Source organism: Lepus europaeus, chromosome 10 (genome assembly GCF_033115175.1).
Source record: "Lepus europaeus isolate LE1 chromosome 10, mLepTim1.pri, whole genome shotgun sequence".
NCBI lineage: Eukaryota > Metazoa > Chordata > Mammalia > Lagomorpha > Leporidae > Lepus > Lepus europaeus.
Window position 1 is genome coordinate 110,204,463 of NC_084836.1, and position 67,833 is coordinate 110,272,295.

Sequence of the window (67,833 nt, forward strand, 5' to 3'; positions counted from 1 at the left end):
GTGAAGGCAATTTTTGTCAAGACATTCAGGAGACAAGGGGGAAACAAACTACCACAGCCTTCACCCTAAGTCAGAGAGGTTTGATCTGGAAAACCCCTGCCCATCTTCTCCATGACCCACAGCCTCTGAGGATGGTTCCAATCTGCCCTGAAAAGCCAGAGCCATACTGGACCCCCTGGTCCCGGGAGCTGTCACTCAGGTCTCCCTCTCGGGCCCAGTACCGCCACTCAGGCTGAAGACAAAATTGCACATGGCAAGAAGCAAGGGAAAACATTGTGAGTCAGAGAGATTGCAAGTTACCAAAGAATAGAGATTGATTCAGTAGACAAGGAAATGCAGGTGCTTGGGAGAAAACAGACAAGAACTATTCAGTAGAACAGCTGTGACCCCAGACCCTCCTTGCTTCAGTGGGGAGCCCCTGTCCCCCATCTCTCCATCACAGTCACCTCTGCCTCCCCAACAACAAAAAGTGAAGCAGGGACAGCATCAAGCTTTTGCTAAATGCAGGGAGGGGCTGGGGAAGGGAGGAAAGGCTTTGGGTGATCCTTGCAACACCTTTCGGTGGTGAGATCTCTTTGGTGTGTGAATGTCACCACAAGAGGTGTACAGAGGATTCCAGAGGGGGAAACGAGCCCACCTGGAAGTGACCTGCTGTGGGACTCTCAGCCACTCCCTTCACCTCTGTGAGCCTCAGTTTCCCCCCGACACAAATGCAGGGCTGCCCTAGCTTCTCCCTCTGGTGCCTTCCCTCTCCCAAGTCTGAGCAAACTTCACGGAGTTTGGGTGCCTCCAAACCACTAAAGCAGAGCTGTGTTTCAGGCCCTCTGCAGAACGGGTCTCTCTGCCCATCTGCCAGACCCGTGTGCGGAGTGACACCAGCACGGGTGGGCAGTTGGGACGTCTCCAACTTCTCCGAGAACATCGCTGCAGATGCTTCTGAAAAGGGTGAGACGTGGGCCTTGTGGCGAGCGAGAAGTTTGGAATGCTGCCACTCGGTCCTGTCCCCACGCTCAGCACACAGGCACCAGCCCCCGGATGCTGTGAACTGCCCATGCGGGGGGCAGGGAGCACCATCAGAGACCACGCCCCATCACCCTGCCCACATGTCAAAGGCAGACTTCAAGGGATGAATTCCAGGAGCCACCGGGATGACGGTGGTGGTGGCCGGTACAACCCTCCAGTCCACGGCTACACACAGGGCCACCTTTGGGAGCATCCTTTCCCCTCAAACTGGTCCACTCTCCACTTCTTAATGCCCTGGGGATGGCTGAGTCTTCTACAAAGATGCTGCTTAGCCCCAAGGGACTCAGTAGATGCACAGGTACAGCACTGAGGGGCTCTCAAGTCTACAGGGCAGGGGCCAGCACTGTGGCATAGTGGGTAAAGCCGCTGCCTGCAGTGCCAGCATCCCATATAGGCACCGGTTCAAGTCCCAGCTGCTCCTCTTCTGATCCAGCTCTCTGTTATGCCCTGGGAAAGCAGTAGAAGACGGCCCAAGTCCTTGGGCCCCTGTACCCACATGGGAGACCCAGAATAAGTTCCTGGCTCCTGGCTTCCAACTGGCCCAGTTCCAGCCATTGTGGCCAACTGGGGAGTAAACCAGCAAATGGAAGAACACTCTCTCTCTCTCTCTCTCTCTCTCTCTCTCTCTCTGCCTCTCTTTCTCTTTATGTAACTCTGACTTTCAAATAAATAAATAAATAAATTCTACAGAGCCGATCACCTTTTAAAACCAGCCAGGACATCTTGGTGCAACATGCTAATGAATCATTTCCTCTGAGTACTCACTACTACTAGGGGCCACGCTCGGCTCTTCCATTGGTTCCTCGCAGCAGCTGTATGCAGGAGGAGGCAGTCTGTGCCCAGGAGAACCCTGATGAGGGCACAGGGTGAGCGAGCGGCAGAACTGAGATGCAGTTCTGGTCTATCCATGGGCTCATGCCACATGGCTTCCCAGCACAGCCCAGATCTGAAAACCAAAGGCTCTTCCACCTTGGCCCCACCAGCCCTGCGCTCACACACACAGGCTGCAGCCCCAGCAGTCATTTGCTCTTCCTGGAATACTTGTGGTCCCTCCTCCACAAAGACCTCCTGACCCCCAGCAGCCCCTGAGGGAGAATTCACTCACCGTTCCCTCACACCCCCCACTGATGGCAGGGACCCCTAACCGCAGGAAATGATCCCACCATGGATAAGGCTGTCCATGTCGGCCTTCTGGTTTCCACGTTCCTGGTAAATACAGGTCATGCCTTATCCATTTCTGCCTGCCCAGGAGGCAACACGAGGCCAGACATCCAGAAACTCTCAACAAACAGGAGGTGAATAACCATTTTCATTAGAAATCCCATCTCAAGCTACCCAAGGTAGCAAGTTCATAATGCAGGGGTGCGTGGCACTCACACATGCTTACTCAATAACAATTTATTTCATGAATGAAATAATAAATAAATGAGAAGACAGCTGAGCCCTTCAATCCTATTTGGATTGATTCTCCTTCCAGGTGGCCTAGAGGGTTGGGTCAAGTATAATCTCAGGATTTAGAAATGGAAACATCAGGCCGGCGCCGTGGCTCAACAGGCTAATCCTCCGCCTTGCGGCGCCGGCACACCGGGTTCTAGTCCCGGTCGGGGCACCGATCCTGTCCCGGTTGCCCCTCTTCCAGGCCAGCTCTCTGCTGTGGCCAGGGAGTGCAGTGGAGGATGGCCCAAGTGTTTGGGCTCTGCACCCCATGGGAGACCAGGATAAGCACCTGGCTCCTGCCATCGGAACAGCGCGGTGCGCCGGCCGCAGCGCGCTACCGCGGCGGCCATTAGAGGGTGAACCAACGGCAAAGGAAGACCTTTCTCTCTGTCTCTCTCTCTCTCTCACTGTCCACTCTGCCTGTCAAAAAAAAAAAAAAAAAAAAAGAAATGGAAACATCAGGGACTTCCTAGTAAACTGACCATTAACCCTAAGGTTCCAGAGTGACTTCTTAAAGCTTTGGCCACCTTTAAGAGATGACAGCACCTTCAAAATGCAACCAGAAAACCCCTCAACACAAAACCTTGACAATAAAAGGCTATCAGTCATTCTGCATTGCAAACAGGCTTGGCCTACACTGGGGGTGGGGAAGGATGAGCGAGACCCTCAAAGTCCATGTGTATCTATGAAGCCTTTCTTAGCATTGGGTTGCCCCAGATGCAGACCCTGAGACAAGGATTTGAAGCAGAAGCAAGAGAGAAGGGAAGACTGAGAAGAGATGGGAGCACAGTAGCAGTGTGTTAGCAGTCCGGTTACCAATGTGAGCTACAGCAACTCAATCCTACGGCAGAGCTCTGGGAGGCACAGTGGAAGACAAACTCTGAACTAACCCACCTATGGGAAAAGAGACGTGGGGTATTTATCTCCAACTCCCATCCGCCATTGCCTATTCTGAGAGTCAATAACTCCTCAGTATCTGCAGCCCACCCAAGTACCCAGGACTGGAAGGAGACTCACAAGTGGAGAGTGGCAGGTGCCTGTGTAACTCTGACTTTCAAATAAATAAATAAATCACGGTGGTAGGGCACTGTGACAGGCACAGGAATGGTGAGTGTCACGTTTATGTATCCTGGGGGTGAGCAGAAATCCACTGTCAGCAAAGCCTGCTACAAAGTTCAAGAGAAAACCCAGGTGTGTGGGGAGCAGTTTGTCTTCAATGAGCAAACAGTCCTGAGAACCCACTGGAAACTAAGGCAGAAACTGGATGTCTGAGACAGAAGCAAGTGCTGGGGCCAGCGCTGGGGCCAGCGCTGGGACGAAGCAGGTAAAGCCACCACCTGCTGTGCCAGCATCCCATATGGGTGCCAGTTCGAGTCCCGGCTGCTCCACTTCCAATCCAGCTCTCTGCTGTGGCCTGGGGAAGTATGGGAGACTGGAAGAAACTCCTGGCTCCTGGCTTCAGATCAGTGCAGCTCTGGCCATTGTGGCCATCTGGGGAATGAATCAGCGTATGGAAGACCTCTCCCTCTCTCTCTTTCTTTCACTCTTTGTGTAACTCTGACTTTCAAATAAATTAATTAATTTAAAAAAAAAAAAAAAAAGGCAGGCGCTGGGCGAGGGAGAAGCTAGCCCCTCCCAGCAGCTCCTCTCCTCGCCTTGCAGGACACACGACTGCCTCACCCTCTGCTCTGCCCCAGCCTGGAGATCCACTCTCTTCTCAGTCTGAATCCTGCCTCCTCTTCCCCCTCGGGAGCTCCCCACCCACCCCTCCTGTTCCTATTTTTCCAGTCCCTTAAGAGCCCATAACACGAAAGCCAAGTATCCTGCTTAATATTTGTTTACTTAGGAACAGCGAGTTTTATGTACACTGTTCTTAATTAAATTCTCAGCAAGTTTCTATTTGTGGATGGAGAGGCATTCTGCCCAAAAGGGGAGGGGCTCTCTAAAATCCTGGCGCTTTATCGCCGACGCACCCCCAGTGCTTAGAGGGAACATTTGGAATTCAGTCTTCCATTGGGGGGGCCTGTGAAGCTATTCGCGTTCTCGGCAGCGCCAATTATTGGCAGTTTCCCTCTGTGAGGACATAGGTTTCCTTCCAGACATCCTGTAGTGGCGCTTCAGGAGGAGTGACTCACGGCGCCATCTGTGTGGGCGGCCCAACAGACTGATGCTCCTGCGCAGTGCCAGGCCCGGTATCTACAAGGAAACACTGGGGCCCCACCAAAGCCCCAGCCTGGAGGCCCGCCTGTCCTTGTGAGGAGTCCTCTCTGAATGGCCGCTCCAAGAAGGCAAGCTTCCCGCCATCTTCCCGGCACCACTCCTCTCCCCTTCCAGTTTGTTTGCTATCTGACTTTGCTCAAGGTTGCCCGTATGGTGCCTCCTCCAAGGAGCCCCAGATTGTGTTCCTGCCTTGCCACGCTATGGGCGCAGGGCTGACAGAGTCCCAGTCCTGATCAACTTGTCTCTCTGAAGATTAAGCACAGAGCACAGCTTGGTCAGTGTTTGTTGAATGGATGCAAGGGAGACTTTCTTGAGCCCTGGAGAAGCTGTAGAGGTTCTTGGGCCAGAAACATAAGGAATCGGGGCTGATCTTGTAGCACTGTGGCAAAGTTGATGGAGCAGTTGCCTGCGGTGCCAGCATCCCCTCTGGGCATCGGTTTGTGTCCCAGCTGCTCCATTTCCACTCCAGCTCCCTGCCACTGGCCTGGGAAAAGCAGCAGAAAATGGCCCAAGTCCTTGAGCCCCTACCACCCAGGTGGGAGACCCAGATGAAGCTCCTGGCTCCTGGCTTCAGCCCGACTCAGCCCTGGCTGCTGCAGTCACTTGTGGAGTGAACCAGTGAATGGAACAGCTGTCTCTCACTGTCTCTGTAACTCTGACTTTCAAGTAAATAAAGTGGAGTAAATATTTAAAAAAAAAAAAAAAAAAAGGAGGGAGAGAGGGAGGGAGGGAGGGAGGGAGGGAGGGAAGGAGGGAGGGAGGGAAATGTAAGGAACCCAAAGCTTAGGAATTTTCATTCTAGGGTCGGTGTGGGGACCAGAGGAGGCCCAAGTGACTGAATCTGTCCCACTCTTACTGAGTTTATAGACTGTGGTTCTGGACATAGAATTCCACTTCTTTATCAAGGTAGAAAACATTATTCCCCAGCTCCCTATGCTACAGTATTCTGCGGGATTCTACAGCAGAGCAGACACGACGCACACAAGGGAGGCTAGTGTATCAGTCCCTTTGCTGTTACTCTCATTAACATACCTGAGAGGAGCTTCTCAGGAAGGAGAAGGCTTATTTCAACTCACAGTTTGGAGGTTGCCGTTCAGAACCGGCCAGCCCTACAGTCTGGTGTCTGGTGGAGGCTGGCAGGTGCACAGGAATGATCACGTGGTGAGCCAGGGCGCAGGGCACAGCTAGGCAGAACTCAGACTCAAATAGTGAACCCTCTCGTGAGAACTGCTCTGTGAACCCGCACCCCCAGCGACCTAAAGACTTCCCACCAGACCCACCTCTCAGACACCACAATTAGATCAAGTCCCCACCCTTAATCCCCTCACCATTTAAGACATCAGAGTTTGAACACACACAAAGTCCTACTCAACACAAAGCCAGTCTTGACCTCAGGTTACTGACTTTGGGTCCAGTGCTCCTCAGCGCAGTACCCTGCCAAGCCCACCAGACGTGGGGGTCTGCTCTCATTGAGAGTCTTGCACCTAGGGGCTCAGCTGCAGGGGACGGCTCTCCCAGCCCTGAAAGGGGAATCAGGGATGGGCAACAGGCCTGGGAGATATGGGGCAGTGACATCAATGTCCCTCACACAGAGCAGGGCAGGAGCCAGCCTTCTGGGTGTGGGCGGGGTCGGAAGAGATGGAGAGACTCCAAGATCAAGGTGAAGCTCGGGAGCCTTGCTTAGCCAGGACCCAGTGGGTCCAGGACAAGGCCCCTTTCCCCAGCCTAGATCAACGGAGATCAGGAGAAGCTTGGAGCATGCACTAAAAAGGGCAAAGCCACACTGGACCCCAGAAACCCCACTCCTGGCACCCCACCTTGTATGGGAGAAGCCAGAGCAGCTACCAGCAGAGCAGTGGCACCCTCTGCTGGCACCTGTGGGGTTAGCGGTTCACATCCAACCTTTTCAGGCCTCAAGGGCCCAGAAAAGAGAAGGGGCTGTTCAATCTCCTTTTTAAAAAAACATAATATGATGGACACTTCGAAATATTTACATAGGGCTCGAGAGCTGCAGCCATGAACTCCCGCCTTCTGCTCCAGTTTATTAGTTCATGGCCAGCTGTCTTCCTCTCTACTCAGCCTCTACTTTCCCAAGACAATTTATTTCAAATAAAACCAAATCCCACATTTCCTATCATTTCACTCCTAAAAGCTTCAAAATGCATCTCTCTAAAATAGATATCTATAGATATTTTAACAATATAGCCATAATATCATTATCTCACAAGTAAAAATCTTTAATATCATATCAAATTATCTCATAAATTCTTAATTCTGTAGATTAATCACAGTTAAAATGAAGTTTGCGCATCGCAACTAGTTCAGTGTCTTTGAGTCCTCTTAAATCTGTGTTAGTTCCGTTTTTGCTCCTTTTAGTTCATTTACTGAAAAACAGCGGGCGGTTCACATGGTCTTTCTGTTGAATACCGTCAACCTCAAGTACTGCTGCCTCCATGAACTCACTGACTTCCTTTAAGCTCTGCCTATGTGACAGGCACAGTCCAGAGGAGCCCCTGCCCTCACATAATCTGGGCTCTGGAAGGCACAGGCACATAATTAGCAGATCTCTGCAACATCAGGAGGTGATAAAGTGTTGGGGTGGGCATCTTTAATCGGGAATCTGAAGGACAACAAGCAGATGAGGAATGCTGGGTACACGGGACGCAACTTGCAAGACCAATGTAAGGACTTGGACAGGGTTCTTTGTAGGTGAGATATAATTAATATGTAGCAAAACTCAGTTTTTTAAAGTACACAGCTCTGTGGATTTTGACAAATGTATACAGTCACAAAACCACCACCACCACAACCAAGATACAGAATATTTCCATCATCTGAAGACTCACCTGGCCCCTGTCTAGTGAACCTCGTCCCCCCTCCCTTAGACTCTGATCACCTCTTGCCTGTCCTCTGTCTCTACAGTTTTGGCTTTTCCAGAAGGTGATATAAATGGAAATACTCAGTAGGTAAGCAGACTGCTTCCTTCACTTTGTGGAAGGATTCTAAATCTTATCCATGCAATCACGTTTATCAGTAGCGTGCTCCTTTTTATTGTTGAGTAGTATCCCATTGTATAGATGTGCCAGGCTGTTTATCCATTCACTGGTTGATGGACAGGAGAGAATTTGAAAGCAATAAAGGAGAAAATGAGAAACAAAAAGAAAATACAGTAAATGGAAAATATGAAATAATAGCAGATATGAGGCACAACATAGCAGCATTTACAATAAAGATATATGGATGGTAGTCACGAATCAAAACATAGAGAGTCAAAGATCAAATGAGCAAAATAAATCCAGGAGTGAGCTATGTACTCGCTTAAAGCAATGGGACACAAAGAGGTTGAAGGAAAAAAGGACTAAAAAGGATATACCAGACAAATATGAACCAACAGAAAGCTGAAGCAATGATCCTAATATCTGACCAAATATAACTCAATACAAACAAAAGTACCATGAGGAAGATGTATAGAGTCTCACATTGCCACCCACAAGTATAGATATTCACTAAAAACTGTAGCTTTGAAATACATAATGTGCCAAATTATGGAACTTCATAGAGAAATAAATAAGCCAATAATTGTATTAGGAGAATTTAATTCATCTCTTCTAGAAACCAATAAAGCAGGTGAACAAATACCTCAATCAGCAAGCGGATGCGTGTGTCCAGAGCTCCACCGTTAGCCAACACTCTTTGCTAGCACACATGGAACACTTAGTAACACGTACCGCAGCAGTAAAAGAAAGCCAAATAAGGGCGAGCATTTGGCACAGCAGGTAAGACTCTTCCTGAGATGTCCGCGTTCCCCATCAGAGTGCCTAGGTTTGAGTCTTGCCTCTGCTCTCCATTCCAACTTCCTGCTAATGCACACCTTTGGCGACAGCAGGTGGTTGGATCCCTGGCACCCATGTGGGACATAAATTAAGTTCCTTGTTCACAGTTTTGGACTCACTCAGCCCTGGATGTTGTGGGCATTTTGGGGAGTGAATCAAAATATGAGCGCTTGATCTCTTTCTCTATCTCTCTCTCCTCTCTCTCTCCTTTAAATATATAAATAAATTTTTGAAGATTTATTTATTTGAAAGGTAGAATTACAGAAAGAAAGAAGAGAGACAGAGAGAGAGATCTTCTATCCACTGGTTCACTCCCCAAATGGCCACAAAAGCCAAAACTGGGCCAAGCTGAAGCCAGAAGCCAGGAACTTCTTCCAGGTTTCCCACATGGGTACAAGGGCCCAAGCAATTGGGCCATCTTCTGCTGCTTTCCCAGGCGCATTAGCAGGAAACTGGATCAGATGCGGAGCAGCCGGGACTTGAACCGGCACCCATATGGGATGCTGGTACCGCAGGCTGTGGCTTTAACCTGCTGAGCCACAGCATCAGCCCCAAATATATAAATTTTCAAAAAAATAAAAACTAAATAAAGCCAAATTATTTTGAAAGAGCCAACAGCAATCAGGCCCTCTTTTATGATCACAACGCTATAAAGTCAATAAGATGTAACTGACAAGTTCTCTCAAATCTAGAAACTAAATAATATGCTACTAAATAGCCTACAGGTGGCCAGCGCTGCGGCTCAATAGGCTAATCCTCTGCCTGCGGCGCCGGCACACAGGGTTCTAGTCCTGGTTGGGGCGCCAGATTCTGTCCTGGTTGCCCCTCTTCCAGGCCAGCTCTCTGCTGTGGCCCAGGAGGGCAGTGGAAGATGGCCCAAGTCCTTGGGCCCTGCACCTGCATGGGAGACCAGGAGAGGCACCTGGCTCCTGGCTTCAGATCATCGTGGTGCGCTGGCTGCAGCGGCCATTGGAGGGGTGAACCAATGGTAAAGGAAGACATTTCTCTCTCTCTCTCTCTCTCTCTCACTGTCCACTCTGCCTGTTTAAAAAAAAAAAAATAGCCTACAGGTTAGCAAGGAAGTCATAAGAGCTAAGCATCTAAATAGTGCAGGTCCAAATTTGGGGAAAGAGGTTAAGGCAAAACTTGGAGGACACAGATCACTTGAAAAATATTCATCATTGAAGCAGACTTAATGCAACCCAGCTAAGCACTCACTAAGACGCTGGAAGAGAGCACGGGAGTTGAGGGTGACCGGGACTTCAGCAGTGGAGGTGGAGATGTGTGTGCAGATCTGGAATGTAATCTGAAGGCAGAATTAGCAGGATGAATGGCTGAGTCTGGAACTCAGTGAGAAGGTCTCGGCTAGAGACACAAACTTGGAAGTCAGCAGCATGTTTATCGTATTTAAAGCCATAGTCATCCAGAGACCAGTTGTGGAAAAAGAATAGAAGGCCTAAGCCGGGGGATGGCGCTGTGGCATAGCAGGTAAAGCCACCGCCTGCAGTGCCCGCATCCCATATGGGTGCCAGTTCTAGTCCCCGCTGCTCCTCTTCCCATCCAGCTCTCTGCTGTGGCCTGGGAAGGCAGTAGAGGATGGACCAAGTGCTTGGGCCCCTGCACCCACATGGGGGACCGGAAAGAAGCTCCTGACTCCTGGCTTCGGATCAGCGCAGCTCTGGCCATTGCGGCTATTTGGAGAGTGAACCAAGGGAAGGAAGACCTTTCTCTCTGTCTCTTCCTCTCACTGTCTGTAACTCCACCTCTCAAATAAATAAATAAAGTCTTTTTAAAAAAAGAATAGAAGGTCTAAGCCTAAAATAGTTCATGTTGTTGAGTCCTAAGATATGTTGGGTGTAGAGATGCTACCCCAGACCTGTAGGGCTCCCAGAGCCTGGTATCCAAACCAGAACACCCAACAAGGAATGTAGCTGTCAGGTAGACCAGATGTCATTCTCATTACGCCCATCATCAGCACCACTGTCTGCTTGTTCATTCATTTTTTCAGTATCTTATGCAGATATTATTGTCTGTTATATGAATGGGAAAATTGAGGTTCAGTGAAGTCTAATAATTATCTTAGTCCATTCTGCTGTAATAGATACCTCGAACAGTAATTTATAAAGAAAAGAAATTTGTTTCTTTTTGAAGTTTTATGCATTTCTTATTTATTTAGAAGGCTTAGTGAGAAAGGGAGAGGGAGAGGGAAAGAGAGAGGGAAAGGGAGAGGAAGATCATCCACCCCATGGTTCATTCCCCAAATGCCCACCACAGCCAGGGCTGGTCCAAGCTCAACCTTGGTCTCCGACATGGGGTGGCAGGGGGAATTCCCAGTACTGGAAACATCATTTGCTGCCTCCAGGATGTTCATGAGCAGGAAAGTGGGTCACAGAACACAGAACAAGCACTCCAATACAGGACGCAGGTGTCCCAAGTGGCAACTTAATCACAGAGCTACAACGCCAACTCCAAAATTTGTTTATTACAGCCCTGGAGGCTGAGAAGTTCATGTCAACCAAGAGATTACACTCACTGAAGGCCTTCAGGGAGAAAGGGACCCTCTGCAGAGTCCCAGAGAGGCACAGGGCATGGACATGGCAAGACACAGCAAGCTGCCACGGCGAGCTGCCAGAAAGAGCTTGCTTTCACAACAAAGCCAGTCCTGTGACAGCCCAATAAGCCACCAATCCTTGGATGGATTAATGCATTCATGAGATGACCCCGTCACCTCCCACATGCCCCACCTGCAAATACCATCAACAAATGAATCTGGAGACTATGTTTCTAACACATCAAATGTGGGAACACTTTCAGTAAACAGTGCTGGCAAAACTGGATGTATATACAGAGAGGAGTGAAATTAGATCCCTACCTCTCACCTTATCCAAAAGTCAACTCAAGGTGGATCAAAGACCTAAATGTAAGACCTGAAACTATGAAACTGCTAGAAGAAAACATAGCGAAAATACTGTAAGACATTGCTATAGGCATTGATTTTATGGATAAGACCCCAAAAGCACAGGCAACAAAAGCAAAATGAGACAAGTGGGATTGTATCAAACTCAGAACCTACTGCACAGCAAAAGAAATGATCAATAGAATGAAAAGACATCTGGTGGAATGGGAGAAAATATTTACAAGCTACATATCTGACAAAGGATTAACATCCAGAATGCATCTGGAGCGCAAAAAACACAACAAAAAAGTAAGCAATCCGGTTAATAAACAAGTAAAGAATATGAACAGCTAGTTCTCAAAAGAAGAAATGCAAACGGCCAACAAATATATGAAAAAATGCTCAATGTCACTAGCCAGCAATCAAAAGGTGAGATATCACCTCATCCCTGTTATAATGGATATTATTAAAAAAAAAAGTAACAAATGTTGGTGAGGATGTGGAGAAAGGGGAACTCTTACACACACACACACCATTAGGGGGAATGTAAATTAGTACAGCCACTATGGAAAACAGTATGGAGATTTCTTTAAAAACTAGAAATAGAACTATTGTCTGATCCAGCAATCCCACTACTGGGTTTGTACCCAAAAGACAGAAATTCATTGTATCAAAGAAATATCTTTTCTACCATGTTTACTGCAGCGCTGTCCACAATAGCCAAGATACAGAAGGTGTCCGTCTTCAGATAAATGGATAAGGAAAATACATACACACAATGGAATACTATCCATCCATAAAAAAGAATGAAATTCTGTCATTTGCAGCAAGATGGATGGAACTACAGGACATCATGTTGAGTTAAAGAAGCCAGACAAAGCAAGACAAATACTGCAATTCTCCCTCATATGTGGGAACAAACAAACAAAAAACCCTCAATATTAACACAGAATGGTAATTCCTAGAGGCTGAGAAGGGTGGGAAGAACAGATGGAGTTTAGATAAAAACAAATTGGGGAAAGAGGGTGTGGCCCATAGATTGTAAATGCATCATACTAAAATAAAATTTTAATGATAAGGGAAGCCAGATAGAATGATGTGGGAATTCTTCATACTTCACAATTTTTGTTTTGTAAATTTAAAACTCTTCTGAAATAAAATTTTATCTTTAAAAACATTGGGGGAACCTGCTCAAGACAGTAATTTTATCCCCCCAGAGGTAGGATTCAATCCTAGACTTGGGCCCTGCCCTGCCAGTGCAAGGATGCTCACTGTCACATTGTCTACAGCAGCAAAAGAAAAAGAGAACCTGGAAACAGCCCAATGGCCCTCAGTGAGGGGAGTTGAGACAACTGCAGGTCCAAGAGGTAGGTCCATACCCTAAGATCTACTCTGAAATCCAGCAGCAGGAGTCCTGTACCTGGAGTCTGCCAGTGGGGGCCAGAAAGCTCTGCTCCACCAGTGATGTGGGTGTGGCCTGTGCCGAGTCACCTACCTCAGAGCCTCAGCATCCTCATCCAGTCAACAGGGGCTGAGATGCCCTTTCTGGTGACCCACAGGTCTATGGCAAGAGTCAAATACATGGCCTGCACCGTGGCTCACTAGGCTAATCCTTCGCCTGCAGTGCCGGGCACCCCAGGTTCTAGTCCCGGTTGGGGCGCCGGATTCTGTCCTGGTTGCTCCTCTTCCAGTCCAGCTCTCTGCTGTGGCCCGGAAGTGCAGTGGAGGATGGCCCAGGTCCTTGGGCTCTGCACCCGCATGGGAGACCAGGAGGAAGAGCCTAGCTCCTGGCTTCAGACCGGTGCAGTGTGCCAGCCGTAGCGCACCAGCCGTAGCGGCCATTTGGAGGGTGAACCAACGGAAGGAAGACCTTTCTCTCTGTCAAACTCTGCCTGTCAAAAAAAAAAAAAAAAAGTCAAATACAAATGAAGAGTCAAATACAAAATGAAGGTCTAAAGCCTTCATTTCAGTAGAGAGATGTGCTGACTATGGCTTCCAGAGTCCTCAACAGGCCTGGCTCCACTCACGTGTTTCCCAGAACCTGGGAAGCCCAGTGCTGCTGGTCATGTGGAAAGGTCAAATCTCAGACCCCCTGCCTTGGCAGCTCAGCAGGCACACGAACAGAACCACCCCTAGAGTTCAGCGACCAGGGCCTGCTCGCATGGGGCCCCTACTATAGAGGGTCCTTCTCCACCCTTCTTGTGGCCATGCCCCTACCAACCAGGCAAGGAAGGAGAGCATGTGCCCACCTGTAGACCCTCCCCATCCCAGGCCACACACAGTCCCCCAGGACCCCAGAATCCCCCAGGCCTGGATTGAGGTCCAGGCCCTCGGCTTCACCACAGTGGCCTCACACCTGCTTCCAGGACTTGTATCTTTCTTCCTTTGGAGCCTTCCTCCTCACAGGGCCAAGAGAAGGTTCTTTGCAGGGGCTGAGGGTGGAGAGTGCTTGGATATGCCCTTGGGACGCGAAGAGAGGAGCATAAACCTCAGGTCGGGCACAGGCTTGCATTCTTGGCCCAGACTCCCCAGATTAGGGTCCCACACAGACATCGCAGCCCCAGTCATTCCACTCCCCTTCCCCTGGGAAGCCGGCGATAAAACACTCATTGCTGGAGGCCTAATTACAGTGAGCAGGCTGGCAGTGCTGTCTCCAGAGTCTGCTTGGGAGGAACCTGCTGATTTATGCGCTTCCCAACATTTAAAAGGTGGAGACCAGACTGTGGCTGAATCACATCTCATCGTTCCCTGGGACAAACTGCAAGCCTGAGCAGCTGAGCAAACCCTGACAAGGACTGGCTGTCCCCATGCTGTCCCTTCTTCTCCTGACCTGCCAACAGCTGCACCTGGGGGGTTCTCTGACCATTCCTTTGGGTCAAACGTCCATGTGGGCCACACAGGCATCAGAAGTGAGTAACGACTAAACACCTGCTCCGTGCCGGCATCTGCAGAAGTCAAGGCTCACAGCCTGGGGGGGCACACAGTCACACAAGCACACAGACGTTCCTGTCGTGAGGGCTGTCCTGCTGTGAAGACTGCAAAAAAGGGAAACAAATTTCCTCCCCCACCCATACCCTCTGCCCCTGAATCCGCACCTTGTTACAGCACCTTGATGACCTCTCCCTTGGACGCTGGGCCCAGCTGGGTGCAATCTGGCCAAGACAAGCAGGCACAATGATGCAAGCAGAAGTTGAGAAAGTGCCTGAGCAATAGGGTTCGTCTTCTTTTGCAGCTCCGGAAATTCACCCCATGAAGAAACCTTGGCTGGCCTCCTGGGGAGGGGGACCACAGGGAGCCACATGGAGAGAGACAGCCCCATCATCTTAGGCAATGATGCCATCATAAACCAGTCAGCCCCACAACAGCCAGGACTGGGCCAGCCAAAACCAGGAACCCAGAACTCCATCCAAGGCCTCCACTTGGGTGATAGGGACCTAACCACTTGAGCTATCACCTGCCATCTCCCAAGGTATGCATCAGCAAGAAGCCGGAATCGGGAGTGGACATGGGACTCAAACCCGGGCACTCCAATGTGTGAGGCAGGCATCCCAAGGGGCATCTTAACTGCTTAGCCATATGCCACCCTCAGCTCTCTATTAACATAGCCTAAATAAGCTTTCACGGCAGCCACATCAGTAGTGCCCTGCCTCCCCCAACCCCAGGATCCTCTCTCTGGGTACAGCTGGGTTTTGTACATCCTTCCATCTTATCTGAATTATAAGTATTTTCCCACACAACAAGATTATTCAAAACCAGACTGAGAGCATGTCCATCTTTGTCCCTCCCTGCCTAGCCCAGCCTAAGGTGTAGCACAGAGTGGCAGCTCATCCTGTTGAGGGGCCAGCGCTATGGCACAGTGGGTTAACACCCTGGCCTGAAGCACCGGCATCACTTCACCTCTCTGGGCTCTGGGGTTAGCGTCCCCACATACAAACTGCAGATAGTAACCATACATCGTAAAACTGCAGGTGAGATTGAGGGTATTTGCAATATTTCGAAGGGTGCCTGGTGTGTAAGAACTGCTACATACATGTTGGCCCACACAGAGGGGCCAAATCAGCAGCTGGCATTAGTACAGGAGAAATGTGTACAACACAGCAGAGAACAATTCTGTAACACCCTCTTCTTTCATTAATACTCTATCATATGCCAAGTGTTTTTTTAAAGTTTATTTATTTATTTGGAAATCAGAGTTACAGAAAGAGAGGTAAAGAGACAGAGAGAAAGAGAGATCTTTCATCCCCTTGAGAAGCCAGGAGCTTCAACCTGGTCTCCCACGTGGGTGGCAGGGGCCCTAACACTCGGGCCATCCTCTCTCTGCTGCTTTTTCCAGGCCATTAGCAGGAAGCTGAATCGGAAATGGAGCAACCAGGACATGAACCAGCACCATATGGGATACTGGAGTCACAGGCAGAGGCTTAAACCCTATGTCACAATGCTGGCCCCTGCCAAATACTTTGATATACACCACAAGGAGCACTGGACTGGGAGTCATGGATGTCTTCAAGATGGCTATGTGTGGTGCAGCAGTTAAGACTTCACTCGGGAAACCTGCATCCCACATCAGAGTACCTGGTTTGAGTTCCAGTTCTGCCCTCTGACTCAGTTTTCCTGCTAATGCACACCCTGGGAGGCAGTAGGTGATGGCTCAAGTATTTGGCTCCCTGCAATCCAAACAGAAGACCCTAGCTCTTGACTTCTGCCCATCCCAGCTCTGGCTCTTGCAGTCATTTGGAAAGTGAACTAGAGGATGGAAGATGTGTGTTGTGTGTGCGTGCTGGCCTTTCAAATCTAAAAAAAAAAAAAAAAAAAAAAAAAAATGTGTTACTGTGGTGCAGTGGGTTAAACCACTGCCTACAATGTTGGTCTCCCATTTCAGAGCTCTGCTTCCTATCCAGCTCCCTGCTGATGTGCCTGGGAAAGCAGCAGAAAACGGACAAGTGTTTAGACCCCTGCCACCCACATGAGAGACCCAGATGGAGCTCTGGGCTCCTGGCTTCAGCCTGGCCCAGCTCTGGTCATTGCAGCCACCTAGGGAGTAAACCAGTAGATGGAAGATCTATTTTTCCTTCTGTCTCGGTCACTCTTTCAAATAAATCAATCTTACATAAACAAAGAGAGAGAGAGAGATGTGTTCTGGCCACAGTTGAGCCTTGACACCTTGAGCACGTCCCCCTCCCCCAAGCTAAGTGCAGTGATGGCCACAGTGCCGCCGGTTAAGGTAGGGAGGTTGACTCTTTCTTCAGGATGGAGAAGAGCCCCCCGGATGACACACTGTACACGCAACAGGAAGCAGGTGACTCACACCGCGCAGATGAGCCGCTCATTACAAACCATCTTCATCAGCTGTGGGGTGCGTGCTCCCAGACTCCGCAGGTAAAAGAATGAGTTCCTGGCTGGCTCTGCGTTGAAAGTAATTAAGCACGTCAGAGTTGCAAAACCATGCGCTTCGGCCTGATGCGAGCTTTCCACCCAATCAGACCATTTCAAAATGCGTTGCAGTGGAGAAGTTTTCCCAGCTGTATAATCAGTTCTGTATTCAGTTCCTTAAATAGAGATTCGTCGATAAACCAAACGACCATTTTTAAAATGCAGTTTTGTCTTTGGGAAAAAAGAAAATAAAGCCTCCCTTTAAAAAAAAGAAAAGACCTGTTTTCATCAGATCAGATTTCCTTTGGCATTTGCCTCTAGGGTTCTTAGGGATTCTGATTTTTTTTTTAATGCTGAATTTATTCCTTTATTAGATAGTCATTAAAATCGACCTCGTTCCCGTAGAGGGGTGATTATGGATTCGTTCATTTTACGAGGCTAGTGGCTGACAGAAGTGATGCTGCTGGTGGCGTCAAGGAAATGTTGTGTTTTATAAAATGAGGACTGAGACTGTTATAAAGTTGATTTGGACATGTTTTCTGAAATTTAAAAAAAAAAACAGAAATGGAAAAATGGTTTGTTGCAGAGGAAGGGCTCCATGCACACAGACAACTGCAGTCTAACCCAGACCCTTGAATAAGGTGGTGTCACTGCCTGACTCCGCCTCCTCCCAGGTCTGCCTCAATCTGGGGCAGAAAGCAGACCCAGCTGAGGTCCCCAGCCCCAGCCCCAGCCCTACCCAGGGCACGTGACATCTGGATATAGCAATGTGTAGACTGAAGCCAGCAAAACAAGATCTTTTGGCCTTCAAAAACCACCTTGCCCCCTCCTTGAAACGGACCCCATGGCCACACAGGCACCCCAGGTAGAAAAGTGAGAAGGGAAGCTCCCGCAACAATTACAGGAGTGAGACAGGACCAAGAGCACTCTTCCCACACGGCTTCCAGAACCAGGTGGTCCAGATTCCAATCCTGCTCTGCCACACAGCAGCTGTGGGATGCCGAGCAAGTCCTATACCCTGCTGTTTTGTTCCCTCGCCTGCCAGGTGGAAGTAGCAATTGGGAATCGAAGACCTTAGTATCTGCAGAGCACGTGGAGCAGGGCCTGGCACGCATATTTTATGGAGGGCAGCTCTGGCCTCTGTCTCACCTCTGGCTAACAGATGCTCCTGGCCTCCTGCCTGCGCTCCACAAGGTCCACGCCAGGGGGCTCAGCGCTCCCGCCCCGGGCCACGGGAAAGCCCACAGCGTCTGACACTGCCCGAGGACCCTCTGATCTTCCATCGTCCGCCTTCTTGCCTGCCCATCTCTCCTCGCGGAGGAAGTAACACCCTCACACAGAGCCCCTCGACTTCCCTCCCCACCTCCCCACCTCACTCCGTCCTGCTCCTGCCCAAGCCCTCACTCCCCACCCTCCTTCCTGCCAGAGTGGAAGGGGCCCATAACTGCACCACCCGAGGGTGGGGATCACCCCTGGTGGGGCCTGCCAGGGCGGTTGTGCGGCTCGTGTACTGCACAAGGGTACCCAGCCTAGGTGCCAGAAGAAACTGAAACCCGATCCATTCTTGCTTTCCAGGCAGGACAGGCATGCCTTCTAATCCATCCACCCAGAGGGGTCCACATTTCACTCGAGTAAAACTATCTTGTAGGTGAGCAGAGGCCCTGACACCTGGTTACCCGTTGTCCCGGAGCCCTTTATCACTCTGTCACCTCTTTGTCAACCTCTCCCTTCCCAGCTTCTTCTTCAGTCCCAGAGCTGTCATGGGCAGAGGACGGCACTCGGGGAAACCGGCCAACACCTGGAATGAGGCAAAGCAGTCACTGTGGGCTCCTTCGGGGCTGCCTGTGGTCAGGCAGGTGTCCCATTCTCCAGTTACCTGATTCTGTGAGCGCCGCACCATCCTGCACAGTAGCCACTGGCCGCAGGCAGCACTTGAACATTTAGAATGTTCCTGGTCCAAACTGAGGTGTGCTGTAAGGATAAAATACATACTGGATTTAAAAGACTTCGTGAGACAAAAAGAATGCCAAATACCTCATTAACGCCTGTTCTATCAGAGGCTTGCTGGGACTGCTGTAACCAAGTCCACAAACAGAGCGACCTGAAACAACAGGAACTTCTAATCTCACAATTCTCAAGGCCACAGCGCCCTGGTCAAGGCATCTGCAGGCCCTGCTCCCTCCGAGACCTGTAAGGGTGAACCTGTCCTGCCTCTTCCTAGTTTCTGACCGTGGCCATCAATCCTGGCATTTCTTGGCTGGCCGCAGCATCCCTCCAGTCTCTCTGGACCTCAGTTGTCACATGACATCCTCCATGTGGGTCAGTGACATCACGTGACATCCTTAAGGGCCACCCTACTCCAGGATAATCTCGTCTCAACTAATTATATCTGCACAACCCTACATCCAAACAACACCACATTCTGAGGTACTAGGGAATAGGACCTCAACAGACCTTTTGGACAGGATACAACTCAATCCACAATACACATTTAAATGATACAATTTGAGTATTATGTTAAACAAAATGATTAATTGCATTCGTGGCTCACATGTGGGGCCCACATAATATTTCTCTTGGACGGCTTTGCTCTAGAATATGTACTGTGATTTGACTTGCTATTTGTGATTGATTGGGTCACTCTGCAGCTACGGAAGGGTAAATGTTAGCTGTAGAAAACCAAAAGCGGCTGGCGCCGTGGCTCAATAGGCTAATCCTCTGCCTGCAGCGCCGGCACACCGGGTTCTAGTCCCGGTTGGGGCGCCGGATTCTGTCCCGGTTGCCCCTCTTCCAGGCCAGCTCTCTGCTGTGGCCCGGGAGTGCAGTGGAGGATGGCCCAAGTGCTTGGGCTCTGCACCCCATGGGAGACCAGGAGAAGCACCTGGCTCCTGGCTTCGGATCAGCACGATGCACCAGCCGCAGTGGCCACTGGAGGGTGAACCAACAGCAAAAAGGAAGACCTTTCTCTCTCTCTCTCACTATCCACTCTGCCTGTCAAAAAAAAAAAAAAAAAGAAGAAGAAGAAGCCCTAAATGTAGGGCCAGCACTGTAGCACAGCAGGTTAAAGCCCCAGCCTGCAGTGCCAGCATCTCCTATTGGTGCCGGTTTGAATCCCGGCTGCTGCACTTCTGATCCAGCTCCCTGCTGGTGCGCCTGGGAAAGCAGTGGAAGATGGCCCAAGTGCTTGGGCCTCTGAACCCACATGGGAGACCCAGAAGAAGCTCCTGGCTCCTGGCTTCAGATAAGTGAAGTTCCGGTCATTGCGGTCAATTGGGGAGTGAACCAGCAGATGGAAGACCTCTCTCTCTCTGTCCCTACTACCTCTCTCTGTAACTGATTCTCAAGTAAATTTTTTAAATTTTTTTTTAAAAAAGATGACCCAAATGCATTGCAAAAAGAACTTTTGAAGTTTAAAATGAAAATTTAAGCTTGAAAAAAAAAAAAAGAACAATAGGTAAATTAAAGGAGAGGATGTCACTGTTGAGCCCTGAATCAGAAAGCTGGAAGATCAAGAGTAAGAAATATCTTAGAGCTTAGAGAAGAAAGATAATGAGACAAAAGTCATGAGGGAGAAGATAAGAGATTTAGAGGAGAGTTCCAGGAGACCTAACATGCGAAGAACAGAAGTTCCAGACAGAGACAAAGTAAGAGTGGGAGAGGCAATAATTAAACACACGACGGAAAAGTGGGAAAGGCAATAATTAAACACACGACGGAAGAAAATTTCCCTGAACAGAGGAAAGACTTGAATTGCTTGTTCAGTCCATGGCGACAAAAGCACTGGCTGGCTAAGAAATGATGCACTTGCTAGGATGGGAGAAAAGACGCTGGAGGAGGTGCAAGACCTCACAGGTGAGCCTGCAGGTGGGAGACAAGATGTGGAACCACAAATGAGCGCTGCGTCACCTCTGCCCTCCAAATAACCCACAGGAACCTGTCTTGTGACCCACTCAGGACTTTACAGGTGAGGGAATTTGTGCAGTGTGGTTCAATCCAGCCAAGTTCACACATTTCAAAGCCACCATACCAGCTAAGGCTAAAAGGACCCAACAAGCTATTTGTAGCCCTATGTGCTCTGGGTGGCCTCCAGTCAAAGACGGAGCAAGGTAACAGCACAAAATCGCAGCCTACTACCCAACAGAGGATTGCTTTACTGGGCATTTTTTTTCTTGTTTTTGGGCCATCCTCCACTGCTTTCCCAGGCCATAGCAGAGAGCTGGATTGGAAGAGGAGCAGCTGGGACTTGAACAGGCGATCACATGGGAGGCTACTCCACAGAGCCTACCCCTTACTGGGCAATTTTTACAAAGCTCTCCTGCCGGGCTGGCAGCTGATAGGATTCCATGTGATGGGGTGGCTCCGCCTGCCCCAACCCCTTTCCCCTCACTTCCTTTCACTTCCTTTCACTCTGCAAAATCCTTGGTTCTTCTGACTCTGCCTCCGCACCTGCTTCTCAGAAATTCCTGCCAGCGTAAAAATAATGTAAAGCAGCTATTGTGATTATGCTCAGCACACCAAGGAAAATACGCTCCAAACAAACGAACAAACCGGAAATTTGAACAGCTCAGTACAAACCACAGAAAAGAACCAAGTGAACATTCTAGAACTAAAAAATAAAATCTCTGTATTCTTTTAAGTTCACTGGATGAGTTTAACAAGCAATTAGAGGTGACAGAGAATCGACAAATTTGAAGATAGATCAATAGAAATTGTCCAATCTGAGAAAGCAAAAGATTGAAAAATTGTAACAAAACCTCAGTGGCCCTCTGCGGAGCAACAGCACAAAGTTTAACACTTGTTTAATATGAACCCCAGAAGGCAAACAGAGAATGGGACAGAAATCTTTGTGAATAAATAATGTCCCAAAATTTCCCACTCTAGTACAAGTTATAAATTTACAAAATTTCAAGAAACTCAAACCCACACAAGAAAAAAACACAAAGAAAATCTCACACGAATACACCATAACAAACTACTGGAAACCAAAGATAAAGAAAATGCCGCAGGGCCAGCCTTTGGAGCAGTGTTAAGACACTTCGAATGCGTGCATTCCACACTGCAGTGCCTAGGTTTGAGTCCCGGCTCTGCTTCCAATCCCAGTTTCCTGTTAATGTACACCCTGGTGTGTGATACCTCAAGTGATTGAGTCCCTGCCATCTGCATGAGAGACTCAGAGTGAATTCCTGGCTCCTGACTTCATCCTGGTGCAGCCTGGGCTGTTGTGAGCATTTGGGGAATGAACCAGCAGATGGAAGATCTCTGTCCAGTGTCTGTCTGTCTGTCTCTCCCCTTTAAACTAAATAAAAATAATTTAAAAAAAAGAAAGTGTCATGAAAATAGACACGGAAACACTACACTGGTATACTGGGGAACAACAACTTGAATTACTTCTGACTTCACACCAGAAATAATGAGGGCAAAAGGCAATAGGGTAACATCGTTGGAGAGATGGAAGAATCATCAGCAACCAGAATTCTACACGCACTAAAATATACGTCCAAAATGCCTGTGTTGGGAGTGCACATTAGCCTAGCAGTTAAGACGCCCACCCCACTTCAGATGGCCGAGGCTCAAATCCAGGCTTCAGCTCTTGACTCCAGCTTCCTGCTAACATGTACTCTAGGAGGCAAAGGTGACAATGGCTCAAGGAGTGGAAGTCCTGGGTTGTGTTCCTGGCTCCTGACGTGACCCAGCCCAGCCCCAGACATTGCAAAAAATTTGGGGAGTGGACTAGCAAATGGGAGTGTGCACGCACGCACACCCACACATACATGTACATGTGCACCTCTCAAACAGAAATGTTAAATGCATTAAAAAATGAGTGCCTAGGCCGGCGCCGCGGCTCACTAGGCTAACCCTCCGCCTTGCGGCGCCGGCACACCGGGTTCTAGTCCCGGTCGGGGCACCGGATTCTGTCCAGGTTGCCCCTCTTCCAGGCCAGCTCTATGCTGTGGCCAGGGAGTGCAGTGGAGGATGGCCCAAGTGCTTGGGTCCTGCACCCCATGGGAGACCAGGATAAGCCCCTGGCTCCTGCCATCGGATCAGCACGGTGCGCCGGCCGCAGCGCACCAACCGCAGCGGCCACTGGAGGGTGAACCAACGGCAAAAGGAAGACCTTTCTCTCTGTCTCTCTCTCTCTCTCACTGTCCTCTCTGCCTGTCAAAAAAAAAAAAAAAAAAAGAATGGAAGGCCGGCGCCACGGCTCAATAGGCTAATCCTCTGCCTAGCAGCGCCGGCACACCAGGTTCTAGTCCTGGTTGGGGCGCCGGATTCTATCCCAGTTGCCCCTCTTCCAGCCAGCTCTCTGCTGTGGCCCAGGAAGGCAGTGGAGGATGGCCCAAGTGCTTGGGCTCTGCACCCCATGGGAGACCAGGAGAAGCACCTGGCTCCTGCCTTCGGATCAGTGCGGTGAGCCGGCCGCAGTGCGCCATCCACAGCGGCCATTGGAACCAATGCTAAAGGAAGACCTTTCTCTCTGTCTCTCTCTCTCACTGTCCACTCTGCCTGTCAAAAAATAAAAATGAATAAATTTTTTTTAAAAATGAGTGCATTGTTATGTGACAATTACTACAATGCACCTTATCATCCCACAGTCTCAGTGGCTCAAATGTCAGAGCACAGCTTGGCTGGGTCCTCTGAAGGCAGCAGTCAAGGTGTCAGCCCAGGCTGAGCTCTTACCTAGAAGCTGGAGTGAGCAGGCCCTCTCAGGTGTGTAGCAGGATTCGCTGCTTTGAGTCAGCAGGACAGGAGCCACCCTGAGCTACTGTCTGAGATGCTGCCTGCAGTATTCTGCCCTGTGTCTCTGATCACTTCTGATCACTTCATCTTGCTTGGTCGAAGCCAGCAGGAGAAAGAGATTCTACAGTCGGTGGGCAAGAAGGAGCCTTCATAAAGCAACGTAAAACAATTGCTGTCGCCTAACCACTCTCATGGGAAACTACGCCAAGAGGTGACTACCAGAAGGTAGGGGCCGTTGAGGGCCACTCAAGGTCTGCCCACCACAAGGAGAGGAAACACAAACATGTGCAAATGAGTGAAAGCCAAGGGAATTCACTGCCAACAGACCTGTGGCACAGCAACCCTGGATGGAGTTTATCAGATGGAGGGAAATGACACACATGGGAACTCATCTCTTCAAGAAGAAATCAAAATTCCTGGAAACGTTAAATATGCAGAGAGAGTCATCTTAATTTCTAAATGCATCTTTCTCTTTACAGTTAAAAACTCCAATGATGTCTGTGGAGTTTATAATGTATGTAGATGTCATGTATATGACAATAGTATAAAGGTTGAGAAGGCAAATGGCCCTATTATCATTGCAAGGCTCTTAAATTTTGTGTGAAGTGGTAAAATATTAAACTTAAGTAAAATGTAGACTCTAAAACAAGAATGAATATTGGAGCTGGAGTTGTGGCATAGTGGGTTAAGCCGCTGCCTGCAATGCCAACATCCCACATAGGCACCAGCTCATGTCTTGGTTGCTCCACTTCCAATCCAGCTCCCTGCTAATGTGCCTGGGAAAGCAGCGAAAGATGACCCAAGTGCTTGGGGCCTGCCACCTACATGGGAGACCCAGAAGGAGCTTCTGGCTCCTGGCTTTAGCCTGGCTCAGGATCTGGCTGTTGCAGCCATCTGGGGAGTAAGCCAGTGGATGGAAGATCTGTGTGTGCGTGCGTGCGTGCGTGTGTGTGTCTCCCCCTCTCTTGGTAACTCGGACTTTCAAATACATAAATAGAGCCTTTAAAAAAGTAAATATTACAATCACATATCACAACTACCTTTAAAATGTGAAGTTGCAAAGCTTAAAAAGCCAATTAATAAATTAAAATAGAGTTCTAAAAATTATTTAACCCCAAAACAGGAAAAGTGGGGAAGGAAAAAAAAAACTTGGGGCTGGCACTGTGGTGCAGTGGGTTAACACCCTGGACTGAAGCACTGGCATCCCATATGGGCGCAGGTTCAAGACCCGGCTGCTCCACTTCCGATCCAGCTGTCTGCCGTGGCCTGGGAAAGCAGAAGATGGCCCAAGACCTTGGGCCCCTGCACCCGCATGGGAGACCAGGAAGAAGCTCCTGGCTCCTGGCTTCCGATCAGCGCAGCTCCAGCCATTGTGGCCAATTGGGGAGTGAACCATCGGATGGAAGACCTCTCTCTCTCTCCCTGCCTCTCCTCTCTCTGTGTAACTCATTCAAATAAATAAATATATCTTTTAAAAATTTGAAAACAAAAACTTGACAAATAAAAGATCTATTTTAAATCATGCCCATAATTACTGGATCAGTACATAGACTAAACAACTAAAAGAAAATATAGGAATAGTTTTAAAAGAAAAAAAGGGCTATATTCTGACAAGAAGCATTCTTTACATTTTTAATTATTTATTTGATAGGCATAGAGACAGAGACAGACAGACAGAAGGACAGAGAACTCTCATCCCCTGATATATTCCCTAATTGCCTACAACAGCTGGGGCTGAGCCAGTTAGAAACTGGAGCTAGGAACGCAATCAAAGTCTCCCATTTGGATAGCAAGGACCCCATCACTCAAGCCATCACTGCTCTCTCCCAGCGTGTGCATTAGCAGAAAGTAGGAATTGGGAACAGAGCCAGGATTCTCTACTCAGGTACTCCAGTATGTGATACAGGCACCCCAACCAACATCTTAACTGCCAGACGCAACTCCCATCCAGGGATGCATTTTAAATGCAACAGGACAGTTACGCAAAAGGAAAGGGATGAGAAAAGATGCATCACACAACATACAATCCCTGCATGAGGAAACTAGGACTGTGGGCATGTGTTTTAGCACAGCAGTTTAGGTAGCCACTTGGGACACCCACGTCCATATGAGAGTACCTGGAATCAAGTCCCACCCCTGCTTCTGATCTACCTCCCGGTTAATGCGCCTGGGAGGCAGTGGATGATGACCCAAGTACTTGTGTTCCTGACACTCGCGCGAGGGTGCAATGGAGCTCCTGGATCCTGGCTTCACCCTGGGCCCAGCCCCAGCTGTTGGAGGTACTGGGGAGTGAACCAGTGATTAGAACATCTCTCTCCAACCGCCCCGAGATAAGCAAATAAATAAATAAGAGTTTCTTTAAAAAAAAAAATTGGAATGAGGATTAGGCTAATTTCAAATAAGATAGATTTTCATGATCATTTTAAGTGCATAACTGGTCATAAAGATAGGAATAAGTAGGCTGGCACCGTGGCTCAACAGGCTAATCCTCCGCCTTGCAGCGCCAGCACACCGGGTTCTAGTCCCGGTTGGGGCACTGGATTCTGTCCCAGTTGGCCCTCTTCCAGGCCAGCTCTCTGCTGTGGCCCAGGAAGGCAGTGGAGGATGGCCCAAGTCCTTGGGCCCTGCATCCCATGGGAGACCAGGATAAGTACCTGGCACCTGGCTTCAGATCAGCGAGATGCCCTGGCTGTGGTAGCCATTGAAGGGTGGACCAATGGCAAAGGAAGACCTTTCTCTCTGTCTCTCTCTCTCTCTCACTATCCACTCTGCCTGTCAAAATAAAAAGGAATAAGTGTCAAAAGGATCACATAAATAAGACCAAGTGTCTGCTAATAATATTAGAATTTTTTTTTTTCATTTTTGACAGGCAGAGTGGATAGTGAGAGAGAGAGAGAGAGAGAGAGAGAGAGAGAGAGAGAAAGGTCTTCCTTTGCCGTTGGTTCACCCTCCAATGGCCGCCACGGCTGGCGCACTGCGGCCGGTGCACCGTGCTGATCCGAAGTCAGGAGCCAGGTGCTTCTCCTGGTCTCCCATGGGGTGCAGAGCCCAAGCACTTGGGCCATCCTCCACTGCCCTCCCGGGCCACAGCAGAGAGCTGGCCTGGAAGAGGGGCAACCAGGACAGAATCCAGCGCCCCGACTGGGACTAGAGCCTGGTGTGCCCGCGCCGCTAGGCGGAGGATTAGCCTGTTGAGCCACAGCGCCGGCCTTATAATATTAGAATTTAAAAAGAGAAAATGATCCAACATGGGAAACGGGTCACACAGCAGACTCATAGAATGACAAAAGCCCTAAATAGCACTCTGGCCTCAGAATCAGCCCTTAAGGCATTCGGATCTAGTTAAAAAGCCCATGAGAGCATTTCAGGCATGGAAAGCCAAGACACTGTGGCAAAAAAAAAAAAAAAATGGCCTACATAAAAGATATCTGTGAGATTACAGTGGAAAGAAGGGACCATCAAAGAAGGAGGTACCTTTCTCTGAAGGGAGGAGAGAACTTCCACTTTGCCTATGGCCCTGTCTAAATACTGACAGAGTTTGTGGACTCAAAAGGCTTCCATTGCCTTGGCAGCTCATGACAAGTCTCAGGTGATCACTGATGTCATAAATGAGAGTGTCAATTGTTAAATCAACAACGGGAGTCACTGTGCACTTGCTCCCCATGTAGGACCTCTGTCCTTAATGAGTTGTACTATGAGAATTAACAGTAAAACTTGTCTTCAAACAGTACTTTATACTTTGAGTATACTTTGTGGATGCAAACTGCTAAAATATACTTAGTAAAGAGTTGATCTTCTATATATAAATATAATTAAAAATGAATCTTAATGAAGAATGAGATAGGAGAGGGAGTAGGAGGTGGGATGGGAGTGGGGGTGGGAGGGCGGGTATGGGGGGAAGAGCCGCTATATTTCAAAAGCTGTACCTATAAAATTTATATTTATTAAATAAAAGCTTTCCTAAAAAAAACATAGACTTTAAAACAAAGACTTAAAAGGGACAGTTTATGATGGTAAGATGGTCCATTTTTATCAGAGACATAAAAATTATTATTAGTGGGGCTGGTGTTGTGGCACAGTTGGTTAAGCTGCCACCTGCAATGCCAGCATCCCATAGAAGCACTGGTTCCAGTCCTGCCTGCTCTCTTCCCATCCAGCTCTCTGCTGGTGTTCCTGAGAAGGCAGTGGAAGATGACCCAAGTGCTTGGGTCCCTGCCACCCACATGGAAGACCTAGGTGGAGTTCCAGGCTCCTAGCTTTGGCCTGGTCCAGCCCTGGCCACTGTAGCCATTCAAGGAGGGAACCAGCAGATGGGAAATAACTGTCTCTGTAACTCAACCTTTCAAATAAATAAATCATTATTTAAAAAGATGAAAATATCTATACTAGAAAGTAAAATAGTTGTGAAAATAAATGGCCAAAGGTTCTACTTCAAGTAGCTACAAAAAGAAGAGTAAAGGAAATCCAAAGTTAGTAGAAATAAGGATTATTAAAATAAGAGCACAGTGGGCCAGTGCTGTAGTATAGTAGGCTTAGCATCCCATATGGGTACTGGTGTGTATCCTGGCTGCTCCTTTTCCAATCCAGCTCTCTGCTGTGGCCTGGGAAAGCAGTGGAAGATGGACCAAGTGCTTGGATCCCTGCACCTGCATGGGGGACCTAGAAGAGGCTCCTGGCTCCTAGCTTTGGATCAGCCCAACTCCGGCCATTGTGGCCATTTGGGGAGTGAATCAGCAGGTGGAAGACTTTTCTGTCTGTCTCTCCCTCTGTCTGTCTGTAACTCTACCTCTCAAATAAATAAATAAAATCCTTAAAATAAAAAAGAGGGGCTGGCACTTTGGCACAGTGGGTTAAAGCCCTGGCCTGCATTGCTGGCATCCCATATGAGCAATAGTTCATGTCCTGTCTGTTCTTTTTCTGATCCAGCTCCCTACTAATGTGCCTGGGAAAGCAATGGAAGATGGCCCAAGTCCTTGGGCCCCTGCACCCACACAGACACCCGGAAGAAGCTCCTGGCTTCCTGGCTTTGGATTGGCTCAGCTCTGGCTGTTGCAGCCATTTGGGGAGTGAACCAGCAGACAGAAGACCTCTGTCTGTCTCTACCTCTCTATCTCTGTAACTCTTCCAAATAAATAAAAACAAATCTTTAAAAAATAAATAAATATAAAAAAGAAAGATACCAATTATCCCAAAACTGATGTACACACTTAATGCCTTCCCAACCATAATTAAATTTGACAGTTTTGTAAAATGTCACAAACTGGTTCTAAAATTCATATGAAAATGTGAAGGACCCAGAAATATCCAAAGCAATCTTTAAAAAGAAGGACAAATCTGTAGGTCGACACAGTGGACTTGGAGACCCCTGATGAAGCGGTAGCAACTGCAGCACTGTGGCACCATCTGCGGGGCAAACAGATCAAGGAAATAGAAGAGAGTGCCCAGAAGCAGGTTCTCACTGGTGAGTTGACCAAATCAACCCAATAAAGACAGGAAATGTTTTCAACAAACAGCACTGGGATAACTGGATATCCAATATGGGGGAAAAAAATGGCCTTCAACTCTACCTCCTCACACCATACTCAGAAGTTACATCATGATGGATCTCAACCTAAACCTAAAAGAACATAGAACTTCTAGAAGAAAATGTAGAAACTTGGGAACTATATTTCTTACAAAAATAAAAAAACGTAAAAATTACTCTGATGAAAAGTTAAAGAAGCCAGCACTGTAGTACAATAGGCTAAGATTCCGCCTGCAGCACCAGCATCCCATATAAGCACTGGTTCCAGTCCTAGATGCTCCTCTTCTGATCCAGCTCCTTGCTTATGGCCTGGGAAAGTGGTGAAACTGGCCCAAGTTCTTGGGTTCCTGCACCTGCATGGGAGACCAGGAAGAAGCTCCTGTCTTCGGATCAGCTCAGCTCCAGCTGTTGCAGCCATTTGGGGAGTGAACCAGCAGATGGAAGACCTTTCTCTCTGTCTCTCCCTCTGTAACTCTACCTCTCAAATAAATAATCGTTTTTAAAAAAAAATAAAAAACAAAATTTAAAAACTTTTGTTTATCAGAAGACACTTTTTTTTTTTTTTTTTCAGGCAGAGTTAGACAGTGAGAGAGAGAGAGACAGAGAAAGGTCTTCCTTTTCCGTTGGTTCACCCTCCAATGGCACTGTGGCCAGTGCACCTCGATGATCCGAAGCCAGGAGCCAGGTGCTTCTCCTGGTCTCCCATGCAGATGCAGGCCCAAGCACTTGGGCCATCCTCCACTGCACTCCTGGGCCACAGCAGAGAGCTGGCCTGGAAGAGGGGCAACCAGGACAGAATCCGGCACCCCGGCCGACACTAGAACCCAGTGTGCCGGTGCCGCAGGCAGAGGATTAGCCTATTGAGCTGCAGCGCTGGCCTATCAAAAGACACCTTTAAGAAAGTGAATATGCAGGCCAGCGCCGTGGCTTAATAGGCTAATCCTCCGCCTAGCGGTGCCGGCACACCAGGTTCTAGTCCCAGTCGGGGCGCCGTATTCTGTCCCGGTTGCCCCTCTTCCAGGCCAGCTCTCTGCTATGGCCCGGGAAGGCAGTGGAGGATGGCCCAAGTGCTTGGGCCCTGCACCCCATGGGAGACCAGGAGAAGCACCTGGCTCCTGGCTTCGGATCAGTGAGATGCGCTGGCCGCGGCAGCCATTGGAGGGTGAACCAACGGCAAAAGGAAGACCTTTCTCTCTGTCTCTCTCTCTCACTGTCCACTCTGCCTGTCAAAAAAAAAAGTGAATATGCAAATCTCATACTGGGGAAAAATTTTACAAAATATATAACTGACCAATGGTCAGTATTATTCATAATATAAATTTCAAAAAAAACACTCTACAACTGAATATTCTAAAAAAAAAAAAAAAGACCAACCCACTTAAAAACGAACAAAATATCTCAACACTTCACAACAGAAAATAAAATGTATGAATTACACATATGTGCGTTAAGATGATCAACATCCTTCACTAATCATTGGAAAAGCAAATTAAAATCACAATGAGATACCTCCACATATTTACCAAATGGCTATTTTTAAAGATTAACAACAGCAATTATTGTTAAGGATATGGTATAACCATAACTCACACATTGTTGAACAAAGTATAAAATGGTATAATCACTGGGGGGGGTGGGCAGAATCTGTCAACATCTTATAAAACTAAACCTACACCTGCCCTATGACCAGCATCCTACTCTTGGGTGCTTATTCAAGAAAAGAGAACATGTCTACAAGAAGTTTTGTACACAAATGCTCACAGCAGCTTTATTCATAATAATCAAAAGCTAAGGGGCCAGCACTGTGGCTCAGTGGGTTAAAGCCCCAGCCTGCAGCGCCAGCATCCCATATGGATGCCAGTTCGGGTCCCGACTGCTCCACTTCCAATCCAGCTCCTTGCTAATGTGCCTGGAAAAGCAGCAGCGGATGGCCCAAGTCCCTGGGCCCCTGCACCCACATGGAAGATCCCAGAAGAAGCTCCTGGCTCCCAGCTTTGGATCAGCTCAATTCTGGCCATTGTGGCCATTTAGGGAGTGAACCAGCGGATGGAAGACTTCTCTCTCTGTCTCTACCTCTCTCTGTAACTCAGCCTTTCAAATAAAATAAAATAAAGTAAATCTTTAAAAAAAAAATCAAAAGCCAAAAACAGCTCAGAAGGATAATTACACTGTATAAATTCATAAAATAGAAGACTATTGATCAGTTAAAAGGAACAAACAACCTGAACATTGCTCAAAACCATTATGCAGAGTGAAAGACCTGTACTAGAAAGCAAAGGCACTGGAATTACAGGAAATCCTGCACCATGTCAAACTATTCCATCATGAAAAGATCAGAGCAGTGGTTCCTGGGAGTGAGGTGGGAACTGGTTGAGAAGGCACATGGCAGAACTTTCTGGAAGTGATGTTAATGTTCTATAACTTCATTGGAATTAGGATATATAGAGTGCACGCATTCATTGAAAGGTACACTTGAGATCTGCATGATTTAGTTTATATAAATTATATATGAAAAACTCCATAAACAAATATGAACTAAAGTTAATAATACGCATACTAAAGGATTTAAGGGTGAAGTGTACTGTTTATCTTTTACTTTGAAATGTACTGAAAAATCAGACAGACTGATAAATGGAATGACGAATGAGTAGACACTAAAGAGGCAATAAAGCAAAGGTGTCCCTTGGGGACACATTCCAATCACAGCCACACCGGAGCAGGATTCACCTGAATAAAGCATGGTACACGAGGGACATTATGTGGCCAATACAAGGACTCAACCCATAAACAGTTTAGAGGCATCTCACCAAGGTACTGGTGAGGGAGAAAAGCTAGTGTGAGTAATCTCATCCTACAGTTGTAAAACACACACACGGACACACTCACATGCATGCACGCACAGGATTATAGTCACACAAAGGAAACTGTGAAGAACACAAACTAGATTGTTAACACAGCCATGGAGACAGGCTACGATGAGAGGCTGTGTGCTAAGGTGGGGATGAACCCACGATAAACCTAGCATGATGTCCTCTCCTCCGAGTTAGCCTTTGTGCGTGGGCAGGAAGTCGTTCTCGGGAGACGCGGAGAAGCAGGGAGGCACCAGGACTTTCATGCCAAGCACCTCAGAGTGGGGTTCCAGGGTACTCTCCCCTCGTGTCGGTTGAAAGGAAGAAAGGAAGGGAAGGAGGGGAGGCGTTATCGCTACTGTTCCTCATTCTGCTTCCTATCGTCTCCTCCCCCACTGCACTCTTCTCCCATCTGACCCTTGCCCCAGCATCTCACATCTTCCACTGACTTCCACGGCACCCTGCTCCCCACTCCAGCCTCGATTTCTTCCTCTTTCACCCCTTCCCCTCACCTGCCTGGATTTTGTCCTTGGACATTTCCTTTCCTCGATTTAATTACCATCTAGACATTAATGTCTCCCAAGTTGCTTTCTTGAGTTCCAGCCATATATCTCCGGTGGTCCCACGGGGTCATCCAGCTCATCAGAGCCAAAATTAATCTTGTCATCCTTCCCTCAACCCTGCTGCTCCTCCTCCTGCAACCTCATCTCAGGAAATGGAACCACTCTGCCAGGTGCTCAAGCCTCGACTCAGTCTTGGCCCTCTATCGAACCAATCACCAAGTAGTACCGATTTTAAATTCTGGGGTCTCTATCAAATCCATTCTTGTCACCCCTCCACTGCTAGCACATTGGGTTGGACACCATTATCTCTCTTCCAAATGATTGAAGCAGTCCACCGTCCCCTGCTCATCTCCCACAGATCTTTCCAAGCCACAAATATGATTTTACTTCCCTGCTAAGAAACTCTTTGAAGGTCTCCCCAACACTGGATGAAGGATATGCTCAGCCTCCCCAGACACACATCACCTCCAACCTCTGATCTCTGTGTCCACCCCATGTCTAAGGAGGTAGCACTGCTGTTCAAGGGTCAACGCATCCAAGGGCTAGGGACGCTAAGCTGCTATATGGCTGGAACACTTGGCAGAGGTGAGGATGTCTTTCCCTCCTTGGAAAATGGCTTTCCGAGTGGGTTCCAACTTTCCCCTGGGAAGAAAGTCTGTCATCTCTCATTTGTCTCCCTGACTCTGTTATTCTCCAGAGGCTGGGGCAATGGGCTGGTTGGAGACCACTGAGCCCAGAGAAGAAAAGCCTGGGGTGTGGAGGAAGCTTGCTTCTCTTTAGTTGTAGGGAGGAGGTTTTGTGCCAACTTCCTTTACAGCATCCTCCACCTAATTCCTGACACCTTAACATCAGAGCTTGGGACCAAACCCAAAGGGCCCCTTCGCTAGGGACTTTCTTCCCCACATACCTGGCATAGCTCTGAGCACCACTATTCACAGGAATCCCCTTATCCAAAGCTTTGCTTGCCTCAGTTTCAGTTAGACATGGTCCACTGAGGTCCAAAAATATTACGTGGAAAATTCCAGAAGTCAACCCTTTCTAAGTTTTAAATTGTACACCACTGTGGGTAGTGGGACGTCATCCCTCTCCCGGCCACTCCATCCACCCAGGACGTGACTCATCCCTTTGCCCAGCGTCACTACCCCTTCTACACCTTCCTTTAGTCACCTAGTGTCGTCTCTGTCATCAGACCCACTGCTGCGGTATCGCACTGCTTCTGGTCAAGCAACCCTGGTTTTGCTTGCTGATTCCGAAGTGCGAGCATAGTGACAGAGGAGGCACCACCAAGGCAAAAAACTGGGAAGGAAAGGTCGACTCTGGGATTATGTGGCAATGCTGCAGGGCTTATAGGGAAAGACATAATAGAAGTACGGCTCAGTACTACCCTCAATTTCAGGGATCCATGAGGGTCTTAAAAGATATTCTCTGAGGGGCCGGCACTGTGATGCAGCAGGTTAATGCCCTGGCCTGCAGTGCCAGCCAGCATCCCATATGGGTGCTGGTTCTAGTCCCAGCTGCTCCTCTTCCAGTCTAGCTCTCTGCTATGGCCTCAGAAAGCATAAGAAGATGGCCCAAGTCCTTGGGCCCCTGCACCTGCATGGGAGACACGGAAGAAGCTCCTGGCTCCTGGCTTCAGACTGGTGCAGCTCTGGCCATTGCGGCCATCTGGGGGGTTAACCAGTGGATGGAAGACCTCTCTCTCTGTCTCTACCTCTCTCTCTAACTCTGTCTTTCAAATAAATAAATAAATCTTTTAAAAAAATAAAATATATACCTTATAAAAAAGATATTCTCTGAGAATAAGGAACAACCACTGTACTTTCATCTTTATCAGTGGAGTGTACAACTCACTTCCCCTCAGCTCCAAGTTCCAAGCCAGCACATGAGTCTTGTTAAAGAAAAAAAAAATCACATTAAAAAATAAGCATTTGTGACACTTGTTAAAAACAACAGGCAAACACAGCTCAAGAAGGGCCATCTTGACAAGCACAGAGACAACTGAGTAGGAGACAGAGACTGGACTGATTCAACAAGGACAAATGGAGACTTACAACTAGAGAGCAGGGTGGGAGGTACGGACACAAAATCACACATAGGACACCTAAAGGGTAGGGGATCAGTGAGTCAGTTCAACAGAGCACTTGCTAAAGGCAAGCCAGGGCAAGAAGACGCCAAGGGTGAGGGGAAGATTTTTCTCTAAAGCAGCTTGGCAGGATCCTGCAAGGTCAGAGAGGAAGCTCAAGGTCGGTCTGGTCCTGCTCCAGCCTCAGAGGGGCAATAACAAAGTTCTGATCAAACAAAGGAAAGAGTCTACGCCAGCCTGAAAAGCCTGAAAAAACTCAAATGAAGAGAAGGAGTGGGAGGCTGCGATTGGTGAGGGGCCCTGACCTTTCAGGAGCCCCACAGAAGGCCAAGGGCTGGCTTTGGGGTCCATCCTACAGGCTCTGCACACCACTCACCACGCGAGCCAGCAGGAGTCAGTGCGGCTTTCAGAGTCTGGCCGGACTTTGGCCGGACTCCGACAATGCCCACTCCCCACAAGGTCCCAACTTGAATTTGCCTAAAGAACCGGAGCCTGCTCTCTCTTTGGTACTGTCCACATTTACATATAAATTGCTATCTAATGGCTCTGCCCTCCTTTATCTCGGCTCCAGATTCTAATGAGCTGGAAAAATGTCCTGTGGCTGCGAACAGTGACGCCTCCAGGCAGAGCAAGGGAGAAAATGCGGGGACAGGATGGGGGGTGGCTACCGCCCGGTCCCACTGGAACACCCTGAGGAAGGGTAAGAAAACAGTTGGAAATATGGTGGAAAATCAAGCAAGCAAGTGTGTGAAATCCGCTACACAATTGTGAAAACTGAGTCGTAATTCTATTTGTTCTGCCCAATGTACACATCACAAATATTTCAGACAGATGGAAACTAAAAGAAAAGATGAGCCAGGAGCGCCATCTGGGGTGTAATCTGGTAGTAACCTTACCTGCTCACATCCAGGCATCCCTGCAGACACTGTGGGTGGGAGAGATGTTGTAAGTCCCCCTCCTCCCGTGCACACCACACACACACACACACACACTCTACTGGGCGCCAGGCCTCTCTTAAAGCACTTTAAATACATCCTTTTATTTAAACCCCACAACCACCCGTGAGGTGGAAGTTCTCCCTTTAGAGACTGAGGAAATGAAGGTTTGCCCACCGAGGTAACCAGCAGATTTGGAATTCACACCCAGTTCTGTCTGATCCTGAGGCCCTAGTTCATTTACACTTTACCACCAAATGTGTCCACTAGAGCAGAGGGTTGTTTGTTTGTTTGTTTTTTCCTTCATTTTGTTTTTTGACTCTTACTTATTTGGGAGGAGGCAGGGAGAAAGAGAGCAAGTTCCCCTCCGTTGGTTCACTCTCCAAATTCCTACAACAGCCGGGGCTGGAGCAGGCTGAAGCTGGGAGCCAGGAACCCAACTCATGCCTCTCACCAGGGTGGCAGGAACCCAGCTGCTCCAGCCATCACCACTGCTTCCCAAGAGCAGGAAGCTGCAATTCGGAGCCCAAGCCAAGAGTGGGGACATAGGCAGCAGGAGCATATTCCTTTGGTTTTTGTTAAACCACATAAATTTTTTGATAAGTTTTATATGACACAGGTGACTTCGGAAGGAAATGAGGACCCAAAGAAATATGCAAATCTGTACATTTCTTATGCCAGGCTTGATGAAGAAATAGATTGCAGGTCTGATCTACGGTAGGAAACAGCGACTTAGCAAGGTCTGTGTGTTCAGGTTCTTCTCCACGTCCCTCTTCAGAGACAAGGTGTTCTGAGCTCCAGGCATGGGGAGGACCCCTCTCGTAGGAGGGTGAGGCGGCCTGCCTCAGGGGAAGGGGACCGGAGGAGGAGACAGGGAGCCTCCCATTTCTGCCATCTACTCAAAGGCTTCCCTGAAAAGACTCCATAGGCCAAGGTGCCATATTTGGGGGCAGCATGTCCTCAACCTTGGTCATCTGAATCATGGGCATGATTGAAAAGAAAATAATTTGTATTCTTTTTTTTTTTTTTTTACAGGCAGAGTTAGACAGTGAGAGAGAGAGGTCTTCCTTCCATTGGTTCACCCCCTAAATGGCCACTACGGCCGGCACTATGCCGATCCGAAGCCAGGAGCCAGGTGCTTCCTCCTGGTCTCCCAGGCAGGTACAGGGCCCAAGCACTTGGGCCATCCTCCACTACACTCCTGGGCCACAGCAGAGAGCTGGACTGGAAGAAGAGCAACCAGGACAGAACCAGTGCTCCAACCGGGACTAGAATCTGGGGTGCCAGCACCGCAGGTGGAAGATTAGCCTAGTGAGCCGCGGCACCGGCCAGAAAATAATTTGTATTCTAGTTCAACTCATAGTACTGTGTCCACATGAGGCTATTTCCCCCAAGGAAGCTCAAACAATCTAGGATCAAAGCAGACAATTGGCTCTGAGTAACCACAGCATCAGGTGCAGAGGTTCTTCACCGAGGTCCATGAGTAGAATTCAGGGGATCCATAGACCAAAAAAAAAAAAAATACATCCTTAGTTTCTCCTACTTCTACCTGATATCCAACATTGCCTTCAAATCTACAAGGGTGACTTTGTCACCACTAGAAATGACAGGCGTTGGTGTCCTATCAGAGCAGTTGCTGGTATCTCAGAATGTCGTCTGCCTCCAGCACTGTATCAGACTGGAAGTGGTTAACAGACCTACCACAAGGCCTTATCATTCAACATATGAACAGAGAAGCACTGTGGCCAGCCAGGTAGCTCTCAGAAAATAAAGTTCTGCCATGTAGTGCTTGCCAATTCCCACAGTGTAAGCACTTCTGCCCTTGCCAGCTGCAAGGATGGCTGTGCCTAACAACCCGTTCGCAAAATTTCCTGAAACATTAACTATCGTGGTTGGCAGCACAGACAACACAGCTCCGGTGCACCATCACCACAAAAATCGATTTTCCCGGGCTGCCTGCCTCCCTACACGCACCTCTCTTCCCTAAAACTCCTGTGGTCCTCAGGGTTACGATGTCAATGATCACAATATTGTATTAGATTTTAAAAGCGTACATATACACATATAAAATCCTTATTGCATGCCAGACGTGATAACAATAAGCACACAGCATGACCTATCACTTTTAAACTGCCACCAGTCCCAGAAGGCAGGTATTACCAGAGTGGTTTTCTTTGGGAGCAGCAGATGAGGCCGTGCTCCCGGGGGACATCCGACAACGTTGAGACATTGTTGACTGTCATAACTGGTTTTGCCGCTGGCATCTAGTGCGTAGATGCTGCCAAACATCCCACAATGCATGGAACACACAGTCCACCCAACAAAATCGGATCCAACCCAAAACATCCATGGTACTAGGGTAAAAAAATCCTGTATTACTGTTATTACATTCTTTTTTTTTTTTTTTTTGACAGGCAGAGTGGTCAGTGAGAGAGACAGAGAGAAACGTCTTCCTTTTCCGTTGGTTCACCCCGCAATGGCCGCTGCGCTGATCCGAAGCCAGGAGCCAGGTGCTTCTTCTCCTGGTCTCCCATGCGGGTGAAGGGCCCAGGGACCTGGGCCATCCTCCACTGCACTCCCGGGCCACAGTAGAGAGCTGGCCTGGAAGAGGGGCAACCGGGACAGAATCCGGCGCCCCAACCGGGACTAGAACCCAGTGTGCTGGCGCTGCAGGCAAAGGATTAGCCTAGTGAGCCGTGGCGCCGGCCTTCCATTCTTTTTTTTTTTTTTTTTTTTTTTTGACAGGCAGAGTGGATAGTAAGAGAGAGAGAGACAGAGAGAAAGGTCTTCCTTTTTGCCGTTGGTTCACCCTCCAATGGCCGCTGTGGCCGGCGCATCTCGCTGATCCGAAGCCAGGAGCCAGGTGCTTCTCCTGGTCTCCCATGCGGGTGCAGGGCCCAAGCACTTGGGCCATCCTCCACTGCCTTCCTGGGCCATAGCAGAGAGCTGGCCTGGAAGACGAGCAACCGGGACAGAATCTGGCGCCCCAACCGGGACTAGGACCCGGCGTGCTGGCGCCGCAAGGCGGAAGATTAGCCTGTTAAGCCACGGTGCCAGCCGCCTTCCATTCTTAAATGTGGGAAAATTGCAGTCTACAGGGATTAATTTGTCCAAGTTCACAGTTTTCATACATGGGTACCTCAAAAGTTTATGAAATCACTACATTCCTAAAGTTGTACTTATGAAATGCATGAAGTTTGTATTCCTTAAATAGAGGTTTCTTTGGGAAAAAAAAAAAGTTCATGATAAAATGGAATTCAGGGCCGGCACTGTGGTGCAGCAGGTTAAAGCCCCGGGTCTGCAGCGCTGGCATCCCATATGGATGCCGGTTCGAATCCCAGCTGTTCCTCCTCCAATCCAGCTCTCTGCTATGTATGGCCTGAGAAAGCAATGGAAGATGACCCAATTTGGGGCCGGCGCTGTGGCTCACTTGGTTAATCCTCCGCCTGAGGCACCAGTATCCCATATGGGTGCCGGGTTCTAGACCCGGTTGCTCCTCTTCCAGTACAACTCTCTGCCGTGGCCCGGGAGGGCAGTGGAGGATGGCCCAAGAGCTTGGGCCTCTGCACTCATATAGGAGATCAGGAAGAAGCACCTGGCTCCTGGCTTGTAGCAGCCATTTGGCCATTTGGGGAGTGAACCAATGGAAGGAAGACCTTTCTCTCTGTCTCTGTCTCTAACTCTGTCAAATAAATTAAAAAAAAAAAAAAAAAAAGATGGCCTAAGTTCTTGGATCCCTGCACCCGCTCCTGGCTCCTGGCTTTGGATTGGCGCAGCTCTGGCCGTTGCAGGCATCTGGGGAGTGAACCAGCAGATTGAAGACCTTTCTCTCCCTCTCTCTGCCTCTGTCTCTCTGTAACTCTGCCTTTCAAATAAATAAATAAATCTTTAAAAAAATAAAAAATTAAAAAATGGATTCAAAGATAAGTTTTTTGATGCAAAAACATTTTGACATCCATGCCTAGTATCTTCAGAATATATATTTTATGAGCTTTTTGAAGATGCTTGTTATGCATGGATTTCAAAAATGTTTTGCACCAAAAGAAACTTTTCATCCCATTCTCCATGAACTTCTGAAGTCCCTTGTAGTAGGTTCTGAGTAAAGATTAGCTTCTACTCCCTGACTTCCCCTCACCAGATGTCGAGAGAATCGATTATTGGAAAGGAACCATAATCTCATGCAGTTGTGGAATCTAAAAAAAGCTCATCTCATCTGAGTACAGAATAGAACAGTGGCTACTAGAAGCTGGGAGGAGTGGAGGCTTCAGCAACGGGGAGATTGGTCAACAGCCACAAAAGTACAGCCAGCTCAGAGGAGTAAGCTCAGCAGTAGGGTGACTACAATTCACAGTATTGTGGTGTGTATCCCCCAAAAAAGTAGTAGAGAGAACTGCTAATGTTTTCACCACAAACATAAATGTTTGAGGTGACAGACACATTAACTACCCAGTTAACCATTACACAACGTATACATGTATTGAAAGATCACACTATATCCCATACATACATATAATTATTATATGACAGTTAAACATTTAAAAAAGAAAAGCGGCATGGCAGGGTTAGACTTAGCAATGCGAGTACAAGATTCATTCCAGGGAGGCTCAAGCACTGTACACTGGATGATCCAACCCCAGCTGCTTCTGAGGAGTTGAGAAGGAGAACTGACCCCAGAAGTTATTCCCAGTGTGAGTCAACCAGATGGCGCAGCGGGCTCTCTGTGAAATCCGTGTAAGATGATGAGTAGAAAGGGGAAGTGCAGAGGCATTCCCAAGTGTTTATATTGATCCCATCCTAAGGGCCGGTGCCGTGGTAAAGCTGCCACCTGCGGTGCCGGCATCCAACATGGGCACTGGTTTCGTTCCAGTCCCGGCTGCTCTACATCAAGCTCCCCGCTGATGCACCTGGGAAAGCAGTGGAGGGTGGCTCAAGTGCTTGGGCCCCTGCACCCACGTGGGAGACCAGGAGAAAGCTCCTGGCTTTGGTCTGGTCCAAACCTGGTCGTTGCAGCATTTGGGGAGTGAAGCAGCAGATGGAAGATCTCTCTGTGTCTCTGTAACTCTGCCTTTCAAATAAATTTTTTTTAAAAAATCCCATTCTAGGTGCTGGAGATAGAGGCGTTGCCCCTTGTGGAGTGCAGTCTGGTGGAAGGGACAGACTGTGACAGACGCCATGAAGTCTGCAGGACCCCCTTTATGCAGGGCGGGCCAGGAAGACTTCTTTGAAGAGGGGACCTGTGAGGCAACACCTGAGGATGAGAAGCAGCCATGGGAGGAGTAGGGGAGGCAACACCAGCACAGGGGGCTGGCAGGGCAGGTGGGAGGCTCAGAGGGGGCCATCAGGAGGGTGTCATTGTGGCTGCAGCAAGAGCACAGAGGGGCTGGGTGAGTAGGACAGAGGACAGCCCACAGGGGCCACTGCACCCTGGGATCTGTAGCTCTGTCTCACCCACCTGTGTGTACACTGACCTCGGAACAGGTGTGATGCAAGGTAAGCCCCAAGTTCTCAGGGCTGGACAGGTGAGTGATATGGCAAAGGGTGGATGCAGGTACCTAGAGGGACCTCTGGCCTCTCCACTGTTCCCCGACTCAATTCCCTTATCCCAATACCTCTGCTGATCGAAGCTTCCCACACAGGAGCCAGGGCCCACAATGTGTGTGTGTTATTACAATAATGATGATGATTAGATAATCAGACCACATTTAGGAATTCTCAGCTCCAAGGTCAATCACAGGCCGGAACACCAACACACCTGGCTCTGTGCTGAAGCAATCTCACTAGTAATCAGTGCTCTGGTCAGCTGCCGCCCACACACGCGGGATCCCTGTTCAACGACAGTCACACAGTCAGGTGCTGGAGAGCTGGGTTAGCTTTTCCAGGTGGTTTAACAAACTAGGCTGTGCTGGGGCCGGAGGTGTGTGTGTGTGCAGGATTCTAAACTAGGGAGGCTGAGCTCAGAGAACAGGGGAGGCAGGAGGCCGAGGAGGGCATGGAAACAGAACACAGAACAAGTCCGGGCCAGCTGCTGCACGAAGCATCATGGACGCACATCATCTCATTTAATCCTTCCAGCAACCTGTCTTCCCGCTGTCCACTCGGAGACCTCACTAGAATCAATCAGGTCCAGGATCAGAACCCAGGTCTCCCTTTTCCTCGTGGAAATGCCCATCCCAAATCTGGATCAGGGACTCAAGGAGCTCCTGTGTCCACTCAGGACTTAAGTGAGTGAGCCGAGTGGGTGTCCCCAAGACAAACTCGCCTCTGAGACAAGAGGACACACCACCCTGGTGTGGAGAGGAATGAGAACAGAAGTGGCCAGAACTCTCCAGAAATAACGAATGCCCAGGAGATGAGCATAGGTCCTGGGAACTGGGGGATTCATCTGTGCAAAGGGGATAGTATTTCTAAAACTATCAGGCAGATCGGCATTTCACCCCCTCATTCACAACGCTCCATGTCCCTTCTCCCAGCACTTCCTAGACGTGAAATCTAACGCGCTGATTCCTTTAAGAGGAGTGCTGACATCACCTAAAATCAAGAGGTCACAGTGTAGCCCCAAGTCTGAATGAAGGCAGTGCTCTTAAAAACTGGCCTGGCTGGGAGGTGGAAGGAAGTTCCTAAATACAAACCTGCCCACTGTACAAGGGCAGAGTTTGAGGCTCTGCGTCTGGAGTTTATTATAAGCAATGAGAGGTGGGAATCCATGGGCGAGGTCAGAAACATGTCCACCCCATAATAGGTAATCTCCATGCCTGGAGATGAAACCAAGGAGAGGGAAATGTAGAGAAAATGTAATTAGAAGAATGACATTGGGACAGTGTTGGTCGTGGCCAGCAGGTTAAGCCACTGCTTGCAATGCTGGCTTCCCACACTGAAGCACCAGTTGGAGTCTGCTCCTCTTTGGATCCAGCTCCCTGCTAATGCGTCTAGGACAGAGCAGATGAAGAAGGCCCAAGTACTTGGGTCCCTGCCACCCACGTGGGAGATCTGGTTGGAGTTCCAGGCTCCTGGCTTAGGCCTGTTCCAGCCCTGCTCATTGCAGCCACTTGGGCAGCAAACTAGCAGATGGAAAATCTCTCTTTCTCTTCCTCCTTCTCTGTCACTCCACCTTTCAAATAAATAAATAAAATAAATCTTTTATTTTAAAAAAAAGTCCCACTATTTCTTAGCATAGCCACAGTAGGAACCAAACTTGCAGCACATGAACTTTGGGAACAAACTACATCCAAACCCTGGCATCAAAAACGGCCCCATGGGCCAGTACTCTGATGTAGCAGGTAAAGCCACAGCCTGCAGTGCCAACATTCCATATGGGTGCTGGTTCGAGTCCTTGCCAGCATCCCATATGGGCACTGGTTCAAGTCCTGTCTATTTCACTTCCCATCCAGCTCCCTATTAATGTGCCTGGGAAAGCAGTAGAAGATGGCCCAAGTCCTTGGGCCCCTGCACCCACGTGGGAGACCCGGAAGAAGTTCCAGGTTCCTGACTTCGAATCAGCCCAGCTCCAGCCATTGCAGCCATTTGGGGAGTGAACCAGTGGATGGAAAACCGACCTCTCTCTCTCTCTCTCTCTCTCTCTCTCTCTGCCTTTGAGTCCGCCTCTAATTCTGCCTTCCCAGTAAGTGTGTGTGTGTGTGTGTGTATCTTTTGCAAGCAGCCCGGGGTAAGAGATTTCATCCTGGAAGGAGAGTGAACACAGAAGAGAGAATCTGCAGCTGTGAGGGCACCAGAGACTCTCGCGGCTGCCAGGAGCCCTGACCTGCAGGACACAGCAGAGCGTGCAGGGAAAGCCGAGCAGCCACTCCTGCCGGACACCAATGGGTCCTCGTGGGGGTCACAGCAATGAGATGGGGAGAGGGCAGACGTGACAGAGGCTTGGAGGTGGGCTTGGAAGATCAGGAGGGGCACAGCTCAGGGAGGATGCGGGGGAGGAAACTCCAGTTTTTTATGTTTTTATTTACCTGAGACTGAGAGACCTTCCATCTGCTGTTTCACTCCATAAATTCCTACAAACAGCTGGGGTCGGACCAGGCCAAAGCCAGGAGCTAGGTCCAAGACTCCCACGTGAACGGCAGGGAACCACATACTTGCTGCCTCAGAGGGTGCACATTAGCAGGAAGCTGGCACAGAAGCAGAGCTGGGACTCAAACCCAGGCGCTCCAACATGGCATGTGGGCCTTCCAAGTAGCACCTTAACCCCTGCTCCAAACATGCAGCCCCCAGTTTCTTTTTTTTTTTTTTAAGATTTATTTATTTATTTGAAAGACAGAATTACAGGGAGAGAGACACACAGAGAGAGAATCTTCTAACCTCTGGTTTGTTCCCAAATGGCCACAACAGCCAGGGCTGGGCCAGGTTGAAGCCAGGAGTCAGGAGCTTCATCCGGGTCTCCCACGTGGATGCAGGGGCCCAAGCACTTGGACCATCTTCCACTGTTTTTCCCAGCCCATCAGCAAGGAGCTGGACTGGAAGTGGAGCAGCTGAGAGTTGAACCAGTGCTCAAATGGGATGCAGGTGCTGTAGGCAGTGGCTTTACCCACTATACCACAGTGCTGGCCCCAGCCCCCCACCACCACCATTTCTACCTTGAGCAACTGCATGGACTGAGTGTGAGTGCCACCCACTGTGACGGGGATGCTTGCGATGGGACAGTAGGGCCAGGACTGGGATGAACAGAGAGATACTCCCTCCAGGGAACCAAATGTAAAGGTGTACCAAAAAAACTCAGTAATCAAGATAAATGGTGTTTTAATGTGATAAATTTTAAAAGTCAAAATGAATGCAAAAGGCCCACGCTGAACAAGATCGGAGTACTGATTCCTCCTCCTGCCTCAGGCTTCTGTGCGGCTCGGCTCAGCACCGTCACTGATTCAGCGTTGATTAAGAATTTTGATATTTTGCTCATCACGGACTTCCCTGCATTCATTCTTTAATGTAGCAGTAACGTATTATCTGATTGCTGTGTTTTCTGATGCTCCCTAAACCGTGCACCTGGGAAGAGGTCTTCACCCACCTCCCCTGGTCGCAGCCCTGAACAGCAGATCCATGAAAAGGAGGTGACACGGAGTCCATCCTGGATGGTCGTGGGGATTAAATGAGATCAGAGGTGTCAGAGCAGACCTTCGGGCCATGCTGGAGCAGACTCTGTGGGTACCCAGCTCACCCCCGAGGCCTCAGCATCTCAGAGCACACCAGCTGCCAACTGCTGCGATTCCTGTCCTAGAACTTGGAAGGATGGGTCATTAACACCCCTGGGGCTGCCCTCAACCAACAACCTCCAAGTCGGTGTGTAAGTACCCGTCCACTGGGTGGGATGATCTGAAAGGCAATTTGCACACTCATTTCCCAGCATTGCCCACAGTGCAGCTGGCTTGTTGGTACACCCCCGTGCCCCATCCCTCTGTTCTCTACCTTTGTCACGGGGATTCCAGGGGTCATCCCCCATAACCACGGCACGTACCTGAATCCTTCTCCCACGGCCCGCTTCTGGGACAACTCAAACCAGGAGGTACATGTGCCCTCTTCTCTCACACTGTTCTCTGTGGGAACATGGAATGTCTTTGCACACACTTACAAGTCTGATCAGAGCCTCCAAGGAAGGACCCCTGACACCCCTCTCCTGGGAGGGGGCTTGTAAGGGGGAAATTGCCTGCCAGTGCTGGGAGGCCTGGATCTGAAATGGGCTCAGCTGTGTTCTTCTAATCTCTGCACCTTGAGTGGAAAGATAATTGGCAGACACCTTTCCTGGCCATTAATTCTTTCCAGACACCACTGAGCCCTTGAGGCAAGAGCTGATTGTCTGCAGCTCCTGCCAGCCTGGGCCTGAATTCAGAACAGGCCGCTCAACTCTCCCCTCACCCTCCTCAAAGCCAATCACGCATCTCCCTGTGCCCTCCACTGATCTCCTCCCAGAGCCCACGAGGGGCCAGAGGAGGCTGTTTGCACAGATCAGAGACAAGAAATGATCCTCAATCCAGAGGAACTACGGGTGAAAAGCCGTGCATTACAAATCCTGGAAGACGGGGCCGGCGCTCTGGCTTGGCGGGTTAAGCCACTGCTTGCAATGCTGCCATACTGCACTGGAGTACCAGTTCAGGTCCCAGCTTCTCTGCTTCTAATCCAGCTGCCTACCACTGCACCTGCAAAAGCAGCAGATGTTGGCCCAAGTGCTTGGGCCCCTGCACCCACGTGGAGACCTCGATAGAGCTCCTGGGTTTGACCTGGCCCAGCTCTGGCCATTACAGTCATTTGGGAATGAACCAACAGTCTTTCTCTCTTTCTCTCTCCCCCTCCCTCTCTCTCTCTTTCCCTCTGTGTCACTCTGCCTTTTAAATAAACTTAAAAAAAAAAAAAAATCGGCCGGCGTTGTGGCTTAACAGGCTAATCTTCCGCCTTGCGGCGCTGGCACACCGGGTTCTAGTCCCGGTTGGGGCGCCGGATTCTATCCCGGTTGCCCCTCTTCCAGGCCAGCTCTCTGCTATGGCCCGGGAAGGCAGTGGAGGATGACCCAAGTGCTTGGGCCCTGCACCCGCATGGGAGACCAGGAGAAGCACCTGGCTCCTGGCTGCGGATCAGCAAGATGCGCCGGCTGCAGCGGCCATTGGAGGGTGAACCAACGGCAAAAAGGAAGACCTTTCTCTCTCTCTCTCACTATCCACTCTGCCTGTCAAAAATAAAAAATAAAATAAAATTTAAAAAAATCCTGAAAGGTGGAGCCTTTGTTCATGCTTTCTGTTTAGAAAACATCTTTGCAACACCCACACTTGTGCCCAGGGCCTCCACCCACACTGGCAACAGCTGTCTGCCATGGCATCATTACCACACCCATCTGATGGGTGAAGAGGCTTGGGGAGGAAAGGGGTCTTCAGGCCACACAAAGAGTAAGGGGGGGGGGCATTGGTCTAGTGGTTAGGATGCCACTCAGGATACCCACAGCCTATCTCAGAGCACCTGTTTCAAGTGCCAGCTCTGTCCTGATTCCAGCTTCCTGCTAATGTGTACCCTGGAAGGCAGCAAGTGATGGTTCAAGTACTTGGGTCCCGCCACTCACATGGGTGATTCAGATGGAACTCCTGGCTTTGGCCTGGCCAAGCCCTGGCTGTTGTCAGCATATGGGTGTCTGATTCTCTCTCTCTCTCCCCCTATCTCTTTCTGCCCTTCACATAAAAATATATTTTTTAAAATTTACCCATTTCAACTATACAGTTAGAGGGGTTTTTGCAAATCAATCTACCAGAACCAGAGAGGGAACATTCCTGTCACTCACTCCAGGAAGATCTCCTGCCGCCTTGCAGTCAATGCCCTCCCCAAGTCACCAGCCCCAGACAGCCACTGATCGGCTTTCCGTCCCCTTAGTTCCGCCCTGTCCAGTATGGTGACCTGGGCTGTAGTCCTGCAGGAAGACGTCAGACACAGAGATCCCGAGAGCCACCTCTGAGCGGGGAGCCCGCATGTCTGTTTCAGCAGGGCTCACCGACGTCTGAGCACCGTGGCCTTGCAACACAACTGTGGGCTGGCCCGACTGGCTCTGTCTTGTTCCTGGTGATGTGTCCTGCCTGGGCAGGAAAGGTCCCGGAACTGACTCGCTTCCCCGCACTCTCCCAGGGGGGCGTCTGTGCCACTCGCTTGCTGCAGTGTCGCTCACTCCCCCGCCCTGTGACCTCGGAGGGCCACCATTCGCTGCGGCCTCGGCCTCGCTGTCGGAACAGGGCTGTGGTGAGTGGGAGGCACGAGCAACCTCAAGGCACCCAGCAACGTGCTTCAGCTTCAGTCTGTCCAAGTGACAGCATCTGGAACTAATGATGGCTAAAATGACTGCCAGCCTCAGGCTCAGGGCAGCTCAGAACAGAACCACGCGTGCCAGCTCCAGAGAAGTCCTGGGCCAGGACCCCAGCTTTGCCTCCTGCAGGACTTCCTTTTTGATTCTTTGATAGGAGAGCGAGCGTCCACCCACTGGTTCCCTCCCCTAAATGCCCACAACAGCCAGGGCTGGGCCAGGGCCAGAACAAGAAACCAGGAATTCAATCCAGGTCTCCCACATGGATGGCAGGGATCCAACAAGCTGAGCCATCACTTGTTGCCTCCCGGGGTCTGCACTGGCAGGAAGCTGGAGTCAGGAGCCAGCGCCAGGACTCCAGCCCAGGCACTCCAACCAGCATCTTAACCACCAGGCCAAACACCCGCCCCCTCATGAGATTGACAGGCCTGTGGTCCACAGTACTGACAGCTCGCTCGCAGTGCTGAGCATTATCTTATGATTTGCCACGCGGCCTTGTGCCAGAGCCAACCAGGCCTTTCCCCCTCAGTGTCTCCATCCCCCCACTGCCCTGGGACCCTGAGCAGTGCCCCCTGCCCAAGGCCAGCAGACACTGCATTTCTATTCTGCCACCTGCCCGCCCTGCTTCCACGCTGAACACAAACATTGTCCGCCACAGGGAGCTGGCCCAGGGGACCGAGCCAGGAACCAGGCACCAGCTGCCACCACGCAAACAGCAGCCGTGGCTCATAACTAGCGAACAACACGACTGCAGATGCACCCAGGAGGACCAAGGTCAGCTCTGAAGGTCACACCTGAGGTCTCCTGTCCGAGCACAGGAGAGATCACAGGCAGACGATGGAGAGACGCGAAACCAGCTCACAACACGGAGATTTGGAGGGCTAAGGACACTCAGCCAGAAGACAGGTCACGCACGGAGGACCCAGGTGCCGCCCCAACGTCTGAAAGACCCTCTTGGTGGGAAACAGATTCAGCATTTGCACAGCTTCAAGCAAAACTGGGACACTTCAAGGCAGCAATGGTTTACTTTATATAAAGAACAACACACAATGAAAGACGTCCAACAGCAGCCTTGGGTGTCTAGTTAGGCAGCGAACTCGTCAGATGAGTTAGTCAAGTAAGAGCCAGGAAGTTTCTGGATGAATAAAGGGGTTGGCAATTAGAAGCCTTGGATTCAGGGAGCCTGCGAAGACCTGTCTGAGCTGGCCAGAGAGGGCTTTCTGCCACTGCAATTACAAGGACTAACCACCAGGTGGCGACCAAGCCACGCCTTCAGGGCCCTGGAGTACCTTAACAGAGAAAACCTGATGGGAAAACAAAGCCTCCACCCCTCTCACCCACCCCCCACCAAAAAAAAACCATAAACGATTAATTTAGACAAATTGGCATTCAAAGATAAAGACTAAAAATCAAATCCTTAGTAGAGGTGTAGGGGGGCTTAGATAAAGTAAGAAGTTGCAATTTTTCTCGCGATTTATCACCCTTACTGGTTTCCATGTTCGACAGACAGACATACGGCCAAGTGCACACACTGTGCGTGTACACAGAAACAGAGTTTTGCAAAACAGAGTGCACCTGTGTAACCAGCACCCAGCTCAAGAAACAAAAACTGACCGGGACCCCTGAGGCCCCGTTGGTCACCACCACGTGTTCTAGCACCGTGGAGCAGTTTTGCCCGCTTTTCCATTGCGCAAACCTAGAAGATGCCAGGGCGGGGGCCTTCGTGTCTTCCCTCTGCGTCATTCAGGATCTTCGCTGACGGCTGAGCAGTGGCGTGAGCGGCAGGCGACTCATTTGCCCGTTCTGCAGACGGTCCTCCGGAGAGGCGCCAAGCTTAGGGGCTACTGCACGTGGCGCTCAGGTGAATCCCCAGCATGGGTTTTGGCAGGGCCTCTGTTCACGATTCCCTTGGGTGTGGAACTGCCAGGTCACAGGGGAAGCCACTGGCAGCTTTCAGCTTTTGTGGACACTTCAGCAGACATCGCCATGTGGTTTTCCAAAGCGACTGTCACAGTTCACACTCCCACTAGCAACGTCTGAGAGCCCGGTGGCCCCCTAGCCGCACCGCAATTTCTGTTTTGGTGGAGGGAAGGTGGGGCCCAGAGAGAGCACCCCTGAGCCTGAGGGCCCTCCGAGAGGTGCGTCTGGGCAGCATTTGCAAGCAGGCACAAACCCCAAGGTGGATGATTCCAGCCCTCACCTCCCCAGCCCCTACCACTGAGCCAGGGCCTGGGGCAGTCTCACCCCACGCGCTCTGAACAAGCCCAGATGACGTGCCTCTACTTACACAGTGACTGTGTCCAGCACATTCCTCAGTGCTGGGGACACAGGAGTGAAAGACAGCACTCCTGCTCTGCTGAACCTTGAGTTCTGCTGGGGCTGGAAGGAGAGAGCAGGTCCTGGTCCTGCTCTGCCTCCCACCCGGCTTCTCACCCATGTGCACTCTGGGAGGCAGCAGGTGAGCAGAGGGCTCAAGTATTAGGTCCCTGCTGCCCCTGTCGGAGACCTGAGTTCTTAGCTCCTGGCTTTGGCCTGCCCAGCCCCAGCTGCTGCAGGCTCTGGGGAGACCAGTGGAAGGAAGATGGTTCTCTTTCTTTTTCTCCATCTGCCTCCCAAATAAATAAAGATAAATAATTTTTAAACAGGGATATGACTTTTTTTTAAAAAAAAAAAAAAAAAAAAGGAAGTATCTGGGCTGGTGCCGCGGCTCACTAGGCTAATCTTCCGCCTGCGGCACCAGCACCCCGGGTTCTAGTCCTGGTTGCCCCTCTTCCAGGCCAGCTCTCTGCTGTGGCCCGGGAGTGCAGTGGAGGATGGCCCAGGTCCCTGGGCCCTGCACCCGCGTGGGAGACCAGGAGAAGCACCTGGCTCCTGCCTTTGGATCAGTGCACCAGCCACAGCGGCCATTGGGGGATGAACCAACGGAAAAGGAAGACCTTTCTCTCTGTCTCTCTCCCACTGTCCACTCTGCCTGTCCAAAAAAAAAAAAAAAAAAGGAAGTAACTACAAAAAAATAAGAGGAGAAAAAGTTACAGAGTGCAGGGGATGAGGCTACAATGAAATGGCGTTAGATAACTTGGAGCAAACGCTCAAAGAAAACAAGGAGAGTTCCAGAAACAGGGAGTTCACTGCTCAGTGCCAAGGCCCTGAGGTGAGTACATGTGTGGCACAAAGACGAGGTTGTGGGGAGAGCTGGCAGGGCGTGACCATGTAAGACCTGTCCCTGTCACACCCACAGCGACAGGCCACACGGCCAATAGCGATCCCGTAAAACCAGAAAGGAGCTGACAAACCCCTTCCTGCCTACTGGCAATGGAGTGCAGCGCGTTGCTTCTGTGTTCGTGGCAATTAAACAATCCTACCGCGCTGTCGGTCATAAAACACAACAGCACACACATGACGCAGCCGCTAAGGCCTGGTCATGATAACGAGCGCTCACGCGGCTGGCCTGTGTATTCTCTGTGCCACACTTCTATCATGACTCTAGAGCGCTGCGGCCCGTACAGCAGTGTGCTGCCTCTTATGCGTGTGGAGCTGCTTTACCTCCTCTCTGTGGCATCACTGCTTTTGAACTCAATTCGCTCTCCTGTTTTGTTCATCATGGCCCCTAAGCAGGCAAAGGCCACGACAGATGCTGCCTGCAAGAGACTTAGCAGAGGGATCCACTTGGAATTGAAATTAAAAGTGATGAAGGAGGGGCCGGTGCCGTGGTGTAGCGGGTAAAGCCACTGCCTGCAGCGCCAGCATCCCCTGTGGGTGCCGGTTCAAGTCCCAGCTGCTCCACTTCCGATCCAGCTCTCTGCCAATCTGCTTGGGAAAGCAGTGCAAGATGGTGAGTCCTTGGGCCCCTGCACCCACATGGGAGACCTGGAAGAAGCTCCTGGCTCCTGGCTTCGGATCGGCTGAGCTCCAGCCATCGCGGCCATTTGGGGAGTGAACCCAGGGATAGGAGATCTCACTCTCTCTAACTCTGCCTTTCAAATAAATAAATAAATCGTTAAAAAAGAAAAAAAAAGTGATGAAGGATGAAGACGGTTGTCGCTCCCCGGCCAGGCACCCCCTTCCCGCCACAGCTACCGTCTTGAAGAACAAGAACACAGTCAGAGAAACTTTTAAAGGATCTGATCCAGGGAAGGCATCAAAACTCACAAACCTTTAAGAATGGCCTCAATGCAATGGAGGGAAACCGCCACTGGACTGCAGACCAGACAGGAGCCCCCTTGACAGTGCCGATCACACGGCCTGCGGCGTCTAAGGAAAAGGCCGCACACAGCCACGACGCTGAGTTTGCTGCCAGCCCTGGGGCGTTTAGCTGATTCAAGTCATTTCTCGTTGCCGAGCTGGAGCTCTGGACACACCGCAGGGAAGCTGAGGGAGGAAAGGAACTTGCTGGGACAATCTGGTGGAGCACACCAAGGCAGTCCAGCCGAGGGACGGCAACGCCATACGGCACAGCTATGCAGAAGGCGACAGCATGCAGGCTGGTGTAAGCACGCGCCCCAGCATCCACGCCTAGCCGCGAGCTTCTCAGAACCAGCCTCATCGGCATGCGATGTGTGGCCATACCCCAGGCATTGCGGGCAGGGTGCTGTCTGCTACAACTGCTCAATAAAATGACTACTTGATACACGGTTACGGCCAGAGGCACTGTGCAAATGAACAGCTGTGCCTGTGCTGCCACAGAACCTCACTGACAACACAGGCGGTGAGATGCGGCTGCGGCCACGGCTTACAGACGCACGGCCCCTCGTCGCTGCCTCCGACGTGGACGGCAGTGGCTGGCACACGGCAGTCACGCAGCAAATACCTGTTCTGTGCACCTGACTCTTTGCAACGGCGAAGAGCATTCCACTGCTGGAGCATGCAGCCGTGGGCCTACAGTTCTAGGACGGAGGGTGCTGCTCAAAGGCGATGGACCGTTGCCCTGTCGATCGGCCACCACTTCCTGGAGCCCCTCCCCACTCCTGGCTTCAGGGGTTCGCCCACCTCATCAGGCACTCCTTCCCAGTCACCTTCCCTGTCGTCCTCGTAGGAGGCAGAATAACAGCCCCCCGAAGATGTCCATGCCCTAACCCCCACAACCCAGGAAGACGCTGCCTTACACAGCAACGGGACTTGGCAGGTGTGACGAGGGAGGCCAATCCTGGGTGCTGGGGCTGCCCCAGTGCAATCACCAGGGCCCTTCTGGCAGGGAAGCAGGACAGCCAGGGCAGATGGGGCGTGGGAAGCAGGGGTCTGCGGCAGAGTGGGCAGAGAAAGGTCTGGACCAGAGCGAATGGCTTTGAAGACACAGAAAGGGCCCACGCGCCCAAGAATGAAGTCAGAACAGGAAGTCAGAAGCTGGAAAACACCGACAGAAGGAATCGTCCCCGGGAGCTTCCAGGAGCAAGGCAGCCCCGCTGCCACCTGCACCGGAGCCCAGCGAACCACTGCAGTCATGTGACCTCCAGAGCCGCAGAAGAGTCAATGTGTGTCGCTTTAAGTTACTACACTGGGGCTGGCACTGGGACGTAGTGGATTGAGCCCCCGCCAGCAAAGCTAGCATCCCGCACGGATAATGGGTTTGTGTCCCAGCTGCTCCACTTCCAATCCAGCTCCTTGCCAATGCGCCTGAGAAAGCAGTGGACAATGGCCCATGAACCCGGGGCTGCTGCACCCATGTAGGAGACCCAGAAGAAGCCCCTGGTTTTGGCCCAATCCTAGCTGTTGCAGCCATTTGGGCAGTGAACCAGTGGATGGAAGGTTGTTCTCTCAGGGGCTGGTACCGTGGTGCAATAGGTTAATCCTCTGCCTGCAGCACCATCATCCTATATGGGCACCGGTTCTAGTCCTGGCTGCTCCCCTTCCAATCCATCTCTCTGCTGTGGCCTGGGAAAGCAGTAGAAGATGGCCCAAGAGCTTGGGCCCCTGCATCCACATGGGAGACCAGGAGGAAGCACCTGGCACCTGACTCCTGGCTTCAGCTGCTCCTTGGCACAGCTCTGGCTGTTGCAGCCATTTGGGGAGTAAACCAGTGGAAGGAAGACTTTTCTCTCTGTCTCTCCCTCTCACTGTCTGTAACTCTACGTCTCAAGTAAAATCTTAATAAAAAAAAAAAAAAAAAGATTGCTCTCTCTGCCAATCTCTCCCTCTATCTGTAACTGCCTTTCAAACAAATAAACCTTTAAAAAAAAAAGAAGTCACTAAAATGGTAGTGATTTGTTATAGCAATCTTTGGACTTATTTCAGGAATACAGAACCCCAGGGTATGGTCTGATAAACACATAACACGTGGAGAGAAATGAGACAGGATTTCTTAAGGGAACTGACTCAAGCAATTATTTTAACAGATTTGAAATACTGACAATTTGATGAATAGAAAATGTTATCACACTATTGAATTCTCATTTCCCTAACTACAGCCCACAAATTTTTAAAAATTTTATGTCTACCTATAGTTTTCAATTACTTTTTTGAGAGGCAGAAAGACAGAGAGCTGTCAGCTACTGGCCCATCCTCCAAATACCTGCAAGAGCCAGAGGCTGGAAAGTCAACCCGCACTGCCCACTGGTGGAAGGGACCAAGTGACTTGAGCCTTCCCCTGCTGCTCGCTGCGGTCTGCGTGAGCAGCAGGCTGGAATCAGGAGCCAGAGCTGAGTGTGCAGGTGCTTCAGCGGGAGACGCAGGCATCTTTAGTGGGTGTCTTACCCACCAGATCAGCCCACCACTACCTATATTTTTAACCTAACTTTAAGTGTGACTTGTACCCACTAAATGCCAATACTAATGTATCTCTTACCCCAGTCAGGTAACCGGCATCTCCACTCTTCCAAATGTCCCCTGTGGGGCAAAACTGCCCCCATTTCAACCAGAAGCCAAAGGATATTGAAGTTGCCCCACTCAAGGGGGGGGGGGGACATTTTGGCACAGGGAGTTAAGCCACTGCCTACAATCCCCACATCCCATTTAAGGGCTGCTCCACTTCCAAACCAGCTCCCTGCTAATGCACCTGAGAAGGCAGCTGAGAATGACCCAAGTACCTGGGCCCCTGCCATCTACATGCGAGTCCTAGATGGAGTTCCAGGCTCCTGGCTATGGCCTGGCCCACCCCTGGCTGTTGCAGCCATTTGGGGCGTGAACGAGCAAAGATCTGTCTTTCCCTCTCCCTCTATGTAGCCCTGCCTTTCAAATAATTAAATAAAACTTTAAAAAGTAGGAATACAGAAACATCTAAAGAGCAGGTATTCTTAGAGCTGGCATTGTAGAGTAGCAGGTAAAGCCACTGCCTGCAATGCCAGTACCCCATATGGGAGCCCATTCAATTCCTGGCTACTCCACTTCCCATCCAGCTCCCTGCTAACATCTGTGAAACCAGCAAAAGATGGCTCAAGTCCTTGGGCCCCTGCACCCATGTGGGAGACCCGGAAGAAGCTCCTGGCTCCTGGCTTTGGCCTTGCAGAGCCCCGACCATTGCAACCATTTGGGGAGAGAACCAGCAGACAGAAGATTCTCCCCCACTGCAGGCCCTGGCCCCGTAACTCTGCCTTTCAAATAAATAAAATAAATCTTCAACAAAAAAAAACAAAGACCAAGAACAGGTATTCTCAATGATAACCTTTACCCTCTCAGGAACCTGCTCCTTTCACTGCCTTCCGAGTCACTGGTACCCCAGGGCTTGGTGCTGGGGCTTCCGCTTTCCATTTAAGCCTACTCCTTTGTGCCTGGGTCTGGCTCCCAATTCCTGACTGCAGCTTCCTGCTGCTGCAGAACGTGGGAGACAGGCCGTGGTGACCTTAACTAACTCGGGTCCTGCCCCGATGTGGGAAGACCTGGTTGGAGTTCCTGGCTCCTGGCCCTGGCAATCGTAGGCATCTAGGCAGTGAACAAGTAGATGCAAATCAATAAAAAATAAGTTTTAAAGATGAATGTCGGGGGGCCAGCGCCATGGCGCAGTAGGTTAATCCTCCACCTGCAGCGCCAGCATCCCATATGGGTGCTGGTTCGAGTCCCGGCTGCCCCTCTTCTGATCCAGCCTCTGCTATGGCCTGCGAAAGCAATGGAAGATGGCCAAGTGTTGGGCCCCTGCACCCATGTGGTAGACTGGGAAGAAGCACCTGGCTCCTGGCTTCGGATCGGCACAGCTCCAGCCATTGGGGCCATCTGGGGCGTGAACCAGCGGAAGAAAGACCTTTCTCTCTGTCTCTCTCTCTCACTGTCTGTAACTCTACCTCTCAAATAAATAAATAAAATCTTAAAAAAAAAAAAGGATAAATGTCGGGGCCAGAACTATGCCCTAGCCAGTTAAGCTGCTGCTTGTAGCACCGGCATCAGTACAGGCGCCGGTTCCAGTCCCAATTGCTCCACATCTGATCCAGCTTCCTGCTAATGCACCTGGGAAAGCAGCGAAAGTCCCTGGGCCCCTGCATCGACACGGGAGACCAAGCCACAAGCGGATGACTGGGAAGAAGCTCCTGGCTCCTGGCTTCGGATCGGCGCAGTGCGGGCCGTAGTGGCCAATTGGGGAGTGAACCAGCGGGTGGAAGACCTCTCTCTCTGTCTCTACCTCTTTTCTCTGTGTAACTCTGACTTTCAAATAAATAAAATCTTTTTTTAAAAAAAGTACTTTAAAAAGTGTCATTTCAGTTCTCATCTCCTTCTCCAGCACTAAATGCCATCTCTACTGATAAACTCACAAATGCATATTCCCGCGCCTTCCAACCCTGCGGGTAGAGACTGGCATTTGGGACACGCTCTCCGCCGTGGGAGGGCTTGCCCAGCCTTCTCGGGCACCCGCAGCGAGCGTGGGATTCCCACGCACAGCCCAACCTTCGGGCGACTCAAGCGGCCGGCGCTTCATGAGGGGGAGAGGAAAACCTGAGGAGGGCGGAGGAGCCCCCGAGGGCCACGGCCCCCACGGCTGGGCGCCCACAGCGCGAACCCCTCGCGCGCCCCGCGGGTTCTGCTCCACCGGCTGCTCCACCGCGTCCGAGGGCGCGTTCCCCACCAAAGTGAGCGCGAACCAATAGGCGGAGGGAACCCGCAGCCTCGTTTGGAGGACCCAATCAAAATCCAAGGGACTTAGTATGACAACCTTGAGAGCCAATGAAAACCGGGGAATTTCTTCTAGCGCCCCGCCCAAGCACCAGCCCCCAGGCGATCACCCTATGGAAGTTTCTTAAAGGTGTAAGTCCGAAGACAAGTCCGCGGCTGAACCACGGGACACTGTATTCACACAACTTTGTAGGGAGAACTTGAGAAAATCAAGGTCGCGAACAAGCTCACACTTTTTACCGAAATCTCACGGGCCGCGGAGTCCCCCGGCACCCTCCAGCCCCGCGCTCGCAGCGGGAAGGCAGCGTGCTGCGCGCTGACGTCACGCGCCGGGCCACGCCCCTCCGGCCGCCCATATAGCGTAGCCCTGGCGCGCGCGCGCACCATTGTGTGGCTGGACTCGGCCGCCGCTGCGGTGTGAGGCGCGTGTTCGGGCTTTCGCCGTCCCCGCACCCGCACCGCGGCTACCGCCTTGCGGCTAGCCGTTCGCCAGCCAGCCTCCGGGACCACGCCCGCCACGGACATGCCGCGCGTCTACATAGGACGCCTGAGCTACAACGTCCGGGAGAAGGACATACAGCGCTTTTTCAGTGGCTATGGCCGACTCCTCGAAGTAGACCTAAAAAACGGGTGAGTCGGGTCTGGGCGCCCGCGTCCGCGCCCAGCGCCCCGGGCCTGGCGGCGGCGGCGGGGGCCGTCCGGCAACGCAGGCCGCCGAGGCCGCGGCGCCGCGTGGCAGGGCCTCCCAAGATGGCGGCGGCGCGGCGCCGCGGGCGCGCGCGGGCGGCCGCGGGGGCGCGTACGTGCGCGCCCCCGGCTAACGACGCCCCCGCCGGCCCGGCCCTCGGCCGCCCCCAGGTACGGCTTCGTGGAGTTCGAGGACTCCCGCGACGCCGACGACGCCGTTTACGAGCTGAACGGCAAGGAGCTCTGCGGCGAGCGCGTGATCGTGGAGCACGCCCGGGGCCCGCGCCGCGATCGCGACGGCTACAGCTACGGAAGCCGCAGTGAGTCGCATCCCCGCGCGCTCCGCGTCCTTGGGACCCCGGGGGCGGACGCGGGCACCGGGGTGGGGGGCGGGGCTTCCCAGCCCGGGCAGGCGCGGGGGCCGGGGGTCGTTTGGTCCCGCCGCCGCCCCGCCTGCCCGGGGAAGCCGGGGGACACCGGAGCGCGGGGGTTGGGGCCGGGTGTTTGCCTTGGGGCTTGGTGCGGGCCGCGGCGGGAGGGGGTGGCGTGTGCGGAGCCCCGTGGGCACTGACGTGGGTGCCGCCCACGGAGGGAGCGAGGGGCGGCCGTACCGACCGAATCCCCGGCTCACCTGTCAGTGCCTTAGCTAGACGTGGGGGTGTTGGGGCGGGGGCGGGGGCCGGGGAAGGGGCGGAGCCTGCAGTTAGGAGTTAGGAAAATTGGTGGGGGCAAAGAAAATGCGATTCTAACGTGGTGCTTTACCACAAACTAAATCTAAAGAAGCTTTATGCTGCATTTGAACTGCCGGGGCATGTTACTGGGAGGCCGGGTGGGGGTGGTTATTTTAAATGTTTGATGTTGAAATTGTTGCATGTTGAATTCAAACTTTTTAACAAGTCCTTGATGTTTCAATTTGAAAGTGACCAATGGGGCTGAGGCTGTGTCCACTGAGGCTAAGATGACTGCCTTTCCTGATTGGCCTTGGCTTTTCCATACATTGTGTGACCCTTGCCCTATGACCCTTTGGCTGACCTTACCGGAAGCCATGACGACAGCAGCCTTTTGCCATTAGACGCAGGGTGATGGTGAGGATTCCAAGGGTTAGACAAAACTGGTTAATCTGAACTAGGTGACTGTTACCTTGCGTGTTTTGTGGCCAAACCACCACCAAAAACCTCACACTGTGATGTAAGTACTTAGTGTAACTAGTAAACATTTTTGTAAAATGTAGAAATGCATGTAATCAGTTAAGTTTTATATTTTACAATGTTCTGTAAAATAAAACTTAGCGAGGTAAATTGAATAAAGGAGCAGTCACTCTCTAACAGATTGTAGGAGAGGTTTAGTCGGATTTAGTCTATTTGACTTGCCCTTAATTTAATTTATGGCAAATCACAAATGTATCGAAGGTTTAGCAGTGTAATAGCAAAGTCCTACTCCAGTATATGAAAGTTGATATGTTTGTACTAACTTTCAAAAACGTTATCCATCCATACCATTGCAAGCACCTGATTGTTCCCTTCGTGTGATAAAGGTGGTGGTGGTGGATACAGCAGTCGGAGAACCTCTGGCAGAGACAAATATGGACCACCTGTTCGTACAGAGTACAGGCTAATTGTAGAAAATCTTTCTAGTCGGTGCAGTTGGCAAGATTTAAAGGTAAGTGCTACAATGAAAGGGGTTACGATTCATGCTTAAAGAGTAAACTCTTGCAATCTTTATTTTTTTAAGAACTAAGTATGGTAGAGATACTTTTCCTTCAGATTTCTGCATCTGAGCAGTCTTGTTGCTGTTTTAGGATTTCATGCGCCAAGCAGGTGAAGTAACCTATGCGGATGCTCACAAAGAACGCACAAATGAAGGTGTAATTGAATTTCGCTCCTACTCAGACATGAAGCGTGCTTTGGATAAACTGGATGGGACAGAAATAAATGGCAGAAATATTAGGCTTATTGAAGATAAGCCACGAACAAGCCATAGGCGATCTTACTCTGGAAGCAGATCTAGGTAACTTGTTTGGAGAACATGGAGAGCAGTAACGGATACTTCTGGTTGTTGCCTAATTGAACTGAAGCCAGTTCTTAGTATTGTTCTGGTTATGCATCCTTGGGTTCTTTGCCATATGCTTTGTTAGTGAATTTAATTTTGTGGTAAGCAAATGCATTCTTTGTGTGTGTGTGTGTGGCTGATCTGTTGATAAGGCACAAACATTGTTGAGGTTAAGGGCTCCTTGTGGGTTCTGTTACAGGTCACGTTCTAGAAGAAGGTCACGAAGTAGGAGTCGCAGGAGCAGCCGCAGTAGATCTCGAAGTATTTCTAAAAGTCGCTCCCGGTAAATATTGTGTTGTTCTTTTTTTCTGGCTGCTGCTGTGCTTGTTCGTGGGGTACGTGCTTGTTCTGCCAAGGCATTAAAAGAAATTGGGCTTTTCTGTGTCCAGATCCAGGTCGCGGAGCAAAGGTCGATCGCGTTCTCGATCAAAAGGCAGGAAATCTAGATCGAAGAGCAAATCTAAACCCAAGTCTGATCGGGGCTCTCGGTCACGTTCTCGAAGCAGATCTAAGGATGAGTATGAGAAATCCCGAAGCAGGTCTCGGTCTCGATCTCGGTCCCCCAAAGAAAATGGAAAAGGTGACATAAAGTCAAAATCCAGATCAAGGAGCCAGTCTCGTTCCAATTCACCCCTACCTGTTCCGCCCTCAAAGGCTCGTTCTGTGTCCCCTCCACCAAAAAGAGCAACTTCAAGGTCCCGTTCTAGATCTCGTTCGAGGTCAAGGTCCAGGTCGAGTTCCAGAGATTAACTCAGAACTCTCCATTCTTTGCACACTAGTACAGAACTCTTTCCTACTTGCTTAGGCAGTTACTCTTCCATGTTTGTACTTGTCCTCTGCAACAAGAGGAATCTCCTGAAAACAGGGGCACACAGAAATTTGATTTGTGGCCAAATTTGATGAAAAAGATGAGGTTCTAAAATGGTGGCATGAAGTCAAAGACCCTCTCCCTTCTTTGTAGAATTAAGATAACTTTGATTTTATAGCTTTTGAGCTAAAATAACTTTTGTAAAGATTAAGCTCAATTAGATTTTTTTTTTTAAGTATTTCAGCAGGATCTGCTGCAGGGGTTTTTGTTGTTTTATTTGTTGCTTATTTTTAAATTAACAGTTTCAAGCTTTGGATACTTAAGGCTTTAGAGGGAGAACCCAATTTTCAATTATGTTGGCTTTTTATAAAGCTTGAGTTATGTAAGATTTAAATAAAAGTTTGCTACCAAGATGATTGCCTTATTGAATAGGTCACTATTAAATTCTTTCAATGTTTATCTGCTATTCGTGGAAAAAATGTAAATTCTGCGGAAGTGTAAAACAAGGCAAGCCTCAGACCAGCAATAAATTATTCAGTTTGAATAACACTATTTTGTGCTGTTAATCAAATTTGCCAAAGTTTTCATCTGCCCCCTTTAACAAGAAGGGTGAAAATAAGTAGTAGTTGGTAGTCGATCTGTTACACACAATTTTGTCTAAATTAATGGGTTTTAAATAATGAGACTTTTTCCGAACTTAAATATGGTTGAATGCCTCAAGAAATAGCTCCTAATCCTTTGGGTCTCATTCAGCTAACAATCCCACTTTCTGGAAGTAGTCAGTGTAATTAATGTTGTTGGAGTATGGTTCATTGGTCTTTAATGTTTGTCACATAAAAAGGAAAGTAGCCTTTCTTTGAGAAAGTTGGTGTAGTTAAAGTAGGAAAGCATGTACTGCGTTTTCTGCTGAAAGTTCATTATATTTCACAGGCACTTAACAGACCACTTGGTAAGATGAGTCGCTGATGAAAGGAAGATTCCTCCCAACAGTCTCCTTGGTAGTTAGTGGGGTTATATGATAATCGGTTAGGTCATCTTTGTAAAGTTTATACTTTGTGTTGTTGATTTAGAAAGCAGTTATATGGGTAAACTTAACTCTTTGTACTTTGTTATGAATGAATGCATACTGTGGAAACCATATTCCAATATTACAAATCTGTGGGAATTACTGGGTTAGCAATTAGTCCCTACATCTATAAGCATAATTAGTTGAAACTGCAGTTTGAGAAGTTAATTACCTTATTTCCTTTTGTTAAAGACTTTTCAATTTCATTTTTAAAAACCTACTAACTATAGTCTGAGGTCAAGATGTAGAAGAATGGGCACGGTTTTAACAACTTTCCTAGTCACTGCCACTATGCAAGGCCCCAGGAGTTGGGTTATGATGAGGTGTGGTGATGCAGCATGCGATGTGCATGGGTGTGGCTAGAAGGCATGGTGGTGGTCTGTGTTCTGGCGTTGGTTTATAGGTTCAGATAAGCCAGAAGATGTCCCGAACAAAATGAGGCTGAGTGAAAAGAATAGATTCAAGAATCCAGATGTCAGTCACAGTAGCTAGGAGTACTCAGTGGAGAAAACGTGTGTTGAAGGAAATTCCCAAGCTTCCTGTTAAAACCTTAAAGCCTGATCTTAGGAATATTAACAGTGCCCCCAAAAGGTTGCCGCTTCTATTGTTTTCTTCAATACTTTTTTTGTTTAGATGTGTATAAGAAATAGGTTTATTTTTCCATCATAAGAAAATTGTGTCTGTATTTGTAGTTCATTATTTTGCCTGTTCAAAGAATAGAAGTAATGACTCTTAAGAATTGGCTTTAACCAAAGTTCTCTTGTTTTCAGGGAAAGAACCTAAAAGCTTTTGAACCACAGCCTTTTAAAAAGAAGGGAGGGGTGGTATTATGATGAGCGTTGGCCATAAGTTCACAGCATCTTCAGCTGGGCTCTTACGACATCCATGGTAATGGGCATTTGACTCCTTTGTTAGCTGCCCTAAAAAGCGGGTAATTGTATTGGTAAAACCCTGTACCCAGTCGCATTTTTGGTAATACAGCAAAGACCAGTTTATTTAAAATGTTTAGTCCGTACCTATAGACTTTTTAAATGATTGGATGCAGCCAACCGCTGTGTACGACTTTGGCCCATTTGAAAACGTAGTTGACAGATATGTTTAGGTCCTTGCTAATTTGTGAGTAGAATCTGAGTCAACAGTGCATGCCGTGTGCTCATCAGAGGCTGGATGCAGTCTTGAGCTGATCTAGAACAAAGGAGAATTGAGGAACATCTTGACTACCCTTTTGTTTACTTGATAATGTTTAATGATATGCCGTAGTGCCTTTATGGCAGTGTTAGTCCTACCTACTCCTTCAGTTTTTACATTCCCACTCTGTGTTGCTACCTTCATCTTGGTATCTTCTCTCTCCCACTTTGTTCATCTATTTTATGCTTCATCAATAAAATGCTTACTGAGGGAAAGACTGGTTTTCAATTTTTTTTTTTTTTTTTTTTTTGCTCCCCCTCAGCACCAGATTTTTGGCAAAGGTTTCCTGAATCGGAGATGCCATTTGCAAAGCCATTTCGTTCTTGAGTACAAAAAAAAAAAGAGTCTGGTTCTCAGTTCTTCAGGAGTTTGTGACCAGCATATAGTGCAATGGCTTGTCTTGGGCAGGTCATTAACCCTTGTGCATCACTGTCAGATATGAAACCAGGTTTGTGAAAACTAAAGGTTAATACCTGAGAATTGCATAGATGGGTACCACAGGGATTGTCAGCTGCTAGGGTAGATGAGATAGACCTGCTTATGTCTTAATAGTGGTTTGAGAATTTTCCAGCACTGTAGTGCCTCAAACTAGGAAGCCTCAGTGGAGACTGGTGGTTTACACGGAGACACCATCACGTGTTTCTTCCTTATCCTTGCTTTCAGACAGCAGTGTTTTCCAACTTCCAGTTCCAGTTGAATGCAGAACCTAGAGGAAAGGGTTTCATTTTCATATGTTCTGATGGGATTCTCTTAGCAGATGGTCTGAATCCACTCATTAAGGTAGCCAGTGTTAGTGTCTGTATCTGCTCAGACGGCTGTGATGTTGTGAAGGGTGTCCAGAATTCATGGGAGGTAAGCCACTATGAAAAAGGTGCAAGGAGCTCAATTTATTTTCAGTACCCTCATATATGTCCTTTGTTTTTGACAATAATTTGTTAATACTATGACTAGTACTTCCTTGGCATATGTTATGGATCTCAAGTACTTGGGACATTTAATATGTAAGATACTATTTGAGAGTTCTTAAGGTTTTGCACCTGGCACACTAATTATCTGTTCAGATGCCCATCTTGGAGCTTTTTTAGCCAGTGGCCACATCTTGAATAAGATTTGTTTTGAAAGAGAAGCAGAGGGATCTTCATCTGCTGGTTCATTCCGCAGATGGCCACAATGGCCAGGGCCGGGCCAATCTGAAGCCAGGAGCTTCATCCTGGTCTTTCCATGTGGGTGGGGGCATAAACACATGGGACGACATCTGCCTTTCCCAGGCCATTAGTAGGGAACTGGATCAGAAGTGGAGCAGCTGGGACACAGCCAGCATCACAGGTGGCTTTACCCTTGGGCCACAACCCTGGCCCCAACATTTTCTTTGAATGGAAAGGAATCATGGGTAGAAAGGAGAAATTACCCTATGGCCTCTGGAAACCTGGGTCTTAAGTTTCTTAGGCACCTTTCTGGAGATGCTTTATGAAAATCTAGAGAAATTCACATTGCAAAGGTGGCTCATTTCATTTTTAAAAAGGCAAAGTGATATTAATACTTAGGAAGATCTATTTGGCATTGTGTTCAGTTAATAGTGTTCTCCAGTACTTCTGAGCCATCTAAAGGTAAATTGGAGGCATCTCTATTCTCCCTAATGTGTATATGCTCATCCCTCTGCACCTGCAGTGGATTGATTGGGTCCATCTACAGGTTCATTCGCCGAATGGCCACAATGGCCAGGACTGGGCATGGTTGAAACCAGGAGCTTGATATGGATCTCCCACATGGCTGGTAGGTGCACAAACTCTAGGGCCATCCTATTCTGCCTTTCCCAGGCATTAGCAAGGAGCTGGATCAGAAGTAGAGCAACCAGGACACGCACGAGCCAGTGCCCACAGATGCTGGCCTCACAGGCAGCTGCTTTACCTGCTACACCACAACTCTGGCCCAGGTTCTTGGGCTGGAGTGTGTGGACTTCATGAACTGGTTTCACCCATCTGAGGCAGAGCACCATGTGGCCAGAGAGCCTGGGAGGTACCAGAATTGGAAGCTGCATGAGCGCAATCCTTGAAGACAAGAAGCTGGGGTTGGATCTGCTAGCCACTTAACAGGGCCCAGTGGTGACCCCGCTCTAGCACCCCAGGAAGTGAAGCAACAGCTGGCTCGTTGTGCTAACCTGTGTAAGAGGTGTGGGTGATGGTTGTGATTGTGTTGTGGAGTCAGCTCAGTATCCACGGGGGATTGGTTCAGGACCCACATGCCTTGGTTATGAAACCCATAATGCTTAAGTTTTCCCATATGAAATAGATTTGCATGCAGTTTACATCTCCCATGCATGTCAAGCCTTAACTTCCTGATACAGTGTAAAAGCTACATAGACAGTCATGTACCACATAATGGTGTTTCATTCAGTGACTGCATGCAGGCCAGTGAATTCATGAGATTCTATCAGTAGTTACGGTGCAGTTGTCTATATAAATCACTGATGTTTGCACAGAACCTCCTCAAGGCACATTGTCTTCAACTGTCGCATTGCTGGTTGTCATCCCCTTTTCTACACAACCCTGTCATTAACACGTGACTGGTCACACTATTGGTTAGTGAATAGTGACAAAGTACATGCTTGGTATAGTTTGATTTATTTAAAAGGTTATTGATTATTTAAAAGATTGATTTATTTTTTTATCTTTTTTTTTTTTTTTTTTTTTTTTTGACAGGCAGAGTGGATAGTGAGAGAGACAGAGAGAAAAGTATTCCTTTGCCGTTGGTTCACCCTCCAATGGCCACTGCGGCCAGCGCATCGTGCTGATCTGAAGCCAGGAGCCAGGTGCTTCTCCTGGTCTCCCATGCGGGTGCAGGGCCCAAGCACTTGGGCCATCCTCCACTGCCTTCCCGGGCTATAGCAGAGAGCTGGCCTGGAAGATGGGCAACCGGGATAGAATCCGGTGCCCCAACTGGGACTAGAACCTGGTGTGCCGGCGCCGCAAGGCGGAGGATTAGCCTGTTAAGCCACAGCTCTGGCCAAGATTGATTTATTTGAAAGGCAGAGCTTCCATCTGCTGTTTCACTCCCCAAATGGCCACATCGGCCAGGGCTGAGCTAGGGGCTTCTGGGTCTCCCATGTGAGTGCAACAGCCCAAGGACCTGGACCACCTGCTGATTTCCCAGGTGCATTAGGGATCTGGATCAGACTTGAACTGGCACCCATATAGGACGTTGGCACTGCAGGCTTAGCCTTCTGTGCCACGGCACTGGCCCCAGTATAATTTTTTCCCTTCAGTATTTTCAGTCCATAGTTGATCTGTGAGTGCGGAATCCACAGATGTGGAGGACTGTTTCAGGAGCAAAGACCTTTCAAAGCAGTTAACGTTACCATGATCCTGTTGCATTCATGGCTCATTTAAACTCCATCATTCCCAGGAGGCCTGTGTTATGGCGTGGCCTGTAAAGCTGCTGCATCCATAAGGGCTCTGGTCTGTGGCTCAACTTCCAGTCCAGCACCCTGCTGATGGATCCCTGGGAAAAGCATTGGAAGCTGGCCCAAGTGTTTGGGCCCCTGCCACTCACTCGGGAGACCTGGATCAAGCATCTGGTTTTGGCCTGGCCCGGCACTGGCCATTGGAACCGTCTGGGGAGTGAACTAGTAGATGGAAGATGGTTCACTCCCTCTTTAATTGTGAATAAGCAAAAGGTTCCATCATTCCCACGATGGTCGTTTATGTCCCCAAGATAGTTTGTCACATTTTGTTGCATGGCTCCTCAGAATGGATCTTCAGCCTTTTTCTCAACCCTGTGGATGTGTTGTCTTGAACAGAATTTTCCTCAGTTTGGGGTTCTGCATCTGCGTTGACTACTTTTTGACAGGGGTGTCCCAAGAATGAGACTGCTCAGTGCTTCCTCACTAGGGACCCATGGTGATGAGCTGACTTCCCTTAAAGTCCCAGTTTCTCTAACATTTTGTGAGAAGGTAGCGGGCCTGTAAAAAGCCTGCTTCAGACTCACCCTTGGGACGTGCCACAGTACTGGTGATGTTAGAAGCTGTATTTGTGGGCATTCTGTAAAGCGGGGGCATGGGGGTACAGATTGCTTCAAGGCAATACTGGGAAACGCAGGCTGTCAGTGCTTGATGTCGTTAAGTAGTGGCTGTCTGGGAAAACATACAAATAGAACAGCTTAGCCCTCATGCAGCATTCCAACCCTGGAGAGAAGCATATGAACTCATCTGGCTTTAGCAATGTCCACATGTCTGCTTTCTCCACCAGGTAGTTTTGAAGGAAAGCCTCAACGTTGCCCCTGTGTGTAGTTCAGTATATCTGAGTAGCCGGTCTTTAGCCTAGAAGTTAATGTGCCCACCCTGTTCCTGACTGCAACATACACAGACCCTGGGAAGGAGCAGTGATGGATGGCTAAGTAGTTGGGTTTCTACCAGCCACATTTTTCAAAAGATCTGAAATCTCTCTATAGAGTCCCTCCTTTACCTTTGCAGTCACAGTGAAAGAAGCAGGTCAGTGTCCTGTAGTTTCCCATTCTTCGCTGGATGCAATCTCGTGTCACCTCTCAATTGGGTTTCCTGTGAATTGGTAACACCTGAACCGGTGGTTTTCAGAGTATGGTCCCTGGGCCAGGGATAGCATCTGGGGATTTCAGGCTGCATCCCAGAGTCAGAAATTCCCGGTGGAACCGTGTCGTGCATTATACAGGCCCTCCCGGGGTTCTGCACCCTACACTGGAAGGCCTGCTGTACCCTTTAAATCCCAATGCTTTTCTTCCCAAGACTGGGTATCTCTTAACACAATGGCACCCGTTGATGATCTTTGCCTGCAGTTCTTACTCTGCCATTTGTCAACAAGACCCAACTCACTGTCCACTGAGTTCTTGAAATAGTCCTGAGCTTGCTTGCCTTCTGGACAGTGAGGTTTCCAGGCTCGTCTTGTACATCTCCGGTCCCAGATCTAGCAGCCGTTTCTCCAAGGGGCCCTGATTGTTTTTATTTGGAAATGAGACTTCAGCTACCACTGTCTTGGTAGCTACCACTACCACAAGCCTTGGGTGCTTGTTGCTGCTGGCTTGGCTGTGGGCCTTCTCACTATGTGCAGGCTGGGAAGTCATTGCTCAGCTGCAGCCACCAGATCGTGTCACCTGATTACCTGAAAGTCCCCTGTTCTCCAGGCAGCCACTCCCTCAGCCCTGAATCCTGTGGCCGTCCCAGTTGACTTCCTGTGACTCGTGTCTGTGTCCCTCCAAGTGGAACCCACTAGTAAACAGCCCTGTGTGCTGTACCCACTCAGCACAGCACGGCGAGGACCTCACTGCCCCAGGAGAGGCTTCCACAGCTGACTTCTGGGCCATGTCTGGCAAACAGGAGGAGTTTAAAGGAAACTTTCTGACCCCCGCAGAGTCCTTTCTGCACTTTTGGGAGGTTCAGCAAAGATACACGTCATCTCGCCAAATCTCGGTTTCGTTGTGACGAGTGCACCATAGCACCGTAAATACGTGAGTCAATGCCTATGGTCCCATCTGCCTTTGGCACAGGCAGGATTACTTGCAGGGCCAGCAGGAACTCGCAGAGACAACAGCGGTGAGACGATCCAAGCTCATGGTTGTTTCAAGGAATCATAGAGTCACCATGCTCCAAACACCTTCAATAAACATGAAAGGCCTGACAAGGTGTATGGGTGGTTAGAGCACTGTCAGGAATAATTCACTGTCTTCCCCATTCAACCCCCATAAGCAAAGTACTTCCCACCCCCTGACTTTGGCCACAGCTATGTGAGCA

General features: G+C 49.6%; 1 protein-coding gene and 1 long non-coding RNA gene across 2 annotated transcripts; one reads left to right on the forward strand and one right to left on the reverse strand.

Annotated features, from left to right (window-relative positions):
- Nucleotides 1–17,140: 17,140 nt before the first annotated feature.
- On the reverse strand, nucleotides 17,141–56,562 carry LOC133767919 (uncharacterized). Its single transcript, XR_009866921.1, has 4 exons — nucleotides 56,518–56,562; nucleotides 18,656–18,750; nucleotides 18,489–18,577; nucleotides 17,141–17,318 (listed from the first exon to the last, which is right to left on the reverse strand). It is a non-coding gene; the product is annotated as an uncharacterized LOC133767919 (long non-coding RNA).
- Nucleotides 56,563–56,676: 114 nt separating this feature from the next.
- Nucleotides 56,677–60,370, forward strand: SRSF6 (serine and arginine rich splicing factor 6). Its single transcript, XM_062204215.1, has 6 exons — nucleotides 56,677–56,907; nucleotides 57,136–57,284; nucleotides 58,499–58,623; nucleotides 58,763–58,971; nucleotides 59,213–59,296; nucleotides 59,403–60,370. The coding sequence occupies exons 1-6, from the start codon at nucleotides 56,801–56,803 to the stop codon at nucleotides 59,761–59,763; spliced, it is 1,035 nt and encodes a 344-aa protein (XP_062060199.1). The 5' UTR covers nucleotides 56,677–56,800; the 3' UTR covers nucleotides 59,764–60,370.
- Nucleotides 60,371–67,833: the final 7,463 nt, after the last annotated feature.

What these genes read in the sequence shown, in the direction of transcription:
- SRSF6 (XM_062204215.1), top strand. Translation starts at nt 56,801, where the DNA reads ATGCCGCGCGTCTACATAGGACGCCTGAGCTACAACGTCCGGGAGAAG. An exon ending in GAAGTAGACCTAAAAAACGG is followed by an intron (nt 56,908 to 57,135) that starts GTGAGTCGGGTC and finishes GGCCGCCCCCAG; the next exon opens with GTACGGCTTCGTGGAGTTCG. An exon ending in ATTTCTAAAAGTCGCTCCCG is followed by an intron (nt 59,297 to 59,402) that starts GTAAATATTGTG and finishes TTCTGTGTCCAG; the next exon opens with ATCCAGGTCGCGGAGCAAAG.